At 43.0% G+C, this 72,089-nt stretch overlaps 1 protein-coding gene across 1 annotated transcript; it reads right to left on the bottom strand.

Moving 5' to 3' along the window:
* Positions 1–48,238: 48,238 nt before the first annotated feature.
* On the bottom strand, positions 48,239–50,255 carry PAO5 (polyamine oxidase 5). The gene has a single exon (XM_048708087.2). It carries the CDS (start codon positions 50,143–50,145, stop codon positions 48,595–48,597), a length of 1,551 nt encoding a protein of 516 aa, XP_048564044.2. The 5' UTR covers positions 50,146–50,255; the 3' UTR covers positions 48,239–48,594.
* Positions 50,256–72,089: the final 21,834 nt, after the last annotated feature.

Below are 72,089 nucleotides of genomic sequence, written 5' to 3'. Positions count from 1 at the left end.
CCCCAAATGAACAGATACGGAGCCAAAAACCTAATTCCACCGCCGCAACTTTCTGTATCCATGAGATCCCATCTTGGGGCCTATTCCGGAGCTCCGCCGGAGAGGGCCGTCATCACGGAGGGCTTCTACATCATCATAGCCTCTCCGATGAAGTGTGAGTAGTTTACCTCAGACCTTCGGGTCCATAGTTATTAGCTAGATGGCTTCTTCTCTCTTTTTGGATCTCAATACAAAGTTCTCCCCCTCTCTTGTGGAGATCTATTCGATGTAATCTTCTTTTTGCGGTGTGTTTGTTGAGACCGATGAATTGTGGGTTTATGATCAAGTCTATCTATGAATAATATTTGAATCTTTTCTGAATTCTTTTATGTATGATTGGTTATCTTTGCAAGTCTCTTCGAATTATCCGTTTGGTTTGGCCAACTAGATTGGTAGTTCTTGACATGGGAGAAGTGCTTAGCTTTGGGTTCGATCTTGCGGTGTCCTTTCCCAGTGACAGAAGGGGCAGCAAGGCACGTATTGTATCGTTGCCATCGAGGATAACAAGATGGGGTTTATTTCATATTGCATGAATTTATCTCTCTACATCATGTCATCTTGCTTAAAGCGTTACTCTGTTTTTAACTTAATACTCTAGATGCATGCTGGATAGCGGTCGATGAGTGGAGTAATAGTAGTAGATGCAGAATCGTTTCGGTCTACTTGTCACAGATGTGATGCCTATATACATGATCATGCCTAGATATTCTCATAACTATGCTCAGTTCTGTCAATTGCTCAACAGTAATTTGTTCACCCACCGTAGAATACTTATGCTCTTGAGAGAAGCCACTAGTGAAACCTATGGCCCCCGGGTCTATTCTCATCATATCAATCTCCATCACTTTTATTTTGCTTTGCTTTTTTACTTCGCCTTTTACTTTTCACTTTGCATCTCTATACCAAAAATACCAAAAATATTATCTATCAGATCTCACTCTCGTAAGTGATCGTGAAGGGATTGACAACCCCTAATCGCGTTGGTTGCGAGTAGCTATCATTTTGTGCAGGTACGAGGGACTTGAGCGTGGCCTCCTACTGGATTGATACCTTGGTTCTCAAAAACTGAGGGAAATACTTACGCTACTCTGCTGCATCATCCTATCCTCTTCGGGGAAAACCAACGCAAGCTCAAGAGGTAGCAATTTAGTAAAGGGGAGTAGGGGGAGCATGGATCGCTATCCAGCATGCATCTAGTGTATTAAGTTCATGAAAAAACGAGTAATGCATTAGACAAGATGACATGATGTAGATGTTGGGGAACGTAGTAATTTCAAAAATTTCCTACGCACACACAAGATCATGGTGATGCATAGCAACGAGAGGGGAGAGTGTTGTCTACGTACCCTCGTAGACCGAAGCGGAAGCGTTGACGCAACGTAGAGGAAGTAGTCGTACGTCTTCCCGGTCTAACCGATCCAAGCACCGTTACTCCGGCACCTCCGAGTTCTTGGCACACGTTCAGCTCGATGACGCTCCCCGGGCTCCAATCCAGCAAAGCTTCGGGGAGGAGTTCCGTCAGCACGACGGCGTGGTGACGATCTTGATGTTCAACCGTCGCAGGGCTTCGCCTAAGCACCGCTACAATATGACCGAGGTGTAATATCATGGAGGGGGGCACCGCACACGGCTAAGGAACGATCACGAAGATCAACTTGTGTGTCTATGGGGTGCCCCCTGCCCCCGTATATAAAGGAGTGGAGGAGGGGAGGGCCGGCCCTCTCTATGGCGCGCCCTAGGGAGTCCTACTCCCACCGGGAGTAGGATTCCCCCTTTCCTAGTCCAACTAGGATTCCTTCCATGTAGTAGGAGTAGGAGACAAGGAAGAGGAAAGGAGAAGGGAAGGAAGGAGGGGGCGCAGCCCCTCCCCCTAGTCCAATTCGGACTAGGCCTTGGGGGGGGGCCTGCCCTAGGCAGCCCCTCTCTCTTTCCCGTATGGCCCAATAAGGCCCAATACTTTTCCCCCGTATTCCCGTAACTCTCCGGTACTCCGAAAAATACCTGAACCACTCAGAACCTTTCCGATGTCCGAATATAGTCGTCCAATATATCGATCTTTACGTCTCGACCATTTTGAGACTCCTCGTCATGTCCCCGATCTCATTCGGGACTCCAAACTCCTTCGGTACATCAAAACTCATAAACTCATAATATAACTGTCATCGAAACCTTAAGCGTGCGGACCCTACGGTTCGAGAACAATGTAGACATGACCGAGACATGTCTCCGGTCAATAACCAATAGCGGGACCTGGATGCCCATATTGGCTCCTACATATTCTACGAAGATCTTTATCGGTCAGACCACATAACAACATACGTTGTTCCCTTTGTCATCGGTATGTTACTTGCCTGAGATTCGATCGTCGATATCCAATACCTAGTTCAATCTCGTTATCGGCAAGTCTCTTTACTCGTTCCATAATACATCATCCCGCAACTAACTCTTTAGTTGCAATGCTTGCAAGGCTTAAGTGATGTGCATTACCGAGAGGGCCCAGAGATACCTCTCCGACATTCGGAGTGACAAATCCTAATCTCGAAATACGCCAACCCAACATGTACCTTTGGAGACACCTGTAGAGCACCTTTATAATCACCCAGTTACGTTGTGACGTTTGGTAGCACATAAAGTGTTCCTCCGGCAAACGGGAGTTGCATAATCTCATAGTCATAGGAACATGTATAAGTCATGAAGAAAGCAATAGCAACATACTAAACGATCGGGTGCTAAGCTAATGGAATGGGTCATGTCAATCAGATCATTCAACTAATTATGTGATCCCGTTAATCAAATAACAACTCTTTGTCCATGGTTAGGAAACATAACCATATTTGATTAATGAGCTAGTCAAGTAGAGGCATACTAGTGACACTCTGTTTGTCTATGTATTCACACATGTATTATGTTTCCGGTTAATACAATTCTAGCATGAATAATAAAAATTTATCATGATATAAGGAAATAAATAATAACTTTATTATTGCCTCTAGGGCATATTTCCTTCAGTCTCCCACTTGCACTAGAGTCAATAATCTAGATCACATCGCCATGTGATTTAGCATCAATAGTTCACATCTTTATGTGATTGGTTCACATCTCCATGTGACTAACACCCAAAGGGTTTACTAGATTCAATAATCTAGTTCACATCGCTATGTGATTAAGACCCAAAAAGTGATCATGTTTTGCTTGTGAGAGAAGTTTAGTCAACGGGTCTGCCACATTCAGATCCGCATGTATTTTGCAAATTTCTATGTCAACAGTGCTCTGCATGGAGCTACTCTAGCTAATTGCTCCCACTTTCAATATGTATCCAGATTGAGACTTAGAGTCATCTGGATCAGTGTCAAAACTTGCATCGACGTAACCCTTTACGACGAACCTTTTGTCACCTCCGTAATCGAGAAACATATCCTTATTCCAGTAAGGATAATTTTGACCACTGTCCATTGATCTACTCCTAGATCACTATTGTACTCCCTCTCTTAACACAGTGTATGGTATACAATAGATCTGGTACACAGCATGGCATACTTTGTAGAACCTATGACTGAGGCATAGGGAATGACTTTCATTCTATTTCTATCTTCTGCCGTGGTCGGGTTTTGAGTCTTACTCAACTTCACACCTTGTAACACAGGCAAGAAACTTTTTCTTTGACTGTTCCATTTTGAACTACTTCAAAATCTTGTCAAGTTATGTACTCATTGAAAAAACTTATCAAGCGTCTTGATCTATCTCTATAGATCTTGATACTCAATATGTAAGCAGCTTCACTGAGGTCTTTCTTTGAAAAACTCCTTTCAAACACTCCTTTATGCTTTGCAGAATAATTCTACATTATTTCCGATCAACAATATGTCATTCACATATACTTATCAGAAATGTTGTAGTGCTCCCACTCACTTTCTTGTAAATACAGGCTTCACCGCAAGTCTGTATAAAACTATATGCTTTGATCAACTTATCAAAGCGTATATTCCAACTCCGAGATGCTTGCACCAGTCCATAAATGGATCGCTGGAGCTTGCATATTTTGTTAGCACCTTTAGGATTGACAAAACCATCTTGTTGCATCACATACAACTCTTCTTTAATAAATCCATTAAGGAATGCAGTTTTGTTTATCCATTTGCCAGATTTCATAAAATGCGGCAATTGCTAACATGATTCGGACAGACTTAAGCATAAATACGAGTGAGAAACTCTCATCATAGTCAACACCTTGAACTTGTCGAAAAACTTTTTGCGACAATTCTAGCTTTGTAGATAGTAACACTACTATCAGCATCCGTCTTCCTCTTGAAGATCCATTTATTTTCTATGGCTTGCCGATCATCAGGCAAATCCATCAAAGTCCATACTTTGTTCTCATACATGGATCATATCTCAGATTTCATGGCCTCAAACCATTTTGCGGAATCTGGGCTCATCATCGCTTCCTCATAGTTCACAAGTTCGTCATGGTCTAGTAACATGACTTCCAGAACAGGATTACCGTACCACTCTGGTGCGGGTCTCACTCTGGTTTACCTACGAGATTCGGTAGTAACTTGATCTGAAGTTTCATGATCATCATCATTAGCTTCCTCACTAATTGGTGTAGGTGTCACAGAAACCGGTTTCTGTGATGTACTACTTTCCAATAAGGGAGGAGGTACAGTTACCTTATTAAGTTTTACTTTCCTCCCACTCACTTCTTTCGAGAGAAACTCCTTCTCTAGAAAGGATCCATTCTTAGCAACGAATGTCTTGCCTTCGGATCTGTGATAGAAGGTGTACCCAACAGTCTCCTTTGGGTATCCTATGAAGACATATTTCTCCGATTTGGGTTTGAGCTTATCAGGATGAAATTTTTTCACATAAGCATCACAACCCAAAACTTTAAGAAACGACAGCTTAGGTTTCTTGCCAAACCATACTTCACACGGTGTCGTCTCAACGGATTTAGATGGTGCCCTATTTAATGTGAATGCAACTGTCTCTAATGCATAACCCCAAAATGATAGTGGTAGATCGGTAAGAGACATCATAGATTGCACTATATCTAATAAAGTACGGTTATGATGTTCGGACACACCATTACACTATGGTGTTCCAGGTGGCGTGAGTAGTGAAACTATTTCACATTGTTTTAATTGAAGGCCAAACTCGTAACTCAAATATTTTACCTCTGCGATCGTATCGTAGAAACTTTTATTTTCTTGTCACGATGATTTTCCACTTCACTCTGAAATTCTTTGAACTGTTCAAATGTTTCATACTTATGTTTCATCAAGTAGATATCCCCATATTTGCTCAAATCATCTGTGAAGGTCAGAAAATAATGATACCTACTGCAAGCCTTAATATTCATCGGACCACATACATCAGTATGTATGATTTCCAAAAAATCTGTTGCTTGCTTCATTGTTCCGGAGAACGACGTTTTAGTCATCTTGCCCATAAGGCATGGTTCGCAAGCATCAAGTGATTCATAATCAAGTGATTCCAAAAGCCTATCAGCATGGAGTTTCTTCATGCGCTTTACACCAATATGACTTAAACGGCAGTGCCACAAATAAGTTGCACTATCATTATTAACTTTGCATCTTTTGGTTTCAATATTATGAATATGTATATCACTACGATCGAGATCCAACGAACTTGTTTCATTGGGTGTATGACCATCGAAGGTTTTATTCATGTAAACAGAACAACAATTATTCTCAGACTTTAATGAATAACTGTATTGCAATAAACATGATCAAATCATATTCATGCTCAACGCAAAAACCAAATAACACTTATTTAGGTTCAACACTAATCCCGAAAGTATAGGGGAGTGTGCGATGATGATCATATCAATCTTGGAACTACTTCCAACCCACATCGTCACTTCACCCTTAACTAGTCTCTGTTTATTCTGCAACTCCTGTTTCGAGTTACTACTCTTAGCAACTGATCCACTATCAAATACAGAGGGGTTGCTATAAACACTAGTAAAGTACACATCAATAACATGTATATCCAATATACTTTTGTTCACTTTGCCATCCTTCTTATCCGCCAAATACTTGGGGAAGTTCTGCTTCCAGTGACCAGTCCCTTTGTAGTAGAAGCACTTAGTCTCAGGCTTAGGACCAGACTTGGGTTTCTTCACTTGAGCAGCAACTTGCTTGCCGTTCTTCTTGAAGTTCCCCTTCTTCCTTTTGCCCTTTTCTTGAAACTAAAGGTTTTGTCTACCATCAACACTTGATGTTTTTCTTGATTTCTACCTTCGTCGATTTTAGCATCACGAAGAGCTTGGGAATCGTTTCCGTTATCCCTTGCATATTATAGTTCATCATGAAGTTCTACTAACTTGGTGATGGTGACTAGAGAATTCTGTCAATCTCTATTTTATCTGGAAGATTAACTCCCACTTGATTCAAGCGATTGTAGTACCCAGACAATCTGAGCACATGCTCACTAGTTGAGCGATTCTCCTTCATCTTTTAGCTATAGAACTTGTTGGAGACTTCATATCTCTCAACTCGGGTATTTGCTTGAAATATTAACTTCAACTCCTGGAACATCTCATATGGTCCATGACGTTCAAAACGTCTTTGAAGTCCCGATTCTAAGCTGTTAAGCATGGTGCACTAAACTATCAAGTAGTCATCATATTGAGCTAGCCAAACGTTCATAACGTCTGCATCTGCTCCTGCAATAGGCCCGTCACCTAGCGGTGCATCAAGGACATAATTCTTCTATGCAGCAATGAGGATAAACCTCAGATCACGGATCCAATCCGCATCATTGCTACTAACATTTTTCAACACAATTTTCTCTAGGAACATATCAAAATAAACACAGGGAAGCAACAACGCGAGCTATTGATCTACAACATAATTTGCAAAATACTAACAGGACTAAGTTCATGATAAATTTAAGTTCAATTAATCATATTACTTAAGAACTCCCACTTAGATAGACATCCCTCTAATCCTCTAAGTGATCACGTGATCCAAATCAACTAAACCATGTCCGATCATCACGTGAGATGGAGCAGTTTCATTGGTGAACATCACTATGTTGATCATATCTACTATATGATTCACGCTCGACCTTTCGGTCTCCGTGTTCCGAGGCCATATCTGTATATGCTTGGCTCGTCAAGTATAACCTGAGTATTCCGCGTGTGTAACTGTTTTGCACCCGTTGTATTTGAACGTAGAGCCTATCACACCTGATCATCACGTGGTGTCTCAGCACGAAGAACTTTCACAACGGTGCATACTCAGGGAGAACACTTCTTGATAATTAGTGAGAGATCATCTTAAAATGCTACCGTCAAACTAAGCAAAATAAGATGTATAAAAAGATAAACATCATATGCAATCAAAATATGTGACATGATATGGCCATCATCATCTTGCGCCTTTGATCTCCATCTCCAAAGTACTGTCATGATCTCTACCGTCACCGGCATGACACCATGATCTCCATCATCTTGATCTATATCAATGTGTCGTCACATGGTTGTCTCACCAACAATTACTCTTACAACTATTGCTATCGCATAGCGATAAAGTAAAGCAATTATTTGGCGCTTGCATCTTATGCAATAGAGAGATAACCATAAGGCTTTTCCCAGTTGCTGATAACTTCAACAAAACATGATCATCTCATACAACAACTTATATCTCATCACGTCTTGACCATATCACATCACAACATGCCCTGCAAAAACAAGTTAGACGTCCTCTACTTTGTTGTTGCAAGTTTTACGTGGCTGCTACGGGCTTAGTAAGAACCAATCTTACCTACGCATCAAAACCACAACGATAGTTTGTCAAGTTGGTGCTGTTTTAACCTTCGCAAGGACCGGGCGTAGCCACACTCGGTTCAACTAAAGTTGGAGAAACTGACACCCGCTAGCCACCTGTGTGCAAAGCACGTCGGTAGAACCAGTCTCACGTAAGCGTACGCGTAATGTCGGTCCGGGCCGCTTCATCCAACAATACCTCCGAACCAAAGTATGACATGCTGGTAAGCAATATGACTTATATCGCCCACAACTCACTTGTGTTCTACTCGTGCATATAACATCAAACCATAAAAACCTAGGCTCGGATGCCACTGTTGGGGAACGTAGTAATTTCAAAAATTTCCTACGCACACACAAGATCATGGTGATGCATAGCAACGAGAGGGGAGAGTGTTGTCTACGTACCCTCGTAGACCGAAGCGGAAGCGTTGACGCAACGTAGAGGAAGTAGTCATACGTCTTCCCAGTCCAACCGATCCAAGCACCGTTACTCCGGCACCTCTGAGTTCTTGGCACACGTTCAGCTCGATGACGCTCCCCGGGCTTCGATCCAGCAAAGCTTCGGGGAGGAGTTCCGTCAGCATGACGGCGTGGTGACGATCTTGATGTTCAACCGTCGCAGGGCTTTGCCTAAGCACCGCTACAATATGACCGAGGTGTAATATCGTGGAGGGGGCACCGCACACGGCTAAGGAACGATCACGAAGATCAACTTGTGTGTCTATGGGGTGCCCCCTGCCCCCGTATATAAAGGAGTGGAGGAGGGGAGGGCCGGCCCTCTCTATGGCGCGCCCTAGGGAGTCCTACTCCCACCGGGAGTAGGATTCCCCCTTTCCTAGTCCAACTAGGATTCCTTCCATGTAGTAGGATTAGGAGACAAGGAAGAGGAAAGGAGAAGGGAAGGAAGGAGGGGGCGCAGCCCCTCCCCCTAGTCCAATTCGGACTAGGCCTTGGGGGGGGGGGGGGCTGCCCTAGGCAGCCCCTCTCTCTTTCCCGTATGGCCCAATAAGGCCCAATACTTTTCCCCCGTATTCCCGTAACTCTCCGGTACTCCAAAAAATACCCGAACCACTCAGAACCTTTCCGATGTCCGAATATAGTCGTCCAATATATCGATCTTTACGTCTCGACCATTTTGAGACTCCTCGTCATGTCCCCGATCTCATCCGGGACTCCGAACTCCTTCGGTACATCAAAACTCATAAACTCATAATATAACTGTCATCGAAACCTTAAGCGTGCGGGCCCTATGGTTCGAGAACAATGTAGACATGACCGAGACACGTCTCCAGTCAATAACCAATAGCGGGACCTGGATGCCCATATTGGCTCCTACATATTCTACGAAGATCTTTATCGGTCAGACCGCATAACAACATACGTTGTTCCCTTTGTCATTGGTATGTTACTTGCCTGAGATTCGATCGTCGATATCCAATACCTAGTTCAATATCGTTATCGGCAAGTCTCTTTACTCGTTCCGTAATACATCATCCCGCAACTAACTCATTAGTTGCAATGCTTGCAAGGCTTAAGTGATGTGCATTACCGAGAGGGCCCAGAGATACCTCTCCGACATTCGGAGTGACAAATCCTAATCTCGAAATACGCCAACCCAACATGTACCTTTGGAGACACCCGTAGAGCTCCTTTATAATCACCCAGTTACGTTGTGACGTTTGGTAGCACACAAAGTGTTCCTCCGGCAAACGGGAGTTGCATAATCTCATAGTCATAGGAACATGTATAAGTCATGAAGAAAGCAATAGCAACATACTAAACGATCGGGTGCTAAGCTAATGGAATGGGTCATGTCAATCAGATCATTCAACTAATGATGTGATCCCGTTAATCAAATAACAACTCTTTGTCCATGGTTAGGAAACATAACCATCTTTGATTAACGAGCTAGTCAAGTAGAGGCATACTAGTGACACTCTGTTTGTCTATGTATTCACACATGTATTATGTTTCCGGTTAATACAATTCTAGCATGAATAATAAACATTTATCATGATATAAGGAAATAAATAATAACTTTATTATTGCCTCTAGGGCATATTTCCTTCACTAGACAAGATAAACTCATGTATGAATAAACCCCATCTTGTTACCCTTAATAGCAACTGTACATGCATGTCATGTGTCCTACTGTCACTGAGTTTGAGCAACACAAGATCGAATCCATCACAAAGCACCTCTTCCCATGGCAAGATAAATCAATCTAGTTGGCCAAACCAAACCAATAAATTGGAGAAGAAATACAAAGCTATAATAATCATGCATAAAAGAGTTCAAAGTAGACTCAAATAATATTCATGGATAGATCTGATCATAAACTCACAATTCATCGGATCCCAACAACACACCGCAAAAAAGAGTTACATCAAATATATCTCCAGGAACATTGTATTGAAGATCAAAAAAGAGAGAAGAAGCCATATAGCTACTAACTACGGACACGTAGGTCTGTGGTAACGCATCACCGAAGGGGCATCAAGGATGATGAAGAACACCTCCATGATCGTTCCCCCCTCCGGCAGAGTGCCAAAAAGGCGTCTAGATTGGATCTCGTGGTTCTGGAACTTGCGGCGGCAAAAAAAGTATTTCATCGAATCCCCTAGGGTTTCTTGGATTTTAGAGTATTTATAGAGGCGGAGGTAGGTCAAGGGGTGACTGTGGGCCCCACTACCCATCAGGGCACACTAGAGGCCCCTAGCGCGCCCTGACGTCTAGTGGGCCCCACAGGCCTCCTCTCATGTGCTCCAGAAGCTTCCAGGGTCTCTTATCACCATAAAAAATCTCCAAAGTTTCATGGCAATTGGACTTCATTTGGTATTGATATTCTACAAAGTAAAAAACAAGCAAAAAAAACAACTGCCACTGGGCACTAGGTTAATACGTTAGTCCCAAAAAAGGATATAAAGTTGCTAGTAATTGTATATAAAACATCCAAGAGATTGATACTTTAATAGCATGGAACAATAAGTAATTACTCCAACGTATCAACTTCTAATTATGAGGACAAGCGGATTAGCCTAGTTCTAATTAGTCAACTAGGACCAACTAGAGCTAGAACTAGAAGAACTAGAGTAGGCTCCAAAACTTGTATCATCAATAGATCAAAAACCCCTAGTATATATAGGTTGGAGTAGGAGGTGGGGGCAGCCACCAAGGAGGGAAAGTCCCTCCTTGGGGTGCCGTCCAAGGGGGAGGAGTAGGACTCCTCCACTAGTCCAATTCGCCCCCCCTATATGGCATAGGGGGCACCACTTCCTTATGGGCCCTTGTGACCCATAATTCCCTCCACCTCTTGGCCTTTTTAGGCCCCTTGATATTTAAAATAAATATAAAATGTTCTAAATACTTCTAGACTATTATATATATTTTTAATATCTCCGAATTTTTTCCACCTATATATAATATATCGATAATACCCGGTATTACCAAATATTCACCGAAGCCCTTTCAGTGTCCACGAAACGCTTATGGATCCTCTCGGAACTATTCCAAATATTGATGAAAGAATTCCACAAATATATTCTCATCACTCCCGTCCTACTAACACTCAGGAGATTGTGATTGCCTTAAGCTTGTTACCCCGTAGGTTCCGTAACTCATAGACATGATTGAAACCGTTTGTTGAATGACCGACAAGGGGACCGTGGACGTCCATAACGATCCCTGTGAGCACATGAATGCTATTTGAGTGAACCTTTGGTTATGATGTGAAGTTCCCTTCGCTTCGCGATACTTCACAAAACCCGGGATGCATCGGTATCCTACCGAGTCATCACTATGCTCATTATACCAAAATCCTTGTTACCAGTTTTGTTCTTGTTTCTCGTTATTGTGTTCCGGCATCCCCGTGACAAAGTCATTTGTGTTTGGCCAGACTATGATTGATGCCATCACACCGAGAGGTCCCCAAGAATAGTTGTCCATCGTTAGAGGAGCAAATCCCACTCTTGAGCTATCCGACCACTTGTCAAACTTTCTGATGAACCCGTAAGTTGTCGTTATGATCACCGTGTTACATGTGACGTTTGAGCAACCCTACAACCCATTGTACGGTAAGAAGTGACAACAATACTCTCATAGTCTAAGGAGCAAGATCACATGTTAACACTCCGTGTTATTACAATTGAATCACTGGTACAATGACGTGCTATACAAACGGTTTTTAACCCCTTTCCATGACGACATTTGGAACCGTTGCCAAGTGAGTGTGGGAGATAGGGGGGGGGGGTCCTTCCCACACGACCTAGAAACCGTCGGGGATAGGCCCTCCTGGGACACCAAATGAGCTCGTGTGTGATCGGGCAAGGCATCGAAACCCAATCATTTCCATAGGTATGTACATCCCACACGGTTAATCCTAGAAAAACATTTCCATAGGTATGTATATCACACACAGTTCTTTGTGTGGAAACGTTTGTGCAAGGTGGCCTAACGCAAACAGTTCGCTGCCGGAAGCCGTGTGTGATTGTTAGTTGATCGAACACGCCTACTTTCTAGAAACCGTGCGGGTTGTTTGAGTTCATCGCCCACGGTGCTGTCTGAGTAACCGTCTGCAATAGAAAACCCCAATAAGCAGGGTAATTAGCCTATTATTGATAATCCATGTACTAATCAAACTGATATTTCTTATAAAACACACTGGATATTTCATATCCGTATAACAACAACTAGGATTTCATAATGGAATTACATCAGATAGCTTCGGCACTCAGTTACGCCATTACACAATAGCACCAAGTTTCACATGCAACATCAAAAACCTTTGGAAAGTAGCATCATACACGATAAATAGAAAGATGGATCTCATCTGGGAAACTGCAGAAGCGGAAGGCAAATATTGAGCATTTAGTGATATTGAATGTCCTTGTAACTTTAGGCCAGTGGCTATGGATAATTGCCCGCCCAACCTTCGTCCTCTTCAGTAAGACTTCAATATTGTACCATGGGTGTTGAATGAATACCTTCCTCGCCTCTTGACCATGCAGGTGGTTTGAGAGGTAATCATCGGTGAACTGCTTTGAAAAGTACTGAAAACAAAGCTATGCATAAATCGCTGTTATAAATTTTGAAATGGCGCAAGGGGTAAAAACAAGGTAAAAGAGTTAGTACCATCCTATAGTTGACAGATGTATTCTTCATTGTGCAAACAAAGATCTTGTTGTTATTCGTCGCAAGTTTCTTCATCCTAACAATCTTTTTGAGTTTCTTGACTTGACTGATATTCATGGACATCTCATTTCCCCATATGCAAAATGGGTCGAACAGTGGGTCTAAGCCTCTGACAATAGGACCTACATGTGCAAGACCAAATTATAAGAAACCTAAATATTAGAATGATTCGTGCAACTGCACAATAATGTGCTATTAGCCAAAGGACCCTGCTTGAACAAACCTCGATAGTAAATCGCAGTGTCTCCCATTGTTTCCCTGCAACACACATAAGGAAGATCTTGATCAGTTTAACTGAGAGTTGCCATACTATCAGTAGAATATGTATTGAGTACAGCCAAATTCGATTGGTGTCACATGCATAGCATTACAAAATTATACCCACAGCAAATGAAAATCAAATTGCAGAACTGAACCAAACAGTTAAATGGACAGCAGACCAAATGAACCAAAATAGTTAACTGAGCACGACATTGCAGAATAGAAACATGTAATAGAAGATAAGACAGTTAACAAAACAAAGAATGCTTGAGAACAGTACTACGAAATGTAGCAATTGTTGGACCAAAGTGTTAACTGAACATTACATTTCAGAGGACCAAACTGTTAACTGAACATCAGATTGCATATTAACATTACAGAGGACAAATCACTAGAAGGCACTGGCAGTGGCCTCGAGAAAACAACACGATCTGTATTTTAAAGTAGACAACCATGTGGCGGTGTCGATGGTGGCTTCGAAGACAATGTGCTCCTCCAAGATCTGGCGGTCGACACGCATGGCAGCCATAGCGACCTCGTGCGCACGTGCAGCCGCATGCTACTGAGCTCCATGTTATACTGCGTGCAAAATGGTTATGGGCGGCGCTTAATTGGAGGAGGGGGCAGTGTTTTCGGCGGAAGGTGTCGCGCCGTCGGTCGGGGCATGTGGGACGGGAAAGGAGGCGGATGGTGTGGGTGGGGTGTGGATTACCTAACCATATCGACGAGGCCACGCAGCAAGAAGAAGGGTCGGCGACGAGGAGGCGGCGCAGCAAGAAGAAGGGTCGCCGGCAAGGACGCGGCGCAGTAAGAAGAAGGGTCGTCGACGAGGAGGCGGCGCAACAAGAAGATGGGTCACCGGCGAGGAGTCGGCGCTGCAAGAAGAAGGGTAGCTGATACGTCTCCATCGTATCTACTTTTCCAAACACTTTTGCCCTTGTTTTGGACTCTAACTTGCATGATTTGAATGGAACTAACCCAGACTGACGCTGTTTTCAGCAGAATTGCCATGGTGTTATTTTTGTGCAGAAATAAAAGTTCTCGGAATGACCTGAAACTTCACGAAGAATATTTTTGGAATATATAAAAAATACTGGCAAAAGAATCAAGACCTGGGGGACCACACCCTGTCCACGAGGGTGGGGGTGCGCCTACCCCCTGGGCGTAACCCCCCTGCCTCGTGGGCCCCCTGGAGCTCGACCGACCTCAACTCCAACTCTATATATTCATGTTCGGGGAGAAAAAAAATCAGAGAGAAGGATTCATCGCATTTTACGGTACGGAGCCGCCGCCAAGCCCTAATCTCTCTCGGGAGGGCTGATCTGGAGTCTGTTCGGGGCTCTGGAGAGGGGAATCCGTCGCCATCGTCTTCATCAACCTTCCTCCATCAACAATTTCATGATGCTCACCGCCGTGCGTGAGTAATTCCATCATAGGCTTGCTGGACGGTGATGGGTTGGATGAGATTTGCCATGTAATCGAGTTAGTTTTGTTAGGGTTTGATCCCTAGTATCCATTATGTTCTGAGATTGATGTTGCTATGACTTTGCTATGCTTAATGCTTGTCACTAGGGCCTGAGTGCCATGATTTCAAATCTGAACCTATTATGTTTTCATGAATATATGTGAGTTCTTGATCCTATCTTGCAAGTCTATAGTCACCTATTATGTGTTATGATCCGTTAACCCCGAAGTGACAATAATCGGGATACTTACCGGTGATGACCATAGTTTGAGGAGTTCATGTATTCACTAAGTGTTAATGCTTTGGTCCGGTACTCTATTAAAAGGAGGCCTTAATATCCCTTAGTTTCCAATAGGACCCCGCTGCCACGGGAGGGTAGGACAAAATATGTCATGCAAGTTCTTTTCCATAAGCACGTATGACTATATTCGGAATACATGCCTACATTACATTGATGAATTGGAGCTAGTTCTATGTCACCCTATGTTATAACTGTTGCATGAGGAATCGCATCCGACATAATTATCCATCACTGATCCAATGCCTACGAGCTTTTCACATATTGCTCTTTGCTTAGTTACTTTTCCGTTGCCACTGTTACAATTACTATAAAAATACTACTGTTACGTTTGCCACCATTACCGTTACTTCCATACTACTTTGCTACTAAATACTTTGCTGCAGATATTAAGTTTTCCTGGTGTGGTTGAATTGACAACTCAACTGCTAATACTTTAGAATATTCTTTGGCTCCCCTTGTGTCGAATCAATAAATTTGGGTTGAATACTCTACCCTCAAAACTGTTGCGATCCCCTATACTTGTGGGTTATCAAGGCTATTTTCTGGCGCCATTGCCGGGGAGCATAGCTCTATTCTTTGAGTCACTTGGGATTTATATCCGTTGATCACTATGAGGAACTTGAAAGACGGAAGAACTAAGATCTTTCCCTCAACTACGAGGGGAGGGGAGGAACTGCCATCTAGCTCTGCACTTGATTCACCTTCTGTTTTGAGTAAGCTTGCGACACCTAAACCTGCTTCTGCTATTAATTCTGATATGTCGCATGTTATTGATGATGCCACTTCTGCTTTGCATGATACTTATGATGAAACTACTTCTATGCTTGATACTACTGTGCCATTAGGTGAATTTCTTGATGAACAACTTGCTAGGGCTAGAGAGAATGAAACTATTGAAACTGATAATATTGATGAAAGTGATGATGAAGATTCTCCTCCTAGATATGAATTTCCTGTTGTGCTTGAGGGTTATGTTATGGATGAAGAAACTGCTAGAGATTTTCTTGCTTGCAATAATAGATATGATCTTCAGAAATTATTAGCTAAGCTGAAAGAAAAATCTTTGAATGCTAGAATGAAATATGACCTTGCTTTTGTTACTTCACCTATCTGTATTTCTGATAAGGATTATGATTTCTCTATCGATCCTGAGATAATTACTTTGGTTGAATCTGATCCTTTTTATGGCTATGAATCTGAAACTGTTGTGGCACATCTTACTAAATTGAATGATATTGCCACCCTATTCACTAATGAGGAAAAAATTCGTTACTACTATATCCTTAAGTTATTTCCGTTCTCATTAAAAGGTGATGCTAAAACATGGTTTAATTCTCTTGATCCTAGTTGTGTGCGTAGTCCCCATGATATGATTTATTACTTCTCTGCTAAATATTTCCCCGCTCATAAGAAACAAGCCGCCTTAAGGGAAATATATAATTTTGTGCAAATTGAAGAAGAGAGTCTCCCACAAGCTTGGGGGAGGCTTCTCCGATTACTTAATGCTTTGCTTGATCATCCTCTCAATAAAAATGAAATATACTTGATATCTTTTATATGGACTAACCGATGCTTCCAGAGACCACCTAGATAGTTGTGCTGGTTGTGTTTTCAGGGAAATAACTGTTGATCAAGCTGAATTGTTATTGAATAATATGTTGAGTAATGAAAATAATTGGACACTTCCTGAACCAACTCCTAAGCCAACTCCGAAGAAAAGGGGTATTCTATTTCTCAGTCCTGAAGATATGCAAGAGGTATTAAAGCTGAAGATGTTAAGAATTTACCACCTATTGAAGAAATACATGGTCTTGATAACCCGGCATAGGTAGTAAAGGTAAATTCTCTCTATAGATTTGATGAAGGTGATATTCCTTGTTATAAGCCTGCTAGCCAATGCTTAGATGAGTTTGATAATTTTATTGTTAAACAAGAAAACTTCAATGCTTATGTTGGTAGACAATTGAAACGAGCAAGATTCTTAGAGAACTAATGTTGTGCACCTAGTCCTTCTAAAAAGAAGAAAAAGGAAAATGATAGGACTTTGCATGCTTCTAGTGAACCTGTTATTGACACACCTGAGAATCCCAATGAGTGAAACACAATCTGGTAATGAACATGAACCTAGTGATAATATTAATGATGATGTTCATATTGATGCTCAACCTAGCAATGACAATGATGTAGAGATTGAACCTGCTGTTGATCTTGATAACCCACAATCAAAGAATCAATGTTATGATAAGAGAGACTTTGTTGCTAGGAATCACGGTAAAGAAAGAGAACCATGGGTTCAGAAACCCATGCCCTTTCCTCCTAAACCATCCAAGAAAAAGGATGATGAGGATTTTGAGCGCTTTTCTGAAATGATTAGACCTATCTTTTTGCATATGCGTTGGACTGATATGCTTAAAATGAATCCTTATGCTAAGTATATGAAGGATATTGTCACAAATAAAAGAAAGATACCGGAAGCTGAAATTTCCACCATGCTTGCTAATTATACTTTTAAAGGTGGAATACCAAAAAAACTTGGAGATCCAGGGGTACCAACTATACCATGCTCCATTAAAAGAAACTATGTTAAAACTGCTTTATATGATCTTGGAGCCAGTGTTATGAAGGAAATATGCCCTAGAGGCAATAATAAAGTTATTATTTATTTCCTTATTTCATGATAAATGTTTATTATTCATGCTAGAATTGTATTAACCGGAAACTTGATACATGTGTGAATACATAGACAAACAAAGTGTCACTAGTATGCCTCTACTTGATTAGCTCGTTGAATCAAAGATGGTTAAGTTTCCTAGCCATAGACATGAGTTGTCATTTGATTAACGAGATCACATCATTAGATAATTATGTGATTGACTTGACCCATTTCGTTAGCTTAACATTTGATCGTTTAGTATATTGCTATTGCTTTCTTCATGACTTATACATGTTCCTATGACTATGAGATTATGCAACTCCCGAATACCGGAGGAACACTTTGTGTGCTACCAAACGTCACAACGTAACTGGGTGATTATAAAGGTGCTCTATAGGTGTCTACGATGGTACTTGTTTAGTTGGCATAGATCGAGATTAGGATTTGTCACTCCGTTTGTCGGAGAGGTATCTCTAGGCCCTCTCGGTAATGCACATCACTATAAGCCTTGCAAGCAATGTGACTAATGAGTTAGTTGCGGGATGATGCATTACGGAACGAGTAAAGAGAATTGCCAGTAATGAGATTGAACCAGGTATTGGGATACCGACGATCGAATCCCGGGCAAGTAACATACCGATGACAAAGGGAACAACGTATGTTGTTATGCGGTTTGACCGACAAAGATCTTCGTAGAATATGTAGGAGCCAATATGAGCATCCAGGTTCCGCTATTGGTTATTGACCGGAAACGTGTCTTGGTCATGTCTACATATTTCTCGAACCCGTAGGGCCCGCACGCTTAAAGTTCTGTGACGATCGATATTATGAGTTTATGTGTTTTGATGTACCGAAGGTAGTTCGGAGTCCCGGATGATATCGGGGACATGACGAGGAGTCTCAAAATGGTTGAGACGTAAAGATCGATATATTGGACGACTATATTCGGACATCGGAAAGGTTCTGACTGGTTTGGGTATTTATCGGAGTACCGGAGAGTTACGGGAATTCGCCGGGGAGTATATGGGCCTTATTGGGCTTTAGGGGAAAGCGAGAGGGGAGGCTGCGCGCCCCCAAGGCCTAGTCCGAATTGGACTAGGGGGAGGGGCGGCGCCCCCTCCTTCCTTCTCTTCTCTTCTCTTTTCCCTTTCATTCTCTCCTACTCGTACTACATGGAAGGGTGGGAATCCTACTCCCGGTGGGAGTAGGACTCGCCAGGGCGCGCCATAGAGAGGGCCGGCCCCTCCCCTCCTCTACTCCTTTATACACGGGGGAGGGGGGCACCCCATGGACACACAAGTTGATCATTGATCTCTCTTAGCCGTGTGGGGTGCCCCCTCCACCATAATCCACCTCGGTCATATCATAGCGGTGCTTAGGCGAAGCCCTATGTCGGTAACTTCATCAACACCGTCGTGCTGACGAAGCTCCTCCCCGAAGCTCTACTGGATCGTGAGTTCGCGGGACGTCACCAAGCTGAACGTGTGCTGAATGCGGAGGTGCCGTATGTTCGGTACTGAGGATCGGTCGATAGTGAAGACGTATGACTACATCAAATGTGTTGTCATAACGCTTCCGCTTACGGTCTACGAGGGTAAGTGGACGACACTCTCCCCTCTCGTTGCTATGCATCACCATGATCTTGCGTGTGTGTAGGATTTTTTTTTGAAATTACTACGTTCCCCAACAGTGGCATCCGAGCCAGGTTTATGCGTAGATGTTATATGCACGAGTAGACCTCAAGTGAGTTGTGGGCGATACAAGTCATACTGCTTACCGGTATGTCATACTTTGGTTCGGCGGTATTGTTGGATGAAGCAGCCCGGACCGATATTACGCGTACGCTTACGCGAGACTGGTTCTACCGACGTGCTTTGCACACAGGTGGCTGGCGGGTGTCAGTTTCTCCAACTTTAGTTGAACCGAGTGTGACTACGCCCGGTCCTCGTTGAAGGTTAAAACAACACTAACTTGACGAAATATCATTGTGGTTTTGATGCGTAGGTAAGAACGGTTCTTGCTCAGCCCGTAGCAGCCACGTAAAACTTGCAACAAGAAGTAGAGGACGTCTAACTTGTTTTTGCAGGGCATGTTGTGATGTGATATGGTCAAGACATGATGCTATATTCTATTGTATGAGATGACCATGTTTTCTAACGGAGTTATCGGCAACTGGCAGGAGCCATATGGTTGTCGCCTTATTGTATGAAATGCAATCGCCATGTAATTGCTTTACTTTATCACTAAGCGGTAGCAATAGTCGTAGAAGCAATAGTTGGCGAGATGACAACGATGCTACGATGGAGATCAAGGTGTCGTGCCGGTGACGATGGTGATCATGACGGTGCTTTGGAGATGGAGATCAAAGGCACAAGATGATGATGGCCATATCATATCACTTATATTGATTGCATGTGATGTTTATCTTTTATGCATCTTATTCTGCTTTGATTGACGGTAGTATTATAAGATGATCTCTCACTAAAATTTCAAGGTACAAGTGTTCTCCCTGAGTATGCACCGTTGCCAAAGTTCGTCGTGCCGAGACTCCATGTGATGATCGGGTGTGATAAGCTCAACGTTCTTATACAACTGGTGCAAGCCAGTTTTGCACACGCAGAAATACTTCTGACGAGCCTAGCATATGCAGATATGGCCTTGGAACACTGAGACCGAAAGGTCGAGTGTGAATCATATAGTAGATATGATCAACATAGTGATGTTCACCATTGAAAACTATTCCATCTCATGTGATGATCGGACATGGTTTAGTTGATATGGATCACGTGATCACTTAGATGATTAGAGGGATGTCTATCTAAGTGGGAGTTCTTAAGTAATATGATTAATTGAACTTTAATTTATCATGAACTTAGTCCTGGTAGTATTAGCTTATCTATGTTGTAGATCAATAGCTCGCATTTAGCTCCCCTGTTTTATTTTTGATATGTTCCTAGAGAAAACTAAGTTGAAAGATGTTAGTAGCAATGATGCGTATTGGATCCGTGATATGAGGATTATCCTCATTGCTGCACAGTAGAATTATGTCCTTGATGCACCGCTAGGTGACAGACCTATTGCAGGAGCATATGCAGACGTTAGGAACGTTTGGCAAAGCTCGGTATGATGACTAATTGATAGTTTAGTGCACCATGCTTATGGCTTAGAACTGGGACTTCGAAAATGTTTTGAAACACCACGAAACATATAAGATGTTCCAAGAGTTGAAATTGGTATTTCATACTCATGCCCGTGTCGAGAGGTATGAGACCTCTGACAATACTTTTCCTACAAGATGAAGGAGAATAGCTCAACCAGTGAGCATGTGCTCAGATTGTGTGAGTACTACAATTGCTTGAATCAAGTGGGAGTTAATCTTCCAGATAAGATAGTAATTGACAAAGTTCTCTAGTCACTATCACCAAGTTACTAGAACTTAGTGATGAACTATAATATGCAAGGGATGACGAAAGTAATTCCCAAGCTCTTCGTGATGCTGAAATCGACGAAGGTAGAAATCAAGAAAAACATCAAGTGTTGATGGTTGACAAGACCACTAGTTTCAAGAAAAGGGCAAAGGGAAGAAAGGGAACTTCAAGAAGAACGACAAGCAAGTTGCTACTCAAGTGAAGAAGCCCAAGTCTGGACCTAAGCCTGAGACTGAGTGCTTCTACTGCAAAGGGACTGGTCACTGGAAGCGGAACTGCCCCAAGTATTTGGCGGATAAGAAGGATGGCAAGGTGAACAAAGGTATATTGGATATACATGTTATTTATGTGTACATTACTAGTGTTTATAGCAACCCCTCGGTATTTGATACTAGTTCAGTTGCTAAGAATAGTAACTTGAAACGGGAGTTGCAGAATGAACAGAGACTAGTTAAGGGCGAGGTGACGATGTGTGTTGGAAGTAGTTCCAAGATTGATATGATCATCATCGCACACTCCCTATACTTTCGAGATTAGTGTTGAACCTAAATAAGTGTTATTTGGTGTTTGCGTTGAGCAAGAATATGATTTGATCATGTTTATTGCAATACAATTATTCATTTAAGTTAGAGAATAATTGTTATTCTATTTACTTGAATAAAACCTTCTATGGTTATACACCCAATGAAAATGGTTTGTTGGATCTCGATCGTAGTGATACACATATTCATAATATTGAAGCCAAAAGATGCAAAGTTAATAATGATAGTGCAACTTATTTGTGGCACTCCGTTCAGGTCATATTGGTGTAAAGCGCATGAAGAAAATCCATGCTAATGGGCTTTTGGAATCACTTGATTATGAATCAGTTGATGCTTGCGAACCATGCCTCATGGGAAAAGATGACTAAGACTCCGTTCTCCGGAACAATGGAGCGACCAACTGACTTATTGGATATAATACATACTGATGTATGAGGTCCGATGAGTGTTGAGGCTCGCGGCGGGTATCATTATTTTCTGACCTTCACAGATGATTTGAGCAGATATGGGTATATCTACTTGAAGAAACATAGTTCTGAAACATTTAAAAGTTCAAAGAATTTCAGAGTGAAGTGGAAAATCATCGTAACACGAAAATAAAGTTTCTACGATCTGATCACAGAGGCGAATATTTGAGTTACGAGTTTGGTCCTCAATTAAAACAATGTGGAATAGTTTCACAAACTCATGCCACCTGGAACACCACAACATAATGGTGTGTCCGAAACGTCATAACTGTACTTTATTGGATATAGTGCAATCTATGATCTCTCTTACGGATTTACCACTATCGTTTTGGGGTTATGCATTAGAGACAACTACATTCACATTAAATAGGGCACCGTCTAAATTCGTTGAGACGACACCGTATGAACTATGGTCTGGCAAAAAACCTAAGTTGTCGTTTCTTAAAGTTTGGGGTTGCAATGCTTATGTGAAAAAGTTTCATCCTGATAAGCTCAAACCCAAATCAGAGATGTGCGTCTTCATAGGATACCCAAAAGTTACTGTTGGGTACACCTTCTATCACAGATCCGAAGGCAAGATATTCGTTGCTAAGAATGGATCCTTTCTAGAGAAGGAGTTTCTCTCGAAAGAAGTGAGTGGGAGGAAAGTAAAACTTAATAAGGTAATAGTACCTTCTCCCTTATTGGAAAGTAGTTCATCACAGAAATCTATTCCTGTGACTCCTACACCAATTAGTGAGGAAGCTAATGATGATGATCATGTAACTTCAGATCAAGTTACTACGGAACCTCGTAGGTCAACCAGAGTGAGATCCGCACCAGAGTGGTATGGTAATCCTGTTCTGGAGGTCATGTTACTTGACCATGACGAACCTACGAACTATGAGGAAGCGATGACAAGCCCAGATTCCGCGAAATGGCTTGAGGCCATGAAACCTGAGATGGGATCCATGTATGAGAACAAAGTGTGGAATTTGGTTGACTTACCCGATGATCAGCAAGCCATAGAAAATAAATGGATCTTCAAGAGGAAGATGGACACTGATAGTAGTTTTACTATCTACAAAGCTAGACTTGTTGAAAAATGTTTTTGACAAAGTTCAAGGTGTTGACTACGATGAGATTTTCTCACTCGTAGAGATGCTTAAGTCTGTCCGAATCATGTTAGCAAATTGCCACATTTTATGAAATCTGGCAAATGGATGTCAAAACTACATTCCTTAATGAATTTCTTAAAGAAGAGTTGTATATGATGCAACCAGAAGGTTTTGTCAATCCTAAAGGTGCTAACAAAATGTGCAAGCTCCAGCGATCCATCTATGGACTGGTGCAAGCATCTCGGAGTTGGAATATACGCTTTGAGTTTATCAAAGCATATAGTTTTATACAGACTTGCGGTGAAGCCTGTATTTACAAGAAAGTGAGTGGGAGCACTACAACATTTCTAATAAGTATATGTGAATGACATATTGTTGATCAGAAATAATGTAGAATTATTCTGCAAAGCATAAAGGAGTGTTTGAAAGGAGTTTTTCAAAGAAATACCTTGGTGAAGCTGCTTACATATTGAGCATCAAGATCTATAGAGATAGATCAAGATGCTTGATAAGTTTTTTTCAATGAGTACATACCTTGACAAGATTTTGAAGTAGTTCAAAATGGAACAGTCAAAGAAAGAGTTCTTGCCTGTGTTACAAGGTGTGAAATTGAGTAAGACTCAAAGCCCGACCATGGCAGAAGATAGAAAGAGAATGAAAGTCATTCCCTATGCCTCAGCCATAGGTTCTATAAAGTATGCCATGCTGTGTACGAGAACTATTGTATACCCTACACTAAGTTTGGCAAGGGAGTACAATAGTGATCTAGGAGTAGATCACTGAATATCGGTCAAAATTATCCTTAGTGGAATAAGAATATGTTTCTCGATTATGGGGGTGACAAAAGGTTCGTCATAAACGGTTACGTCGATGCAAGCTTTGACACCGATCTGGATGACTCTAAGTCTCGATCTAGATACATATTGAAAGTGGGAGCTATTAGCTAGAGTAGCTCCATGCAGAGCATTATTGACATAGATTTGCAAAATACATACGGATCTGAATGTGGCAGACCCGTTGACTAAACTTCTCTCACAAGCAGAACATGATCACACCTTAGTACTCTTAGGGTGTTAATCACATAGCGATGTGAACTAGATTATTGACTCTAGTAAACCCTTTGGGTGTTGGTCACATGACGATGTGAACTATGGGTGTTAATCACATGGTGATGTGAACTATTGGTGTTAAATCACATGGCGATGTGAACTAGATTATTGACTCTAGTGCAAGCGGGAGACTGAAGGAAATATGCCCTAGAGGCAATAATAAAGTTATTATTTATTTCCTTATTTCATGATAACTGTTTATTATTCATGCTAGAATTGTATTAACCAGAAACTTGATACATGTGTGAATACATAGACAAACAGAGTGTCACTAGTATGCCTCTACTTGACTAGCTCGTTGAATCAAAGATGGTTAAGTTTCCTAGCCATAGACATGAGTTGTCATTTGATTAACGGGATCACATCATTAGAGAATGATGTGATTGACTTGACCCATTTCGTTAGCTTAGTATTTGATCGTTTAGTATATTGCTATTGCTTTCTTCGTGACTTATACATGTTCCTATGACTATGAGATTATGCAAGTCCCAAATATCGGAGGAACACTTTGTGTGCTACCAAATGTCACAACATAACTGGATGATTATAAAGGTGCTCTACAGGTGTCTCCGATGGTACTTGTTGAGTTGGCATAGATCGAGATTAGGATTTGTCACTCCGTTTGTCGGAGAGGTATCTCTGGGCCCTCTCGGTAATGCACATCACTATAAGCCTTGCAAGCAATGTGACTAATGAGTTAGTTGCGGGATGATGCATTACGGAATGAGTAAAGAGACTTGCCGGTAACGAGATTGAACTAGGTATTGGGATACCGACGATCGAATCTCGGGCAAGTAGCATACCGATGACAAAGGGAACAACATATGTTGTTATGCGGTTTGACCGACAAAGATCTTCATAGAATATGTAGGAGCCAATATGAGCATCCAGGTTCCGCTATTGGTTATTGACCGGAAACGTGTCTCGGTCATGTCTACATAGTTCTCGAACCCGTAGGGTCCGCATGCTTAAAGTTCTATGATGATCGGTATTATGATTTTATGTGTTTTGATGTACCGAAGGTAGTTCGGAGTCCTGGATGATATCGGGGACATGACGAGGAGTCTCGAAATGGTCGAGATGTAAAGATCGATATATTGGATGACTATATTCGGACATCGGAAAGGTTCTGAGTGGTTCGGGTATTTATCGGAGTACCGGAGAGTTACGGGAATTCGCCGGGAGTATATGAGCCTTATTGGGCTTTAGGGGAAAGAGAGAGGTGAGGCTGCGCGCCCCCAATGCCTAGTCCGAATTGGACTAGGGGGAGGGGCGGCGCCCCCTCTTTCCTTCTCTTCTCTTTTCCCTTTCCTTCTCTCCTACTCCTACTACATGGAAGGGGGGAATCCTACTCCCGGTGGGAGTAGGACTCGCCAGGGCGCGCCATAGAGAGGGACGGCCCCTCCCCTCCTCTAGTCCTTTATATACGGGGGAGGAGGGCGCCCCATGGACACACAAGTTGATCATTGATCTCTCTTAGTTGTGTGCGGTGCCCCCCTCCACCATAATTCACCTCGGTCATATCATAGTGGTGCTTAGGCGAAGCCCTGCATCGGCACCTTCATCAACACCGTCACCATGCCGTCGTGCTGACGAAGCTCCTCCCCGAAGCTCTACTGGATCGTGAGTTCGCGGGACGTCACCGAGCTGAATGTGTGTTGAACGTGGAGGTGCCGTACGTTCGGTACTGAGGATCGGTCGATCGTGAAGACGTACGACTACATCAACCGTGTTGTCATAACACTTCTGCTTACGGTATACGAGGGTACGTGGACGACACTCTCCCCTCTCGTTTCTATGCATCACCATGATCTTGCGTGTGTGTAGGATTTTTTTTGAAATTACTACGTTCCCCAACATGTTAGTGTTATGCTTCCCTCTTTATACCGTAGACTTGATTTGCATAAGTTGACACCTACTGAAATATCTTTGCAAATGGCCGATAAATCAACTGCTATACCTGTCGGTATTTGTGAGGATGTGCCTGTTGTGGTTGCAAACGTTACTATTTTAACGGACTTTGTTATTCTTGATATTCCCGATGACGATAGTATGTCGATTATCCTTGGTAGACCCTTTTTGAATACTGTAGGGGCTGTTATTGATTGCAACAAAGGCAATGTCACTTTTCATGTTAATGGTAATGAGCATACGGTACACTTTCCGAGGAAACAACCTCAAGTCCACAACATCAATTCTATTGAAAAAATTCCAACAATTACTATTGGAGGTTTTGAATTTCCTCTTCCTACTCTCAAGAAGAAATATGATATTCTTATTGTTGGGGATGTGCATATCCCCGTTGAGGTAACCTAGTGTTATTCGAAATTTCTCCGGTTCCATGTTATTCGAAAGAGTTTGTTAACAAGACTTGATCAACCTTGTTAGTGGATTCCTTTTGATGAACATGAGATGGATGAAGCCAGAAAGCACAACCTTCTGTACCCTCCTTTTACTTTATGTTATTTAGATTAAATAAAGCAAAAATGGTATTTTCTGTCTGTTTTCTAAATTATCCTTGCAATAATAAAATACCCCGAATTTTTTCTCTCCAAATGTCCCGAAATTGAAATATGATTTTTTCTAGAATATTTAAGAATTATTCGCACTGAGAACACACCAGGGGGAGCCACCACCTGGACACAAGGGTCCAGGGCGTGCCCCCTGCCTTGTGGGTCCCACGTGGCCCCCTCCACTTATTCCAGCACCCACACACTTCGTATTCCTCCAGAAAAAATTACCACCTAGCTCAAACCCGTGTTCTAGCTCGTTTTGCTGCGATTTTCGATCTCCTTGCTCAAAGCTCCATTCACAAAACTGCTTTGGGGGATTGTTCTTCGGTATGTGACTACTCCAATGGTCCAATTAGTTTTTGTTCTAGTGCTTTATTTATTGCAATTTTTTGCTGCTTAGGTGACCCTGTTCTTGAGCTTGCATGTCAAATTTATTTGGTCCCAAGTAGTTCTAATGCATGATATAGTCTCTAGGCACTTGTGGGAGTAGTAGCTATCAATCTTGTTGAGTTTGGTTCGCTTTTATTTTGAGTTACTAAAAATTTCAGAAATTATTCAGAGGAAGAAATATGTTTAGGAAAATGTACCAAGGTGGTTCCTCAAAGAAGCAAGGACCCAGGCTCGCGATACGTGAGCCGGACTATGAACTACCAAGAGAAGCTCAAGTGCGGCCTTGTGAATGGCCGTCAGAAGATTTTATGGTCCAAGCAGGCATTAAGGAGGAATTTGACACATATGTGTGTAATGCTGAACTTGAGGGCTTCGTGTCAGATAAGTGCCCTCAATATTACTACCTAACTGATTCCTTTGTGAGAAGGTTTAAATTTACATCCTCGCGCAATTCTCACACTGTCCTATTTGATCTCTATGATAAATCTTATACCATGGACTTAGAAGATTTTAATACTGCTTGTAAACTCCCGCAGTGGGGTAATGCTAGTGAACCTCACAATCTGAATTTAAAGACTTTTTTGCTAGTATAACTGTGGGGGAATCTAGAGAAATCACGCAAGCTACCATAGGGAGCATCCATTTTCCTGCAATACATTATTTTGCTCTCTTTATAGGTAGATGCATTAACGGTAAGGATGAGGCATGTCACATGTGTGTTCCAGATCTTAGTGTTCTCAAGAGTGCTGTATTAGGAGATAAACAATATAACTTGGGGGCTATTGTTGCACGTAGGTTGCATCATAATAGTATTAGTGGAGATTTGTTTGGTGGAATTTATGCAACTCATATAGCTAATTATCTTGAGGTACCCATACATGAAAATGATATGGAGTTACCTCCTGCTTATCTAGATTATAATGCTATGGTTCACCATCAGTTTGTTAAGAGGAATGAACAATCCCTCCAGTATCGACTAATCTTTGACAGACGTCGCACTGTCCATATTGCTCTCCCTGCTCCTGCTTTCTTTGACTTTCAGGAAAAAAGGAGATATGTTATAACCAGAGAGGAGGCGAATGAGTACGAGAGGAAGACGGAGGCAGCTCGCCTCCAAGCTGCAGCTCTTGAGGCAGTAGCTGCTGCATCACAGTATGATCCCAGCTACAACTTTGGATATCCGCCAGCCAGCCATGGCCATAGACCATCTTAGGCTAAAGCCTAAGCTTGGGGGAGTACGTATTTCTCACCGACATTACATTCATGTTCACACACTCATTCTAGTTGTCAGTGCTCATACTTTTTCAGTAAACTATCCATGCTAGTTTATTTTCTTTTCTAGTTTTCTTCTTTTGTGTTTGAAAAACCTTAAGAGAAAAAAAATTATTTCTAGATTTTAGCTAGTGTACTTTCCATGCCTGTAGTAGTAATAATTAAAAGAAAACCCAAAAAGATTTCTTGTTCTTCTTTCGTTGTTGGGAGCTTTCCCGTGTAAATAGTTTTATTTCTTTTCTTTTCTTTGGAGGTCGAGAGGAGAAGACCATAATGAAAATGTTAAGTGGCTCTTATGTGCATTATTGATGATTTAACCAAGAGCCCATATTACCTTGTCTTCGCCCTTGTATTAAATGCTTGCAGATTCCAACTTAGTCCAATGCACGTGCATTATTATTATTATCCACACCATTCGGTCGTGCTAGTGAAGGGCAATAATGACGATATATGGTGGATTGATTGAGATGAGAGAAGCTGCTATGAACTCGACCTATCTTGTTTTTGTAAATATGATTGGTTCATCATTCCTGATTCAGCCTATTATGAATGAAACATGTTTGCAATGACAATTAGAGATTATAGTTCCTCATGCCATGCTTAATTAGCTAGGAGTTTATAATGGTTTACCTTGCATGCCAACATGCTATTAAAATGGTTATGATGTGGTATGATAGGGTGGTATACTCCTTTGAACGATTCAAGTGGCTTGACTTGGCACATGTTCACGCATGTAGTAGAAACAAAATCAACATAGCCTCCACAATATTTATGTTCATGGTGGATTATATCCTACTCATGCTTGCACTCAGTGTTGATTAATTTTAATGCGTGTTCATGACTGTTGTCGCTCTCTAGTTGGTCGCTTCCCAGTCTCTTTCTAGCCTTCACTTGTACTAAGCGGGAATACTGCTTGTGCATCCACTTCCATAAACCCCAAAGTTATGCCATATGAGTCCACCATACCTTCCTATATGCGGTATCTACCTGCCGTTCCAAGTAAATTTGTATGTGCCAAACTCTAAACCTTCAAATGAAATTCTGTTTTGTATGCTCAAATAGCTCATGTACCAACTAGGGCTGTCTATATCTTCCATGCTAGGTGGGTTATTCTCACGAGGAGTGGACTCCGCTCCTCACTCACGAGAAAATGGCTGGTCACCGGGATGCCTAGTCCCATGCTCAAACCAAATCAAAATAATTGCAAACAAAACTCCCCCAGGACTGTTGTTAGTTGGAGGCACCCGTTGTTTCGGGCAAGCCATGGATTGATGCTTGTTGGTGGTGGGGGAGTATAAACTTTACCATTCTGCTCGGGAACCGCCTATAATGTGTGTAGCATGGAAGATATCAAGATCTCTCGGTTGTTATGTTGACAATGAGAGTATGCCGCTCAAAATATTATGTATCTCTATTTAAAAATCGAGCTCTGGCACCTCTACAAATCCCTGCTTCCCTCTGCGAGGGGCCTATCTATTTACTTTTATGTTGAGTCATCATCCTCTTATTAAAAAGCACCAGCTGGAGAGCACTGCTGTCATTTGCATGCATTATTACTAGTTTATATCGAGTATGACTATGACTGGATCTCTTTTACCATGAATTACAATGTCTAGTCAGTCCTTGATCTTCAGAGGTGCTCTGCATTTATGTTTTGCGGTCTCATAAAGGGCTAGCGAGATACCATCTTGTTATATCATATTATGATTCTTTTGAGAAAGTGTTATCATTCGAGATTTATTAGTATTTCTCACTAGTTGATTATGCCATTGATATGAGTAAACATGAGACCTAACTGTTATTGTGAATATGGTTACTTCATAATCTTTGCTGAAAACTTGAATGCTGGCTTTACATATTTACAACAACAAGAGCAAACCGAGTTTGTAAAAGTTTTTCTTTATCACTTTCAGTTTATCAACTGAATTGCTTGAGGACAAGCAAAGGTTTAAGCTTGGGGGAGTTGATACGTATCCATCGTATCTACTTTTCCAAACACTTTTGCCCTTGTTTTGGACTCTAACTTGCATGATTTGAATGGAACTAACCCGGACTGACGCTGTTTTCATGAATATATAGAAGTTCTCGGAATGACCTGAAACTTCACGGAGAATATTTTTGGAATATATAAAAAATACTGGCGAAAGAATCAAGACCAGGGGGCCCACACCTTGTCCACAAGGGAGGGGGCGTGCCTACCCCCTGGGCGCACCCCCTGCCTCGTGGCCCCCCTGTAGCTCCACCGACCTCAACTCCAACTCTATATATTCACGTTCGGGGAGAAAAAAAAATCAGAGAGAAGGATTCATCGCGTTTTACGATATAGAGCTGCCGCCATGCCCTAATCTCGCTCAAGAGGGCTGATCTGGAGTCTGTTCGAGGTTCTGGAGAGGGTGATCCATCGCTGTCGTCATCATCAACCATCCTCCATCACCAATTTCATGATGCTCACCGCCGTGCATGACTAATTCCATGCAGCCTTCCTGGACGGTGATGGGTTGGATGAGATTTATCATGTAATCGAGTTAGTTTTGTTAGGGTTTGATCCCTAGTATCCACTATGTTCTGAGATTGATGTTGCTATGACTTTGGTATGCTTAATGCTTGTCACTAGGGCCTGAGTGCCATGATTTCAGATTTGAACCTATTATGTTTTCATGAATATATGTGAGTTCTTGATCCTATCTTGCAAGTCTATAGTCACCTACTATGTGTTATGATCCGGCAACCCCGAAGTGACAATAATCGGGACCACTCCCGGTGATGACCATAGTTTGAGGAGTTCATGTATTCACTAAGTGTTAATGCTTTGGTCCGGTACTCTACTAAAAGGAGGCCTTAATATCCCTTAGTTTACAATAGGACCCCGCTGCCACGAGAGGGTAGGACAAAAGATGTCATGCAAGTTCTTTTCCATAAGCACTTATGACTATATTCGGAATACATGCCTACATTACATTGATGAATTGGAGCTAGTTCCGCGTCACCCTATGTTATAACTGTTGCATGAGGAATCACATCCAACATAATTATCCATCACTGATCCAATGCCTACAAGCTTTTCACATATTGCTCTTTGCTTAGTTACTTTTCCGTTGCCACTATTACAATTACTATAAAAATACTACAGTTACACTTGCCACCGTTACCATTACTTCCATACTACTTTGCTACTAAATACTTTGCTACAGATATTAAGTTTTCCAGGTGTGGTTGAATTGACAACTCAACTGCTAATACTTGAGAATATTCTTTGGCTCCCCTTGTATCGAATCAATAAATTTGGGTTGAATACTCTACCCTCGAAAACTGTTGCGATCCCATATACTTGTGGGTTATCAGTAGCCAGCGAGGAGGCGGCGCTGCAAGAAGAAGGGTCGCCGGCGAAGAGGCTGAGCTTCCAGTAAAGCAACAGTGAAGGTTTGAACTTGGAAAGCAAGGAGGAACAGTGAAAATGTGGCTTTTTGTGGGAGGGAGGGGGCGGGAAGATAGATATTTCCACGGTGGCAAAAAAATCGCTCGGTGCCGTGAGAAACTGGCGCGCTAGTGTGGTTCAAGCGAGGGCAGTGGACTGTAGATGATGAAGCTTCCTGCATAAGCCACACAATACGGTGCGCCAGGATATTTTATATCGCATCTCACACTATTCTTTCTAGTAACTATTTGTGGTATACCTGATTTTTTCATTATGTTTTGAAAGACAAAATGGTGTTATGGAGGCAGGGGCGAAGCCAGGATTCGGACATGAGGGGGGCGAGAAAAATAATAATGGCTTAAGGGACACAATATAAGTATCTAGCCCCCAAAGTAGCATTGATATGGATGCACAACACCCCGCAAAACAAAAGATATGGATGCACAACAATATATATTTGATAATACTAACAAGATAAAATTTTATTGGTTTAATATTAGCTTTAGCATGTACGTTAGACGGATTTATATTTTTGGTAGCATGATATTTGAGCTGAAAGTACGCCTTCTTAAAAATAAATCTACTTGTATTCCTCCTCTTCGTATATACTCCAAGCATTGAAACCTTAAACAAAGAGTGAAATTAGGTTTCGAAATTGTAATGTTCCACATCTAATTTGCAGATCAAACCACTAATTCACCAAGAATTTAAATTTGTCATGTGTGTTAGATCTGACAAATCCACTGGTAGTTCGTTGTTGTACTACTACTCTGGTGAGATACCTTGAAATTGATGTAGTATGATGCGATGCCAACATCAGTTGATGAAGCAACCGAAGATTCAATCACCAGAGTAGAAGCTTGGAATGCCTTGTGGTCCTGCAGTGTCGAAAGAAGCAGCGAGGGCCGAGAGGCGACGGTGCATGGGCGCACGAAGCCAGAAACAAAACCAGGAAGGAAACTGACTACTAGATCGACGGCTGTAACTGTGCCTATTTTCACGATGCGACTAGTACAATTAGCGATTCGCTGTGTTGGGCCTTTGGGCTGCAATATTGGACCATTAGCTTCAAACGGGACTACGGGAGTACAATAATAAGGAGTATGTCGCTATATATACCATAGCAGTACAAATACTTGACGAACATTCACAGGGGCGGCGAGACGATGGGGGGTGTCTGACCCCTGCTCGCACCCCTGTCTCCGCCCCTATACGGAGGGAAAGGATGGTGTTTGAATTGCTAGAACATTTACGTACAGTGAGCATGCAACTAGTACATGAGTGTTGTGCTTAAATTTGGAATTTTCCGGGTTCGTTTGACATTTTTATGCATTAATTGAGTTTCTGGGTATTTAATATGCATAATTCAAATTTGAACTACAAGCACATGCTCCAATGCACCAAAGTTTGTTGAAAAATCACAGGTGTGTCTTTGGGTGAATTTATAGGCCCCATGCAAGAAATGAGAATGAAATTCAAATATGTGGGCGTCGTGGCTCGGCCGGAAAGATTGATAAATTTGCTTTTTTTAATTCCTGTAAATCCAAAACACGTCTGAAATTCATGAAAGTTGGCATGGCGTCATGACATGGCACCAACATGCTGCGGTAAATGTTTTGGCCGAATTGGGACAAGATTTGGTGTAGCTTCTTGCAAACCGGAGCTTCCCTTAAGAAGGCTCGTGGTTCCGAGAGGGAATGTATCACCTCCGTGTGCGAAACAAGATACGTACACTGCCTTCTCCCGCCTTAATTTTTTTACACATGCAGATTAGACCAAATAGAAGTATCGTGCTAAATTTTGGAACTATTCTGGATTTGTTTGGCCTTTTTTATACATTAATTGAGTTTCTACGCATTTAATATGCATAATTCAAATTTGAACTACAAGCACATGCTCCAGTGCACCAAAGTTGGTTGAAAAATCACATGTGTGTCTTTTGGTGAATTTATAGGTCTGATGCAAGAAATGGGAATGAAATTCAAACATCTGGGCGTCGTGGCTCGGCCAGAAACATTGAGAAATTTGGTTTTTTAATTCCTGTAAATCCAAAACACACCTAAAAATCATGAAACTTGGCATGGTGTCATGACATGGCACCAACATGCTGCGGTAATTTTTTTGGCCGAATTAGGACAAGATTTGGTGTAAGCTTCTTGCAAACCGGAGCTTCCCTCAAGAAGGCTCGTGATTCCGAGAGGGAACCTGTCACCTTCGTGTGTGAAACGACATACATACACTGCCTTCTCCCGCCTTAATTTTTTTACACGGGCAGATCAGACCAATTAGAAGTATGGTGCTAAATTTTGGAATTATTCCAGGTTCGTTTGGCCTTTTTATACATTAATTGAGTTTCTGGGTATTTAATGTGCATAATTCAAATTTTAACTACAAGCACATGCTCAAGTGCACCAAAGTTGGTTGAAAAATAACATGTGTGTCTTTGGGTGAATTTCTAGGTCCCATGCAAGAAATGAGAATGAAATTCAAATATCTAGGCGTCGTGGCTCGGCCGAAAAGATTGAGAAACTTGGTTTTTTAATTCCTGTAAATCCAAAACACGCCTGAAAATCATGAAACTTGGCATGGTGTCATGACATGGCACCAACCTGTCGCGGTAAATTTTGGCCGAATTGGGACAAACTTTGGTGTAAGCTTCTTGCAAACCAGAGCTTCCCTAAAGAAGGCTCGTGGTTCCGCGAGGGAATGTGTCACCTCCGTGTGCGAAACGACATACGTACACTGCCTTCTCCCACCTTAATTTTTTTACACAGACAGATTAGACCATATAGAAGTATCATGCTAAATTTTGGAATTATTCTGGGTTCGTTTGACCTTTTTTGTACATTAATCGAGTTTCTGGGCATTTAATGTGCATAATTCAAATTTTAACTACAAGCACATGCTCCAGTGCACCAAAGTTGGTTGAAAAATCACATGTGTGTCCTTGGGTGAATTTCTAGGTCCCATGAAAGAAATGAGAATGAAATTCAACTATCTGGGCGTCGTGGCTCGGCCGGAAAGATTGAGAAACTAGGTTTCTTAATCCTTGTAAATCCAAAACATGCCTGAAAATCATGAAACTTGGCATGGTGTCATGACATGGCACCAACATGTTGTGGTAATTTTTCTGTACGATTTATGAAGGCGCACACATAAACAATCAACAATGTCATTTTGGAACAAGTGTTGTCACGTTACAAATCGGAAACACAAGTATTATTGAAACCGCGGGCGTTCTACTTACCAATTACGTGCCGCCACGCGTCCCCTTTTTTATTGGTTAGGAGGTGTCATGCAGGTAGCTATTTGAGTACGGGAGGCGTGCGATCAGACCCCTGCGCGTGCTCATCGGGAGGAGAGCCCTTTGACCGCTACCCGCCGCGCACCTCCCTCCCAACGTCACCATTAATGGCGCCCGAGCCCCTGTTCTACGGCGTGGCTATATGTCTCACTGAACTGAGATTTAAGAGAGAAAAATGAAAATCTGAAAAGAAAGTTTTGCACGAACCTTGATGTAAAATCCGACGGACCTATATAGCATCAACTGCGACTTATAGCAAGCCTGATGAATATAAGGACGATGACAGTGGATAATAATTGTCTTACATATTTAGGAACATAATTAAAAAAGCCACATGCGACAACGCCCGAAATACACAAGTGAAGGAAATATCCCTTGAGGCAATAATAAAGTTATTATTTATTTCCTTATATCATGATAAATGTTTATTATTCATGCTAGAATTGTATTAACCGGAAACATAATACATGTGTGAATACATAGACAAACAGAGTGTCACTAGTATGCCTCTACTTGACTAGCTCGTTGATCAAATATGGTTATGTTTCCTAACCATAGACATGAGTTGTCATTTGATTAACGGGATCATATCATTAGGAGAATGATGTGATTGACTTGACCCATTCAGTTAGCTTAGCACTTGATCGTTAAGTTTGTTGCTATTGCTTTCTTCATGACTTATACATGTTCCTATGACTATGAGATTATGCAACTCCCATTTACTGAGGAACACTTTGTGTGATACCAAACGTCACAATGTAACTGGGTGATTATAAAGGTGCTCTACAGGTGTCTCTGAAGGTACTTGTTGGGTTGGCGTATTTCGAGATTAGGATTTGTCACTCCGATTGTCGGAGAGGTATCTCTGGGCCCACTCGGTAATGCACATCACTATAAGCCTTGCAAGCATTGCAACTAATGAGTTAGTTGCGGGATAATGTATTATGGAACGAGTAAAGAGACTTGCCGGTAACGATATTGAACTAGGTATTGAGATACCGACAATCGAATCTTGGGCAAGTAACATACCGATGACAAAGGGAACAACGTATGTTGTTATGCGGTCTGACTGATAAAGATCTTCGTAGAATATGTAGGAGCCAATATGGGCATCCAAGTACCGCTATTGGTTATTGACCAGAGAGGTGTATCGGTCATGTCTACATAGTTCTCGAACCCGTAGGGTCCGCACGCTTAACGTTCGTTGACAATATAGTACTATATGAGTTATGTATGTTGATGACCGAATGTTGTTCGGAGTCCGGGATGAGATCACGGACATGACGAGGAACTCCGGAATGGTCCAGAGATAAAGTTTGATATATGGGATAGTAGTGTTTGATCTCCGGAAGGGTTCCGGAATTCACCGGAAGGGGTTCCGGATGTTTCCCGAAATGTTTGGGCACGAGAACACTTTATCTGGGCCAAAGGGGAAAGCCCATGAGGCTTTTGAAAAGTGCAAAAGGAAGTTTTGCGGAGACCAGAGGCTAGACGCCAGGAACCCTGGCGTCTAGGGGGTAGACGCCGGGAACCCTGGCGTCTAGCCCTGGAGTCCGAGAAGGACTCTTGCCTTTCGGGTGAAACCGACTTTGAGGAGGCTTTTACTCCAAGTTTTGACCACAGGGCTCAACATATAAATAGAGGGGTAGGGCTAGCACCAAAGACACATCAAGAAACACCAAGCCATGTGCCGGCAACCCCGTCCCCTCTAGTTTATCCTCCGTCATAGTTTTCATAGTGCTTAGGCAAAGCCCTGCGAAGATTGTTCTTCACCAACACCGTCACCACGCCGTCGTGCTGCCGGAACTCATCTACTACTTCGCCCCTTTTGCTGGATCGAGAAGGCGAGGACGTCACCGAGCCGAACGTGTGCAGAACTCGGAGGTGCTGTGCTTTCGATACTTGGATCGGTCGAACGTGAAGACGTACGACTACATCAACCACGTTGATATAACGCTTCCGCGAATGGTCTACGAGGGTACGTAGACAACACTTTCCCCTCTCGTTGCTATGCATCACCATGATCTTGCGTGTGCGTAGGAATTTTTTTGAAATTACTACGTTCCCCTACAGTGGCATCCGAGCCTAGGTTTTATCCGTTGATGTTATTTGCACGAGTAGAACACAAGTGAGTTGTGGGCGATATAAGTCATACTGCTTACCAGCATGTCATACTTTGGTTCGGCGGTATTGTTGGATGAAGCGGCCCGGACCGACATTACGTGTACACTTACGCGAGACTGGTTCTACCGACGTGCTTTGCACACAGGTGGCTGGCGGGTGTCAGTTTCTCCAACTTTAGTTGAACCGAGTGTGGCTACGCCCGGTCCTTGCGAAGGTTAAAACAGCACCAACTTGACAAACTATCGTTGTGGTTTTGATGCATAGGTAAGAACGGTTCTTGCTTAAGCCCGTAGCAGCCACGTAAAACTTGCAACAACAAAGTAGAGGACGTCTAACTTGTTTTTGCAGGGCATGTTGTGATGTGATATGGTCAAGACATGATGCTAAATTTTATTGTATGAGATGATCATGTTTTGTAACCGAGTCATCGGCAACTGGCAGGAGCCATATGGTTGTCGCTTTATTGTATGCAATGCAATTGCGCTGTAATGCTTTACTTTATCACTAAGCGGTAGCGATAGTCGTGGAAGCATAAGATTGGCGAGACAACAACGATGCTACGATGGAGATCAATGTGTCGCGCCAGTGACGATGGTGATCATGATGGTGCTTCGGAGATGGAGATCACAAGCACAAGATGATGATGGCCATATCATATCACTTATATTGATTGCATGTGATGTTTATCTTTTATGCATCTTATCTTGCTTTGATTGACGGTAGCATTATAAGATGATCTCTCACTAAATTTCAAGATAAAAGTGTTCTCCCTGAGTATGCATCGTTGCCAAAGTTCGTCGTGCCCAGACACCACGTGATGATCGGGTGTGATAAGCTCTACGTCCATCTACAACGGGTGCAAGCTAGTTTTTGCACACGCAGAATACTCAGGTTAAACTTGACGAGCCTAGCATATGCAGATATGGCCTCGGAACACTGAGACCGAAAGGTCGAGCATGAATCATATAGTAGATATGATCAACATATTGATGTTCACCATTGAAAGCTACTCCATTTCACGTGATGATCGGTTATGGTTTAGTTGATTTGGATCACGTGATCACTTAGAAGATTAGAGGGATGTCTTTCTAAGTGGGAGTTCTTAAGTAATATGATTAATTGAACTTAAATTTATCATGAACTTAGTACCTGATAGTATTTTTCTTGTCTATGTTCATTGTAGATAGATGGCCCGTGCTGTTGTTCCGTTTAATTTTTATATGTTCCTAGAGAAAACTAAGTTGAAAAATGTTAGTAGCAATGATGCGGATTGGATCCGTGATCTGAGGATTATCCTCATTGCTGCACAGAAGAATTATGTCCTTGATGCACCGCTATGTGATAGACCTATTGCAGGAGCAGATGCAGACGTTATGAACATTTGGCTAGCTCAATATGATGACTACTTGATAGTTTAGTGCACCATGCTTAACAGCTTAGAATCGGGGCTTCAAAGACGTTTTGAATGTAATGGACCATATGAGATGTTCCAGGAGTTGAAGTTAATATTTCAAGCAAATACCCGAGTTCAGAGATATGAAGTCTCCAACAAGTTCTATAGCTAAAAGATGGAGGAGAATAGCTCAAGCAGTGAGCATGTGCTCAGATTGTCTGGGTACTACAATCGCTTGAATCAAGTGGGAGTTAATCTTCCAGATAAGATAGTGATTGGCAGAATTCTCTAGTCACCATCACCAAGTTAGTAGAACTTCGTGATGAACTATAATATGCAAGGGATAACGGAAACAATTCCCAAGCTCTTCGTGATGCTGAAATCGACGAAGGTAGAAATCAAGAAAAACATCAAGTGTTGATGGTTGACGAGACCACTAGTTTAAGGAAAAGGGCAAAGGGAAGAAGGGGAACTTCAAGAAGAACGGCAAGCAAGTTGCTGCTCAAGTGAAGAAGCCCAAGTCTGGTCCTAAGCCTCAGACTAAGTGCTTCTACTACAAAAGGATTGGTCACTGGAAGCGGAACTGCCCCAAGTATTTGGCGGATAAAAAGGATGGCAAAGTGAACAAAGGTATATTTGATATACAGATTATTGATGTGTATTTTACTAGTGTTCGTAGCAACCCCTCGGTATTTGATACTGGTTCAGCTGCTAAGAGTAGTAACTCGAAACAGGAGTTGCAGAATGAACAGAGACTAGTTAAGGGTGAAGTGACGATGTGTGTTGGAAGTGGTTCCAAGATTGATATGATCATCATCGCACACTCCCTATACTTTCGGGATTAGTGTTGAACCTAAATAAGTGTTATTTGGTGTTTGCGTTGAGCATGAATATGATCTGATCATGTTTATTGCAATACAGTTATTCATTTAAGTAAGAGAATAAATTGTTGTTCTGTTTACATGAATAAAACCTTATATGGTGACACACCCAATGAAAATGGTTCGTTGGATCACGATCGTAGTGATACACATATTCATAATATTGAAACCAAAAGATGCAAAGTCAATAATGATAGTGCAACTTATTTGTGGCACTGCCGTTTAGGTCATATTGGTGTAAAGCGCATGAAGAAACTCCATGCTGATGGATTTTTGGAATCACTTGATTATGAATCACTTGATGCTTGCGAACCATGCCTCATGGGCAAGATGACTAAGACTCCGTTCTCCAGAACAATGGAGCGAGAAACAAACTTGTTGGAAATAATACATACTGATGTATGCAGCCCAATGAGTGTTGAGGCTTGCGACAGGTATCGTTATTTTCTGACCTTCACAGATGATTTGAGCAGATATGGGTATATCTACTTGATGAAACACAAGTCTGAAACATTTGAAAAGTTCAAAGAATTTCAGAGTGAAGTGGAGAATCATCGTAACAAAAATAAAAGTTTCTACGATATGATCGAAGAATTAAATATTTGAGTTACGAGTTTGGGCTTTAGTTAAAACAATGTGAAATAGTTTCACTACTCACGCCACCTGGAACACCACAATGTAATGGTGTGTCCGAACGTCGTAACCATACTTTATTAGATATGGTGCGATCTATGATGTCTCTTACCGATTTACCACTATCGTTTTGGGGTTATGCATTAGAGATAGCTACATTCACATTAAATAGGGCACCATCTAAATCCGCCGAGACGACACCGTATGAACTATGGTTTGGCAAGAAACTTAAGCTGTCGTTTCTTAAAGTTTGAGGTTGCAATGCTTATGTGAAAAAGTTTCAACCTGATAAGCTCAAACCCAAATCGTAGAAGTGCGTCTTCATAGGATACCCAAAAGAAAATGTTGGGTACACCTTCTATCACACATCCGAAGGCAAGATATTCGTTGCTAAGAATGGATCCTTTCTACAGAAGGAGTTTCTCTCGAAAGAAGTGAGTGGGAGGAAAGTAAAACTTGATGAGGTAACTGTACCTGCTCCCTTATTGGAAAGTAGTTTATCACAGAAATCTGTTCCTGTGACTACTACACCAACTAGTGAGGAAGCTAATGATGATGATTATGTAACTTCAGATCAAGTTACTACCGAACCTCGTAGGTAAACAGAGTGAGATCCGCACCAGAGTGGTATGGTAATCCTATTCTGGAGGTCATGTTACTTGACCATGACGATCCTACGAACTATGAGGAAGCGATGATGAGCCCAGATTCCGCGAAATGGCTTGAGGCCATGAAATCTGAGATGAGATCCATGTATGAGAACAAAGTATGGACTTTGATTGACTTGCCCAATGATCAGGAGCCATTAAGATTAAATGGATCTTCAAGAGGAAGACAGACACTGATAGTAGTGTCACTATCTACAAAGCTAGAATTGTCGCAAAAAGGTTTTCGACAAGTTCAAGGTGTTGACTACGATGAGAGTTTCTCACTCGTATCTATGCTTAAGTCTGTCCGAATCATGTTAGCAATTGCCGCATTTTATGAAATCTGACAAGTGGATAAACAAAACTGCATTCCTTAATGGATTTATTAAAGAAGAGTTGTATATGATGCAACTAGAAGGTTTTGTCAATCCTAAAGGTACTAACAAAATATGCAAGCTCCAGTGGTCCATCTATGGACTGGTGCAAGCATCTCAGAGTTGGAATATACGCTTTGATAAGTTGATCAAAGCATATAGTTTTATGCAGACTTGCGGTGAAGCCTGTATTTACAAGAAAGTGAGTGGGAGCATTACAACATCTCTGATAAGTATATGTGAATGACATATTGTTGATCAGAGATAATGTAGAATTATTCTGCAAAGCATAAAGGAATGTTTGAAAGGAGTTTTTCAAAGAAAGACCTCGGTGAAGCTGCTTACATATTGAGCATCAAGATCTATAGAGATATATCAAGACGCTTGATAAAGTTTTTCAATGAGTACATACCTTGACAAGATTTTGAAGTAGTTCAAAATGGAGTAGTCGAAAAGGAGTTCTTGCCTGTGTTACAAGGTGTGAAGTTGAGTAAGACTCAAAACCCGACCACGGCAGAAGATAGAGAGAGAATGAAAGTCATTCCCTATGCCTCAGCCATAGGTTCTATAAAGTATGCCATGCTGTGTATCAGACCTATTGTATACCCTGCCTTGAGTTTGGCAAGAGAGTACAATAGTGATCTAGGAGTAGATCACTGGACATTGGTCAAAATTATCCTTAGTGGAATAAGGATATGTTTCTCGATTATGGAGGTGACAAAAGATTCGTCGTAAAGGGTTACGTCGATGCAAGTTTTAAACACTGATCCAGATGACTCTAAGTCTCAATCTGGATACATATTGAAAGTGGGAGCAATTAGCTAGAGTAGCTCCGTGCAGAGCATTGTTGACATAGAAATTTGCAAAATACTTACGGATCTGAATGTGGAAGACCCGTTGACTAAACTTCTCTCACAAGCAAAACATGGTCACACCTTAGTACTCTTTGGGTGTTAATCATATAGCGATGTGAACTAGATTATTGACTCTAGTAAACCCTTTGGGTGTTGGTCACATGTTGATGTGAACTATGGGTGTTAATCACATGGTGATGTGAACTATTGGTATTAAATCACATGGCGATGTGAACTAGATTATTGACTCTAGTGCAAGTGGGAGACTGAAGGAAATATGCCCTAGAGGCAATAATAAAGTTATTATTTATTTCCTTATATCATGATAAATGTTTATTATTCATGCTAGAATTGTATTAACCGGAAACATAATACATGTGTGAATACATAGACAAACAGAGTGTCACTAGTATGCCTCTACTTGACTAGCTCGTTGATCAAAGATGGTTATGTTTCCTAACCATAGACATGAGTTGTCATTTGATTAACGGGATCACATCATTAGGAGAATGATGTTATTGACTTGACCCATTCCGTTAGCTTAGCACTTGATCGTTTAGTTTGTTGCTATTGCTTTCTTCATGACTTATACATGTTCCTATGACTATGAGATTATGCGACTCCCGTTTACCGGAGGAACACTTTGTGTGATACCAAACGTCACAACGTAACTGGGTGATTATAAAGGTGCTCTACAGGTGTCTCCGAAGGTACTTGTTGGGTTGGCGTATTTCGAGATTAGGATTTGTCACTCTGATTGTCGGAGAGGTATCTCTGGGCCCACTCGGTAATGCACATCACTATAAGCCTTGCAAGCATCAACTAATGAGTTAGTTGCGGGATAATGTATTACGGAACGAGTAAAGAGACTTGCCCGTAACGAGATTGAACTAGGTATTGAGATACCGACGATCGAATCTCGGGCAAGTAACATACCGATGACAAAGGGAACAACATATGTTGTTATGCGGTCTGATCGATAAAGATCTTCGTAGAATATGTAGGAGCCAATATGGGCATCCAGGTCCCGCTATTGGTTATTGACCAGAGAGGTGTCTTGGTCATGTCTACATAGTTCTCGAACCCGTAGGGTCCGCACGCTTAACGTTCGTTGATGATATAGTACTATATGATTTATGTATGTTGATGACCGAATGTTGTTCGGAGTCCGGGATGAGATCACGGACATGACGAGGAACTCCGAAATGGTCCAGAGATAAAGTTTGATATATGGGATAGTAGTGTTTGATCTCTGGAAGGGTTCCGGATGTTTCCCGAAATGTTTGGGTACGAGAACACTTTATCTGGGCCAAAGGGGAAAGCCCACGAGGCTTTTGAAAAGTGCAAAAGGAAGTTTTGCGGAGACCAGAGGCTAGACGCCAGGAACCCTGGCATCTAGGGGGTAGACGCCGGGAACCCTGGCGTCTAGCCCTGGAGTCCGAGAAGGACTCTTGCCTTTCGGGTGAAACCGACTTTGAGGAGGCTTTTACTCCAAGTTTCGACCCCAGGGCTCAACATATAAATAGAGGGGTAGGGCTAGCACCAAAGACACATCAAGAAACACCAAGCCGTGTGCCGGCAACCCCGTCCCCTCTAGTTTATCCTCCGTCATAGTTTTCGTAGTGCTTAGGCGAAGCCCTGCGGAGATTGTTCTTCACCAACACCGTCATCACGCCGTCGTGCTGCCGGAACTCATCTACTACTTCGCCCCTCTTGCTGGATCGAGAAGGCGAGGACGTCACCGAGCTGAACATGTACAGAACTCGGAGGTGCCGTGCTTGCGGTACTTGGATCGGTCGGACGTGAAGACGTACGACTACATCAACCGCGTTGATATAACGCTTCCGCGAACGGTCAACAAGGGTACGTAGACAACACTCTCCCCTCTCGTTGCTATGCATCACCATGATCTTGTGTGTGCGTAGGAATTTTTTTGAAATTACTACGTTCCCCTACAACAAGGGCAAAAGAAGAAGGAAGACAACGATCTGGCTCGCTAATCTCTACTTTCTGGATGCGTTGCTGCAGGCCGCAGGAACTAGTCTCCGCGGCGAGCGGCGATGAGCTCTCTTGTCCTCAAGATGCTGCTTGAGAGCATCCACAAATACCTCCACCATCCTTCTGCGCTCAATGCGCAGCATGGCATTCTCGTCCATAAGTTTCTCGACGATTACGCCGATCCTCTTCAATAAGGCAGTGGTCTCCTCCTGCCGCTCTGCACTTCCGACGAGCTTCGCCCTCAGCAGGTCGCGCTCGGCCCGGAGCTTCGCATTGCTCTCATTTAGTTGCTGGATGACGCCGGTAGCCTGTTCAAAAGAGGCTTTCATGTCGTTCTGCAACCTCGCCCAGCCGGAGATCTGATTCATCTGGCTATGGACGATTGCATGCATGCGCCTGTAAGAGTCCCCGCCTGCCCGCGAAACATTTTCCCAGGCTGCTGCGGCACGGGAGGACATCTCTGCTGCATTCGCGGCGCGGCGGGACATCTCTTCTGCTTCCACGGCGCGGCCGGACCAGTCTGCCGCATCGACGGTGCAGCGGGACCTGCGTGCTGCTTCGGTGGCACGACGGGACCCCTGTGCTGCTACGGCCGCACGGCGGGACATGCCGGCTGCGTTCGTGGCGAGGCGAGACATCTCTCGTGCTTCTGCTTCCATGCTCACATCTCCCTGGTGGAAATCTCTCGACCCAGAACTCATGCTGGCCATGGCAGACGCAAGGGAATGATGATTAATGACTTGCTTGTTTTTGTGGATGAGGAGTTGAGGAGGAATGTGCAATCATCTTGGAGTAGTAGTATTTATAACCGAGTAGTAATACACTCCTAAGTGGGAAACGGTTTAGGTTTTGATCGGTGTGAACATGTTTGGAATTTGGAGTGTGACGGGACACATGCTCAAATTGTACTGACGGTTATAAGTGCGACACTATTCCCAGAAGGCGTAACGTGGGCGGCACGTACGCCTTCTCGGCCGCGTACGTGGCGTTTGCACCATAGGATGCACCGCAATAGGCAATATCAGCACACGTCTTATTCCAACAATCGTACGCGCTCGTTATTACCATCGCACACACTTCTTTTAATTAGAATGTGTGTGCCCATCTAGCGCACACACGTTGATCTATCTAACTGTTTCAGTTTGTTGTGGCTAATCGCAAACAGTTCATCTGTGTGAAGTGTATGCCATCAATCGCAGACACTTTGATCTGGCTGACCCGTTTTTGTTCTATTGCCTAATCGCAAACAGTTAATCCTTCTGAAGCGTATGCCCTCAATTGCACACACCTTTATCTAGCTGCCTGTTTTTATTGTTCCTCCTCATCACAAACAGTTCATCTGAGTGAACAGTATGCTGTATATCGCACACGCCTTCATCTGGCTGCCCGTTTCTTTTGTTCCGCCTCATCGCAAATAGCTCATTGAACTAAACCGTATTCCCTGCATCGCACAAGAAACTAAAATCTGAACCGTGTTTGATGGCTCCGCCACCGCAAACGTTTTGCACCTTTTTTGATGGTTCTTTCACACCACCGTTTGCGATTATTGCATCGCACACAGTTTTGTTGAAGGGTCTCTAATCGTAGTGTCGCGTTAGCAGCATCCTGTAGTAGTGAATATAGAGGACATTAATCCATTTAAGAACAAACAAAGTTTGGTCGATTCAGTATGATTGTTCTTCCAACATCATAATCTCGGCGTTGTTTTAGGACTATCGTTACACTTAACGATATTCTAAGATCCAGAAAACTTGATCACCAACAACACTTGAGCTAGTCCTAGAGGCAAGACTAGGAACCTTTGAATTAATCGTTTATTATTCTACATGTGCATATGAGTTTTTCACTGAATCGCATATTGTAGGATCATAGCAGTTATAACATTGAATATAAACTCTTTAATTTTGAATATGGAAATATAATGATATAAATATTATTGCCTCCAGGGCATATTTCCAACAGTCTCCCACTTGCCGCCATAGCCGCCCTCCCCACCTCGTATTCCCTACGCTCGTTGGTCTCCTTCTTCTCCACAACCACTTCTTTGCATGCTCATACAAGAGGGTTTCGTCTGCCAACATGATCTTCGCATCCTCCGCATCCCGTGGGATTTGCAACCTCTCCTTCTCAAGCCCAATCTCTCCAAATGTCTTGGCCTACTCTTGCTCCCATTTGACCCCGCATCTTTCTTATCCAACTCGATCTTCTCCCTCTCAATTTCTAGCTTCTTCTTCGTCCTCTTCCGGTCCAAATCCATCCTCTCCTTTTGCATCCAACATGAGTTTGTACCTCTCCTCTTTCTTGTTCTCCCTTGCCGAAAAAATGCCCGTCCATGTGGAGGACATTTTTGTAGCTGCGCCGTCATGGGAGGCCATTGCCTTCTCCCACTTGTTTCCCATGGCTTGCCGGTTATCCTTTGGCATGGTGTATCTTCCATTCTCGATGAAAATATTGTCCTCTTCACCGTCCAACCCAATTGATTGGTGGGACATTGAGCCATCATTCCTCTTCTTGCCGGCCTTGAGATCGGCCACAAGTTGTGTCCATTTGGCACTCCATTCAATATGATCCAACAATGGCTAAAAGCAAATGGATTCTTCTCCATCTCGTGATACAAAGTGGCCACCACCGCCATCTAGCAAACAAGATATGTATGAGTAGGAGAATGCAAACACAAGAAGCATATGCAAATGATGACAAGATGAAGCAATTGAGCTTACATGAGTTGCCACTCCCATCCCACTTTGAGGGCGTGTGGTCACTTGTGAGTAGTAGTCGACGTACTTGTTCACTTCCTCTTGGATGATCCCCCGTCAATGTTGGAGAGATGCCACATTGCGGTTGGTCACGATGGGATGCGGCTCCACATATTCCGTTTGTTCGTGATACTCCTTCCAAATCTTCTCCCAATACTTGTTCCTCTTTTGATTGGTGCCGCATATTGGATCGATTGTTGTGGCCAACCAAGCTTTGACCAACAAGATGTCTTCAAAAGTTGAGAATGCCGGACCTCTTGCCTTCGTCGTCTTCCCCTTCTTCTTCTTGCTCGGATTGGGATCAGATGTTGTCCCAACTTCAAATGCGATGTCCCCCCAATGCGGTGCCCCCCAATTCGTACTCCATTTGGGTCGGACCTTCATTGTCATTGATTATGTTTGACATGAATGCCTCGTAGATGATCATGGTTTGCAAGCATTTGTCATGTCCGAAATGAACTAGCGGTCTATGCAAAACATTGAACATGCTAGATGCAACTTTGATTGGACAGGAGCAATAATAGCATACCACTCTTGCTGTGTCATTCCGTCGAACATGTCATGGGCAGCCCGGGCGCCACCGGTGCTCGTGCTCATCCGCGCCCCAACGAGTTGTGGCGAGTGGCATACGTTCATCACCGGCATCTGCGTGGGCGGAAAGCTCTCCGCAATGTCCCAACCGGCTGTCAGATCCTCCTCTGTCCCAACGTGGTCCGACCGCGCAATCCACGGCGGCGGACGGATGGATGGGGTGCGGGGTTCCGGGCGCGGCAGGGGGACATCTGCTTGTCCATGTCCGCACTTCTTTGTGACACCGCCGCCGCCGCTTCCCTCTCTCGTGCCGGCGTCGCCGCATCTTCCGGGCGATATTCTCTGCCTTGCACGACGGAGCCGTGGAAGGGACGTCGACGGACGAGGCGGACACAGTCTCCGTCGCGGCGGTCAGGGTCGGGCTGGACGACATCTAGGACGGCGGATGAGAATCGGTGATGAGGATGGGGAGTAAGGGTGGCAGACGGCGAGGGCTCGGGCGCGGGAAAGATAGGAGGGAGGCGGGAGGAAGAGGAAGAGTTTGGTGGATTTGATGCGAATTATGGTGGGGTAGGGTTGTCGAGTCCATGTGGCGGACGCGCCCGAGCGACCCCATACCCGCTTCATATTTGAACTGGATATAAGGGGCGCCGGTCAGTCCGGGCGTTTAAGACCCGTTTAAGGAGCCCGTCTGGATCAAATTTTTAGAATCTGTCAATGACCGGACGATCCGCCCGGATGTTTGAGACGGATTTGAGATGGTCGGCTGTTAGCTGCTCTGATAAGCCGACACGAAACACAGCCACTAGCAAAGATGAACAATCAATAATCGTGATAAAATGAACAATAAAAAAGAGGACAAGTAGCAAAGAGAAAGCAAGCAAGAAAGGAAGTACAGAGAATGTTGTCACTTGCTCACGGAAGAACTGAAGAGCTCAAGGCACCACCACAACCTCATCTCCAAAAAGACAGAAAAACAGTAGGTGAATTACCTGATGCAAATATATCAAATCCTCCGTATTTTCATATCATTATAGTACTATATTAATAGAGCGACATACGAACAATAACTTAGCCTAGCTACCTTCCACGGGTACAGGGCTCGATCGAGTCGAACGATCGGATCGCGGGTCGCCGTCTAGGGAAAAATCCAAAACAAATCTCAGCGGTAGTGCTGCAGCAGCTGGTCGGCCTCCCGTACGCCGCTCAGGTAGGCCGCGTGCGTCGTCGAGTAGTGCGTCCGGTGCGTCGCCTCGCCCGCGAACAGCACGCGTAGCGGCGTCCGACCGGCCTCCTGTCCGCGTGGGAGCGGCTCTGCCATCCGATCGAGATCCTCGCCGCTTGACCCGACGGCGACGTAGCTGTAGGACCCGAGGAACAGCGGGTCCGTCGCCCACCCGCTCCTCTTGATTCTCTTCACCCTCCACCGTGGGGTCGCCCCCGCGCCGGCCCCGCCGCAGCGGCGAGGTGGGGCCGGGAGGAACGATTCCAACGTGGAGTGGACCGCGCGGATGACCTCGTCGTCGGGGAGCGACTCGAGGTGCGCGGCCTCCCGCCCGGCGAACCATGCGAGCGCCACGGTGGAGGCCGCGTGGACGGGGCAGACTGACTCGGTGCCGCGCATCCACCACGGGATCTTCGCCACGTCTCCGACGAAGGCCATGTGCAGGAACGGGAAAGCCGGCGAGGCCGCCCTGGCTAGCTGCTCGTCGCCGCCGTCCGGCTCCGGCGTCTCCACGGCCTCCAGCTCGATGAACAGCTTGTCCACGACACCGAATCCCAGCCGCGCGACGGCGTCACGCTTGAACTGTGGGAGCGGCGGGTCGAAGGCGATTGCGCCTGTAGCCGTAGCGGACACGTCTTTGCCGATGCTCGCTTTTAGGACGCCGAGCGAGACCGTGAGGATGACGTGATCGGCGGTGAGCGTCGTCGTCGCCTCATCGGCGAAGTGGAGGCGCACGGCGGTTTCGCCCCAGTCGAGACGACGGAGGCGGAGGCCGAGGCGGCAGGTGCCGGGCGGGAGCGCGGCGACGAGGTGCTCCACGACGCGGGTGTACCCACCGGGGATCGTGACGTGGTCGCCGGGGAAGTCGCGGTACTCGCCCTCGGCCACGAGGTCAAGGTCGCCGAGGTCGTCGGCGGAGGTGTCCGTGCGCTCCCGGTTGATGTGCATGCCGATCAGCGCCTCCTCGATCTCCTCCTGCTCCTTGCTCCCGCCCGGGCGTGCCGCCTGGTACGCTCGCAGCCCCCGGCGCAGGTACTCCTCCACACCCCCTCCGCCGACAGCCTCACCGGCACGCGCGGCCTCCATCATGCCCCTGTACAGCTCCTCGATCGGCTTGGCCACCGTGTCCGCGTCGACGAGGTCGCCGCCCTCGGCGACAGTCAGGACGCTGTCAGGGAACCCGTCCATGCGCTCGTAAGGGAGGTCCGCGGCCTCCTGCCGGAGCGCGCCTGCTTCACGGGCCAGCGCGTACACGGGGCTCCCGACGATGCCCTGCACCCACGTAGCGCCCATCTCGAGACGATGGCCGGCGAACTCGGACGTGAATACCCGGCCGCCAGTGCGGCAACCAGCCTCCACCACCACCACCTCGAACTTGTCCCGGCCCGCGCCGCATAGCTGCTGCGCCGCCGAGAGTCCGGCTATGCCCGCGCCCACTATGACAATCCTCGGCTTCTTCTCAATCGTCCTCGCCAGCCGCGCGCGCATGTCGCCGACGGTTTCGCACTGGTCAGTTGTCACTAGTGTTTTACCTTCCCCAGTCCCCGCTGGAGAGTGCAAAGCCAGGAGCACACGCCGCTACAACAAAGGAGAGGAGCAGAATAAGGACAGTTCTTTTGATGGCTTTTTTCCTACAGAATAATCAAAAATATTTTCCAAATGATAAGTACCACACGACGTGGTACGAATTATCGCGGTCCTGACGTTTTCTATAACTAAAATTGTCAAAAAAAAACTAAAGTTGTCATTCTCACGTAACTGAATTTGTCATCAAAAAACGTCAGGGCAACTTATTCCAGCTTATATTGTTCTAAAGCCCACTAATCCAGTCTTAATTAATAGGCTTCTAAAAAATAAATTTGGTTGGGCTTCTAGAATAATAGGGCAACTTATTCGAGCTTATTTTACAAGCCAGCAAAAGAACTGGTCCTAAAAAGCATAGGCTCGCCAACACTAAGAGCCTGTTTGTTTGGGCTTTTGCTTCTACCTTTACAGGTTTTTCACTTTGACCAAAAAGTCATAAAAGCTTCTACATAGGTGTTTTTAGAACTTTTATGGCTTTTAATGAATCAATATAACAATATTTAACTTCAAAAACCATAAAAGCCCCAAGAGCACCTATTTAGGAGTTTTTATGGCTTTTTGATCAAGATGGATAAGCTGTAAAGGCAGAAGCAAAAGTCCAAACAAACAGGGCCTAAGAGCAACTCCAACTTGAGATTTGGTCCGCTTTTGATCTTTTGTGTCGGTGTGTCTGCTCCTTTCCGTGACTGGGTTGGCTATGCGCCCGACACGTAGACCGACATGCGATTATTTTTTTCCTTTTTGTACGTACATATGAAAACAATTGCCCAAAATTCACATAACTCAAACAAATACAAATATCTCATAGTTTCACGACCAAATAATATCTCATAGTTTACAGGTCAAATAAAATTTAAATTGTCACAAATACATTTGACATAGAAAAAAGGCCGAAACATCTATTGGTTGCCAGCATGAGCCTACGTATACTCAACCAAATCATCTTGTAGTTGAATGTGAGATTTCGAATCACTCATTTGATGATCAAAGTCGGTGAACGGTGCAACGTTGCCGCTCCTTCATCCTCAGACACAACATTTTCACCCTGTAATTGGAACACTTGGCCGTAGATTTCATCCAGACGCTCATCCTCTACGATCATGTTGTGCATGATCACACAAGTAGTTATCACCTCACACAACTTTTGGTGCTCCAAGTTCTAGCAGGATACCAAACGATGCCCCATCGAGATTGAAGAACACCAAAAGCACGCTTCACATCCTTTCTAGCACTCTTTTGTGCTTGGGAAAATCTCTTCCTCTTCTCTCCTATAGAGCTGGGGATTGTCTTGTGTCTTCACAAGAGTAGTCCACTGAGGATAGATACCATTAGCTAGGTAGTATCCTTTGTTGTAATGGTGGCCATTGATCTCAACATTGACCTCTAGTCAGTTGCCTTCTGCAGGCCTTGCGAACACAGGAGAGCGATGAAGCACGTTGATTTCATTGTGAGAGCCAGCCATGCCGAAGGAGTGCTAAATCCAAAGATATTGTGGAGCCACAGTCTCAAGTATGACAGTGCAAGCTTTCACACGGACCCTATATTGTCCTTGCCAAGCAAAAGGGCAGTTCTTTCACTTCAAGTGCATACAATCTATGCTACCAAGGATCCCCGGAAAGCCCCTACTGCCATTGATCACCAACAACCGAGTTGTATCTACAGCAGCTGCCTCTCTCAAGTACTCCGGACCAAACACTGCTACCACAGCCTTGCAGAACCTATACATGCATTCTAGGCACGTGGACTTGCTCATGCCGACGTACTCATCAATAAGATCACTGGGTATTCCATATGCAAGCATCCGAATAGCTGCACTGCATTTCTGATCAGAGCAGAAGTCAACCTTTCCAAGGGCATCCTCCTTGCACTAGAAATGCTTATCGTATGCCACCACCCCCTCCCGGATACGATTGGACACATGTCTAGCCATCCGAAAGTGGCGTCGGAATAGGTTGTGTTTGAAAAGTGGATCAGCGGACTCGAAATAGTCCTGCCAGAGTAGGCAATGGTCGCTCTCTCTGTTGCGATTTAGCGCTGGAGTATGCCCCGGGATCAAGCCCCTAAACATCATCCACTTCCTACTAATGTGGTCATGGATGGCCAAAGAAACAACAACAATGTCCTCATCGTCGGATGAAGAATCACCCGAATTGCAAATGAAATTGTTGAAAAGTTACTCGTCGCTGGAGTCCATTTGTACCTTCCGGGCATGGTGGGAGAAGCCGGCCGGTGAAGAGCCTCGCGCCTCTCTATGACCAGGTAGCAGGCATGTCGACATGGAGGCGTTGTGGCGGTGTCCGAAGAGCGAGGTAGACGCGCAAGGCGGTGCTACCGGCAAGGGGAGGCGGCGGGGTGTCGTCAACGCTAGAGTCCTGTGATGGCGGCGAAAACAGTCCACCAAACGCGAGAGTATGGGGCCGTTGAGGGGTGACGTGTTCTTGGGGGAGGTATCTAGGTACGGGCGGCTGGCCTGGGCACCGGAACTGGGCGGCGGCGGCGAGGGGAGGTTGTAGGGTGTGTGTTGGTCGATGGGAGGAAGGGAAAATGGCCAATGTGCCACCGACTTGCGGGCCAGGGGGACAAGGGCGGGCATCACATGCGTCCACTGCTTGTCCGCGCCGACACAAGCACGACCCAAATTTGGGCATGAAATGGGTCGCACGCAGACAAAAAGCGGACGCTGGTCCATTTGCATCGACGCATTGGGCACCTTTTGTGTCTGTTTTGACCCAAACGAACATGCGTAGATAGTTTGGGTTGGCGTGTTGGAGTGGCTCTAAGAAGCGAAGTCAGGGTGACTTCCTTGCACAAAAAAAGATGCCAAAGGAAAGAAATCAGACTCGCATGCCCCAGCCTCAACCTCGTCCTCGTGTCCTTGGCTCGTTTGTCATCCGTGTCTCCACCGAGAGCAGTCGACGCCGCGGTTATGACAATGATGGCACGTGGAGCTTGTCAGCTGGAGTACCACGATGTAATGGAACTTGCAGATGTGCATCAAGTGGAGGGCAGTGAGATGGTCGAGGAATGTTGGTGACACACCGACGAAGCTGTTGGAAATATGCCCTAGAGGCAATAATAAAGATGTTATTATCTTATTTCCTTATTCATGGTAAATGTTTATTATCCATGCTAGAATTATATTAACCGGAAACTTAAATACATGTGTGGATACATAAACAACATCGTGTCCCTAGTGAGCCTCTACTAGACTAGCTCGTTGATCAAAGATGGTTAAGGTTAGCTAACCGTAGACATGAGTTGTCATTTCATAACGAGATCACATCATTAGGAGAATAATGTGATGGACAGACCCAACCGTAAGCTTAGCATTAGATCGTATCACTTAGTTTAACTGCTACAACTTTCTTCATGTCAAGTATGTGTTTCTTACACCATGAGATTGTGCCACTCCCTAACACCGGAAGAATGCTTTGTGGGTAATCAAACGTCACCTCGTAACTAGGTGATCATAAAGGTGTTATTCAGGAATCTTCAAAGGTATTTGTTGGGTTGCATGGATCGAGCCTGTGATTTTTAACTCCGTGTGACAGAGAGATATCTCTATGCTCTCTCGGTAATATAACATCATAAGAAGTTTGCAAGCATGTGACCAATGAGTCTAGTTGATAACCCACAAGTATAGGGGATCGCAACAGTTTTCGAGGGTAGAGTATTCAACCCAAATTTATAGATTCAACACAAGGGGAGCCAAAGAATATTCTCAAGTATTAGTAGTTGAGTTGTCAATTCAACCACACCTGGAAACTTAATATCTGCAGCAAAGTGTTTAGTAGCAAAGTAATATGATAGTAGTGGTAACGGTAGCAAAAGTAATATTTTTGGTTTTATAGTGATTGTAACAGTAGCAATGGAAAACTAAATAAGCGAAGAACAATATAGAAAAAGCTCGTAGGCATTGGATCGGTGATGGAGAATTATGTCGAATGCGATCAATCATGCAATAGTTATAACATAGGGTGACACAGAACTAGCTCCAGTTCATCAATGTAATGTAGGCATGTATTCCGAATATAGTCATACGTGCTTATGGAAAAGAACTTGCATGACATATTTTGTCCTAACCTCCCGTGGCAGCGGGGTCCTATTCGAAACTAAGGGATATTAAGGTCTCCTTTTAATAGAGTACGTGACCAAAGCATTAACACTTAGTGAATACATGAACTCCTCAAACTACGGTCATCACCGGTAAGTATCCCGATTATTGTCACGTTGGGGTTAACGGATCATAACACATAATAGGTAACTATAGACTTGCAAGATAGGATCAATAACTCACATATATTCATGAAAACATAATAGGTTCAAATTTGAAATCATGGCACTCGGGCCCTAGTGAAAAGCATTAAGCATAGCAAAGTCATAGCAACATCAATCTCAAAACATAGTGGATACTAGGGATCAAACCCTAAAAAACTAACTCGATTACATGATAAATCTCATCCAACCCATCACCATCCAGCAAGCCCATGATGGAATTACTCACGCACGGCGGTGAGCATCATGAAATTGGTGATGGAGGAAGGTTGATGATGACGATGGCGATGGATTCCCCTCTTCGGAGCCCCGAACGGACTCCAGATCAGCCCCCCGAGAGAGTTTAGGGCTTGGTGACGGCTTCGTATCGTAAAACGCGATGAATCCCTCTTTTTGATTTTTTTCTCCCCGAACACGAATATATGGAGTTGGAGTTGAGGTCGGTGGAGCGTCAGGGGGGCCACGAGGCAGGGGGCGCGCCCAGGGGGTAGGCGCGCCCCCACCCTCGTGGACAGGGTGTGGGCCCCCTGACGTGGATTCTTCTTCTAGTATTTTTATATATTCCAAAAACAATATCCCTTGATTTTCAGGTCATTCCTGGAACTTTTATTTCTGCACAAAAATAACACCATGGCAATTCTGCTGAAAACAGCGTCAGTCCGAGTTAGTTCCATTCAAATCATGCAAGTTAGAGTCCAAAATAAGGGCAAAAGTGTTTGGAAAAGTATATATGACGGAGATGTAGCAACTCCCCCAAGCTTAAACCTTTGTTTTTCCTCAAGCAATTCAGTTGATAAACTGAAAGTGATAAAGAAAAAACTTTTACAAACTATGTTTGCTCTTGTTGTTGTAAATATGTAAAGCCAACATTCAAGTTTTCAACAAAGATTATGAACTAACCATATTCACAATAACATTTAGGTCTCATGTTTACTCATATCAATGGCATAATCAACTAGCGAGCAATAATAATAAATCTCGGATGACAACACTTTCTCAAAACAATCATAATACGATATAACAAGATGGTATCTCGCTAGCCCTTTCAGAGACCGCAAAGCATAAATGCAGAGCACCTTTAAAGATCAAGGACTGACTAGACATTGTAATTCATGGTAAAAGAGATCCAGTCAAGTCATACTCAATGTAAACTAACAGTAATACATGCAAATGACAGCCGTGCTCTCCAACCGATGCTTTTTAACAAGAGGATGATGACTCAACATAAAAGTAAATGGATAAGCCCTTCGTAGAGGGAAGCAGGAATTTGCAGAGGTGCCAGAGCTAGATTTTGAAATAGATATGAATAATATTTTGAGCGGTATACTTTCATTGTCAACATAACAACCGAGAGATCTCGATATCTTCCATGCTACACACATTATAGGCGGTTCCCAAGCAGAATGGTAAAGTTTATACTCCCCCACCACCAACAAGCATCAATCCATGGCTTGCCCGAAACAACGGGTGCCTCCAACTAACAACAGTCATGGGGGAGTTTTGTTTGCAATTATTTTGATTTGATTTGAGCATGGGACTGGGCATCCTGGTGCCCGGCCATTTTCTCGTGAATGAGGAGCGGAGTCCACTCCTCTTGAGAATAACCCGCCTAGCATGGAGGATACAGACAGCCCTAGCTGATACATGAGCTATTCGAGCATACAAAACAGAATGTTTATTTGAAGGTTTAGAGTTTGGCTCATACAAATTTACATGGAACGGTAGGTAGATACCATATATAGGAAGGTATGGTGGACTCATACGGAATAACTTTGGGGTTTATGGAATTGGATGCACAAGCAGTATTCCCGCTTAGTACAAGTGAAGGCAGAAAAAGACTGGGAAGCGACCAGCTAGAGGGCGACAACAGTCATGAATATGCATTAAAATTAATCAACACCTAATGCAAGCATGAGTAGGATATAATTCACCATGAACATAAATATCGTAGAGGCTATGTTGATTTTGTTTCAACTACATGCGTGAACATGTGCCAAGTCAAGCCACTCGAACCGTTCAAAGGAGGATACCATCCCATCCTACCACATCACAACCATTTTAATAGCATGTTGGCACGCAAGGTAAACCATTATAAACTCCTAGCTAATTAAGCATGGCATAAGCAACTATAATCTCTAATTGTCATTGCAAACATGTTTCACTCATAATAGGCTGAATCAGTAATGATGAACTAATCATATTTACAAAAACAAGAGAGGTCGAGTTCATACCAGCTTTTCTCATCTCAGTCAGTCCATCAAATAATCATCATTATTGCCTTTCACTTGCACGACCGAACGGTGTGGATAATAATAATAGTGCACATGCATTGGACTAAACTGGAATCTGCAAGCATTCAATTCATGGGATAAGACAAGGTAATATGGGCTCCTTGTTAGATCAACAATAATGCATATGAGAGCCACTCAACATTTTCATCATGGTCTTCTCCTCTCGACCCCCAAAGGAAAGAAAAGAAACAAAACTATTTACACGGGAAAGCTCCCAACAAGAAAAAGAAGAACGAGAAATCTTTTTGGGTTTTCTTTTTAATTACTACTACAGGCATGGAAAGTAAACTAGCTAAAAGAAACTATTTTTTGGTTTTTCTTAAGGTTTTTCAAACACACAAGAAGGAAGATTAAAAAGAAAATAAACTAGCATGGATGATACAATGAAAAAGTATGAGCACCGATAATTGGCATGAGTGTGTGAACATGAATGTAATGTCGGTGAGAAATATGTACTCCCCAAGCTTAGGCTTTTGGCCTAAGTTGGTCTATGACCATGGATCAAAGTTGTAGCTGGGGTCGTACTGAGATGCAGCGGCAATTCCCTGATGAGCTGCAGCTTGGAGGCGAGCTGCCTCTGCCCTCCTCTCGTACTCGTCCGCCTCCTCCCTGGTTATAACATATCTCCCTTTTCCTTGAAAGTCAAAGAAAGTAGGAGTAGGGAGAGCAGCGTGATAGGTGCGTCGTCTGTCAAAGATTAGTTGGTACTGGAGGGACTGATTGTTCCTCTCAACAAACTGGTGACGAACCATGGCATTATAATCTAAATAAGCAGGAGGCAACTCAATATCATCTCCACGAATGGGTATCTTAAGAAAATCAGCTAAACGGGCTGCATAAATTCCAAGAAAGAAATCTCCATTAATACTATTATTATGCAACCTACGTGCAACAATGGCCCCAAGTTATATTGTCTATCTCCTAATAAAGCGCTCTTGAGAACACTAAGATCAGGAACACACATGTGACATGCCTCATCCTTGCCATTTATGCATCTACCTATGAAGAGAGCAAAATAATGTATAGCAGGAAAATGAATGCTCCCTATGGTACCTATGGTAGCTTCCGCGATTTCCCTAGATTCCCCCACAGTTATACTAGTAAGAAAGTCGTTATATTCAGATTTGCTAGGTTCACTAACATTACCCCACTATGGGAGTGTACAAGCAATATTAAAATCTTCTAAGTCCATGGTATAAGATTTATCATAAAGATCAAATAGGACAGTTTGAGAATTGCATGATGATGTAAATTTAAACTTTCTCACAAATGAATCGGTTAAATAGAGGTACTGACGGCACTTATTTGCCACGAAGCTCTCAAGATCGGCATTACGCACATATGCTTCAAATTCCTCCTTAATCCCTGCCCGAACCATGAAGTCCTCTGACGGCCATTCATAAGGCCGCACTTGAGGATCTCTTGGTAGTTCATTGTCTGGCTCACGTATTGCGGGCCTTGGGCCTTGCTTCCTTGAGGAACCACCTTGGTACATTTTCCTAAACATATTTCTTCCTCTGAAAAATTTCTAAAATTTTTAGTAACTTAAAATAAAAGTGAACCAAACTCAACAAAATTGATAGCAACTACTCCTACAAGTGTCTAGAGGTTATATCATGCATTAAAACTATTTTTGACCACATAAATTTGACATGCAAGCTCAAGAACAGGGTCATCTAAGTAGCAAAAATTTGCAATAAATATAGCACTAGAACAAAAACTAATTGAACCATTAGAGGAGTCACATACCAAAGAACAATCCCCCAAAGCGGTTTTGTGAATGGAGCTTTGAGCAAGGAGATCAAAAATGGCAGCAAGATGAGCAAGAACTCGGGTTTGAGCTGGCTAGTGATTTTTTTGGGAGGAAGAAGGAGTGTGTGGTGGCTGGAATAAGTGGAGGGGACCCACGTGGGGTCCATGAGGTAGGGCGCGCGCCCTCCACCCTCGTGGGCACGTGGCTGCTCCCCCTGCTGTGTTCTCAGTGCCAGATTTTCTCAAATATTTTAGAAAAAAGCATATTTAATTTTTAGGGCATTTGGAGAACTTTTATTTTCGGGGTATTTTTTATTGCATGGATAATTCAGAAAACAGACAGAAAAATACTATTTTTGCTTTATTTAATGTAAATAACAGAAAGTAAAAAGATGGTACAGAGAGTTGTGCTTTCTAACTTCATCCATCTCATGCTCATCAAAAGGAATCCACTAACAAGGTTGATCAGGTCTTGTTAACAAACTCATTTCGAATAACATGAAACCGAAGAATTTTCGAATAACACTAGGTTACCTCAACGGGGATATGAACATCCCCAACAATAAGAATATCATATTTCTTCTTGACAGTAGGAAGAGGAAATTCAAAACCTCCAATAGTAATTGTTGAAAATTTTCCAATAGAATTGATACTGTGGACTTAAGGTTGTTTCCTTGGAAAGTGTACCGTATGCTGATTACCATTAACATGAAAAGTGACATTTACTTTATTGCAATCAATAACAGCCCGTGCAGTATTCAAAAAGGGTCTTACAAGAATAATAGACATACTATCGTCCTCGGGAATATCAAGAATAACAAAGTCCGTTAAAATAGTAACATTTGCAACCACAACAGGCACATCCTCACAAATACCGACAGGTATAGCAGTTGATTTATCAGCCATTTGTAAATATATTTCAGTAGGTGTCAACTTATTCAAATCAAGTCTACAATATAAAGAGAGAGGCATAACACTAACACCGGCTCCAAGATCACATAAAGCAGTTTTAATATAGTTTCTTTTAATGGAGCATGGTATAGTTGGGACTCCTGGGTCTCCAAGTTTCTTTGGTATTCCACCCTTAAAAGTGTAATTAGCAAGCATGATGGAAATTTCAGCTTCCGGTATCTTTATTTTATTAGTAACTATATCTTTCATATATTTAGCATAAGGATTCATTTTAAGCATATCAGTCAAACGCATACGGAAAAAGATAGGTCTAATCATTTCAGCAAGGCGCTCAAAATCCTCATCATCCTTTTTCTTGAATGGTTTAGAAGGAAAAGGCATGGGTTTCTGAACCCATGGTTCTTTTTCTTTACCGTGCTTCCTAGCAACAAAGTCTCTCTTATCATAATGTTGATTCTTTGATTGTGGGTTATCAAGATCAACAGCAGGTTCAATCTCTACATCATTATCATTGTTAGGTTGAGCATCAACATGAACATCATCATTAACATTAACACTAGGTTCATGTTCGTTACCAGATTGTGTTTCAGTATCAGAAATTGAAATATCATTGGAATTCTCAGGTGTGTCAACAACAGGTTCACTAGAAGCATGCAAAGTCCTATCATTTTTCTTTTTCTTCCTCTTAGAAGGACTAGGTGCATCAACATTAGTTTCCTGAGAATCTTGCTCAATTCTCTTAGGATGGCCCTCAGGATACAAAGGTTCCTGAGTCATTTTACCACCTCTAGCCATAACTCTAACATCATTATCATTCTTCTTATTATTTAGTTCATTGAGCAAATCATTCTGAGCTTTAAGTACTTGTTCTACTTGAGTGGTAACCATAGAAGCATGTTTACTAATAAGTTTAAGTTCACCTTTAACACTAGCCATATAATCACTCGTGTTCAAGCATATCAGCATTGTGTTTCAATTGTCTACCAACATAAGCATTGAAATTTTCTTGTTTAACCATAAAGTCATCAAACTCATCCAAACATTGGCTAGCAAACTTAGTAAATGGAAGAATTTCACATTTATCAAATCTATAGAGAGAATTTACCTTTACTACCTGTGTCGGGTTATCAAGACCATGTATTTCTTCAATAGGTGGTAAATTCTTAACATCTTCAGCTTTAATACCTTTTTCTTTCATAGATTTCTTCGCCTCTTGCATATCTTCAGGACTGAGAAATAGAATACCCCTTTCCTTCGGAGTTGGCTTAGGAGGGTTCAGGAAGTGTCCAATTGTTTTCATTAGTCAACATATTATTCAATAACAATTCAGCTTGATCAACAGTTCTTTCCCTGAAAACACAACCAGCACAACTATCCAGGTAATCTCTTGAAGCATCGGTTAGTCCATTATAAAAGATATCAAGTATTTCATTTTTCATGAGAGGATGATCAGGCAAAGCATTAAGTAATCGGAGAAGCCTCCCCCAAGCTTGTGGGAGACTCTCTTCTTCAATTTGCACAAAATTATATATTTCCCTTAAAGCAGCTTATTTCTTATGAGCGGGGTAATATTTAGCAGAGAAGTAATAAATCATATCCTGGGGACTACGCACACAATCAGGATCAAGAGAATTAAACCATGTTTTAGCATCACTCTTTAATGAGAATGGAAATAACTTAAGGATAAAGTAATAGCGAGTTTTCTCATCATTAGTGAATAGGGTGGCTATATCATTTAATTTAGTAAGATGTGCCAGAACAATTTCAGATTCATAGCCATAAAAAGGATCAGATTCAACCAAAGTAATTAACTCAGGATCGACAGAGAAACCATAATCCTTATCAGTAATAAAGATATGTGACATAGCAAAAGCAGGATCATATTTTATTCTAGCATTCAAAAACATATCTTTAAGCTTAGCTAATAATTTCTTAAGACCGGATCTATCATTGCAAGCTAAGAAGTCTCCAGAAGTTTCTTCATCCATAACATAACCCTCAGGAACAATAGGCAATTCATATCTAGGGGGAGAGTCTTCATCATCACTTTCATCAATATTATCAGTTTCAATAATTTCATTCTCTCTAGCCCTAGCAAGTTGTTCATCAAGAAATTCACCTAGTGGCACAGTATTATCAAGCATAGAAGTAGTTTCATCATAAGTATCATGCAAAGCAGAAGTGGCATAATCAATAACATGCGACCTATCAGAATCAATAGCATGTGTAGGTGTCGCATGTTTACTCAAAACAGAAGGTGAATCAAGTGCAGAGCTAGATGGCAGTTCCTTACCTCCCCTCGTAGTTGAGGGAAAAATCTTGGTTCTTTGATCTTTCAAGTTCTTCATAGTGATAAGCAGATATAAATCCCAAGTGACTCAAAGAATAGAGCTATGCTCTCCGACAACGACGCCAGAAAATAGTCTTGATAACCCACAAGTATAGGGGATCGCAACAGTTTTCGAGTGTAGAGTATTCAACCCAAATTTATTGATTCGACACAAGGGGAGCCAAAGAATATTCTCAAGTATTAGTAGCTGAGTTGTCAATTCAACCACACCTGGAAACTTAGCAACGGAAAAGTAAATAAGCGAAGAACAATATAGGAAAAGCTCATAGGCATTGGATCGGTGATGGAGAATTATGTCGGATGCGATCAATCATGCAATAGTTATAACATAGGGTGACACAGAACTAGCTCCAGTTCAGTAATGTAATGTAGGCATGTATTCCGAATATAGTCATACGTGCTTATGGAAAAGAACTTGCATGACATCTTTTGTCCCACCCTCCCGTGGCAGCGGGGTCCTATTGGAAACTAAGGGATATTAAGGCCTCCTTTTAATAGAGTACCGGACCAAAGAATTAACACTTAGTGAATACATGAACTCCTCAAACTATGGTCATCACCGGTAAGTATCCCGATTATTGTCACTTCGGGGTTAACGGATCATAACACACAATAGGTAACTATAGACTTGCAAGATAGGATCAAGAACTCACATATATTCATGAAAACATAATAGGTTCAGATCTGAAATCATGGCACTTGGGCCCTAGTGACAAGCATTAAGCATAGCAAAGTCATAGCAACATCAATCTCAGAACATAGTGGATACTAGGGATAAAACCCTAACAAAACTAACTCGATTACATGATAAATCTCATCCAACCCATCACCGTCCAGCAAGCGCACGATGGAATTACTCATGCACGGTGGTGAGCATCATGAAATTGGTGATGGAGGAAGGTTGATGATGACGATGGCGACGGATTCCCCTCTCCGGAGCCCCGAACGGACTCCAGATCAGCCCTCCCGAGAGAGTTTAGGGCTTGGCGGCGGCTCCGTATCGTAAAACACAATGAATCCCTCTTTTGATTTTTTTCTCCCCAAACACGAATATATGGAGTTGGAGTTGAGGTCGGTGGATCGTCAGGGGCCCCACGAGGCAGGGGGGCATGCCCAGGGGGGTAGGCGCGCCCCCACCCTCATGGACAGGGTGTGGGCCCCCTGACGTGGATTCTTCTTCCAGTATTTTTTATATATTCCAAAAATAATCTCCGTTGATTTTCAGGTCATTCCGAGAACTTTTATTTCTGCACAAAAATAACACCATGGCAATTCTGCTGAAAGCAGCATCAGTCCGGGTTAGTTCTATTCAAATCATGCAAGTTAGAGTCCAAAACAAGGGCAAAAGTGTTTGGAAAAGTAGATACGACGGAGACGTATCACTAGTCACGGGGTTCTTGTATTACGGAACGAGTAAAGAGACTTGCTGGTAACGAGATTGAACTAGGTATAGCGATACCGACGATCGAATCTCTGGCAAGTAACATATCACCGGACAAAGGGAATTGTATATGGAGTTAACTGAATCCTTGACATCGTGGTTCAAAGTTTCAAATCGATATAGATCTTCCTTGAATATGTAGGAGTCAATATGGGCATCCAGGTCCCGCGATTGATGATTGACCGGAGAGGTGTCTCGGTCATGTATGCATGTTCTCGAACTCGTAGGGTCACACACTTAATGTTTAGTAATGTTAGGGTAGTATTGGGATATCATATGGTGAGTCCGAAAGTAGTTTGGAGTCCAGGACATCACGAAGAGTTCCCGAATGGTCAAGAGGTAAAGATTTTTATATGGGAAGTCATATTCAGGATTCTGAAAAATGTTCGGAATTTTGGGTATTTTACAGGAAGGTTCTAGAAGATTTTGGAGTGGGTCCCACCTACATGGGGGACCCACATGGACGTGGGTAGTGGTGAAAAGGCCCACACCCTTGGTCTAGGCGCACTAAGACCCCCCTGGAGGGCAAGCCACCAGCCCCTTCCACGCCTATATAAAGGTGTGGAGGCGTAGAGGGCAGCACCCTTCCACCCTTAACCGCCCCCTCCCCTCTTTCCTCCTCCACATTCCGCCAGCGCTTGGCTAAGCCCTGCCGCTGTTTTTCTGCCACCACCACCACCAAGCCGTCGTGTTGGTTCAGATCTCATCTACCTCTTATCCCTCACTTGCTGGATCAAGAATGACGTTGTAAATAATTCATACATGCCATGGAAATTCATTTTTTATGTTTTATAGGTGCCCTTTTTGTACTTTGTAAACATGTAAAATTAATTCTATGCACGTTGGCAAGCATTTCATACATACCCTGTCATATTACTTTTGCACGTAATGTTGCATATTTTTTGTCATGCCAAATAATTGTAGATACTCTCGCAAATAATTCTAATAAACCATGATAAATTCATTTCACATGGCAATTTCTAGGATATTTGTGTTCTATCATACATGACATCTTTTTTGCAAAATGTTTATTGGTCATTCGTGCCTTTTTTGGCATGTTTCAAATTTTAGAGAACTAACTACTTTTAGTCATGTCAATTTAGTTATCTAGATCATGATAATTGATTTTTAATGGAATGCCAACTTTATTATTTTGATCATGGCAATTTTATTGCACTTTTCCAACTATCCACAATCATCAAGCATGGTAAGTTCAACGATGCCATCTACTCTCTCGTCAGACGTCGGGACGATCGACTATGTTGCAACAATGATCTTCAATGTCAGCAAAATGATTGGCCACACTCAAAATCACATGACCATAATTTATCAGAATCACACATTAATATCTAGTAAATAATACCATTTGTATCACCGATATACATATGGGTTATATGATGAATGATATCACAAAGAAAAATTATCATAAATTATTTATCCCCATAAATATTGGAAAATGAGGAGATAATTGGCAAATAAAATAGTTTAATATTTTTATAGATTATGTAATATCTCATTACCAACTTTTACACTCCACAATTATGTCCATGAAATTAGTATGCCATAACTTTGAGATTTGCATAGTTAAGGAGGAGGAAACTCCAAATAATAACTCATTAATGATCATCATGTTATACATACATTTTACTCTTTTTCTTTTTGAATTTTCCATAAAATCTTTTTAGTGAGACAATAAAAATACATTTGTTCACATATGTTATATCACTTTCTCTTTTTCCTACTTGGTTTTAAAGGAGTTTTCAATGGCACATCATATTGTATTATTCTCTTTTTATGAGTTTTTCTCAAAGTTTATCATAATGGTTTTAATGAGGCAATATCTTCACAATATCACCTATCATACTTCCTATTTTCCCTGATGGAGTTTTCAAAGGAAGTATATAAGACATATGCATTGATCTCTAAACTCACCTATGAGTTTTCTATCTTTTCAAAAGTTTTTCTCATATAAGTTATCAACAGACAATGATTATTAAATGATGTATTATTTTATACTTATTTCTCCCACTAGGTTTAAAACAGTTTTGACAACATATCAAATACTACTCTCCATATATTTTCTTGATGAGGTTTTTATAGGAGACTTTCAACATTATAGGAACTTTCGAGGTGATACAAAAAGCACGTGTTTGTAGCGACCAGACCTCAAACAGTCTTATCTCTGTGCATTAGTGTCATCCCTGGATCGGTAATGCTAACATGCACAGTACTTGAGGATTTATAACAGAGTAGCAATCACACACTTATTACATCGAATGTATCAAAAGAGAACTCAATACAATAAATATGGCTTAAGGCCATCTAAAATCGATAACAGCGGAAGGCTTGGAAGATAAAGCGAGTCCATCAACTCCAACGGCATCACTGAGTGAAAGACAACGACCTATGGCTCCTTACTCGTCACCTGAAAAGTCTGCAACATGAACGTTGTAGCCCGAAACGGGTCAGCACATGGAATATGCTGGCAAGGTAACACAAGAGAATAATGAACAAAATAATTGTTGTCGCTACATGCATATTTGGCTGGTGGAGGCTGTATGGTTAATATGTTTTTGCGAAAAGCCAATTTTTCCCTACAACAAAGGAATAAATTTATTTAACTATCATGGTGGTTGTTAAACACTGAGAAGGTTCCTCCAACTCAATCCCAATTAAACATCATCATTAAACCAAATAAAATTATATTAAGAGTGATGAGATCAATCGTGATAATCCAAGAACCAGATACTCAAGATGTCCATAACCGGGGACACGTCTAACCATGATTAGTTTATACACTCCGCAGAGGTTTGCGCACTTTTCCCCACAAGACTCGAATACATCCATAGTAGGAGATTCGAGACACAGTCTTTCTGAAGCATTAACTCTCTACTCTGGATAGACCGTACCACCTACAACCCACTACATCTGCTAGTCTACCTCTTCGAGAGATTCACGCAACTTACTCAACTATGCCAGAGCCCATAATGGCTTGTGGCTGCACACGGAAGTTTCTAGCATGAATAATCTTATGATCCCTTTGAGCCTGGGTGGCGGGCCATAGGATGATCACATGGGTCCTCCGGGATATCCTAGGACAACACTGGGTACTCCGGGTGCCCACAAGCAATCCACCCAGATGTGTATTTAAGTTGCCACCTTAAGTTGAAACATTAATAGATAACTCACATCTGTCATGGATACACTCAAACCCAATCCACGTCTACGAGCATAGCATAGCGATATAGCAACGTAAAAGTAACTCCCAGGGTTTGAAAATAAACAGGTGAATAGGTACTACCTCAACTACTTCCCAAAACCCACAATTTAATCAGATCCTAATCATGTAATTGTTTGAGGATTGATCTAATGCCATAAAACTGGGTAGAAAAGAGGTATGATCAAAGTGTTACTTGCCTTGCTGATGATCCGTGAAACCTAGAGACTCGTAGTAGCATGCTTCGCACTCCGGGTACTCTATCGCAAACAAACAAGCATACAATAAGTACTCACTAGATGCACAGGTAAAACTCAAATAAGAGATCTAACCAGAAAGTTCAACTTAAGAACTCCGGTATGCAAAAAGAATCAAATCAAATGAAGCAACAAATCTCAAACTGCAAAAGAAACAAGATCCGTTTACTAATCTGGACTAAAGTCAAATTTTACAGTAGCAAAATCTTGTTTAAGTTGGTTAAACAGAAAGAGGGCTTCGAGATGAAGATCTAGGCGCTTGAATCGACTGATTCCGATAAACGAGCGAAAAGTTATACTAGAACAAAGATTATGGCAGAAATCGCGATCGAAAATAATCGTGGAAAAACCCTGAAAAAAGAAAACTACTGAACAGGCTAACAAACGAACGTTCGCTGTCTGTGGTTGACGGGCGAAAACCGTCCGTTAAAACAAACATACGAACGGGCGTTCGCTAAATAAATAAACCAGAAAAAAAAATAAAACCGATCTAAATCTAGGGTTTCGAAAAAACGATCGGTTTTCCAAAGAAAACCGGCGGCGGCAGCAGTTACCTCGGTGAAGTCCGGCGAGGTCGGCGGCGACTCCGGCGGCTTGCGACGTCGGCGGCGAGGGGATCCGGCGGCGGCGGGGTGGCGGAACGGGGCGGCGGCGGCTCCGGGGCGGCGGCGGCGCTACGGGGAGGCGCGGGCGGTGCGACGGCGGCTCGCGATGGCGACGCGGCGCGGTTCTGACAGCGGCGGCGGGGTGGCTCGGGCGACGCTAGGGTTTTGGGGGCTCGGGTGCTGCGGCTCGGGCCTCCGCGGCTTTAAAGGGTCGGCCAGGCTAGTGTTCCAGGCAGACACGGCCCGGTTAGGTCTGTTGACTTTTTTAAAAATAAAAAATAATTCTGCTTAGAAAAACAAAGAAAAGAAATACTAAATGGACTCCAAAAATCCTGAAATAAATTTTCCCCTTCCTCTAAAAATCTAGCGGACAAGGTGAACATTTATTTGGGCCTCTAATGCAAATTTTGAAAAACGCATATTATTCCTAATTCAAATAAAATAGCGATAAAAACTCCGAATAAAATCTTATTTGATTTTAATATTAAATCTCCAATATTTCTTGACTTTGGGGAAGTCATTTTATCCCCTCTGTTTTATTTTCATAAAATAAATATTTGAAGAGAAAATAATTAAAATCAAACGATCCTCTTTTCAAAATTTGAGAAAGCTCAAATAAGAAAATAACGAAATCCCCAACTCTCTCCGTGGGTCCTTGAGTTGCGTAGAATTTCTAGGATCTAGACAAAATACAATAAAATATGATATGCAATGATGATCTAATTCATAACATTCCAAATTGGAAATTTGGGATGTAACAAACCTACCGCCCTTAAGATGAATCTCGCCCTCGAGATTCGGGTTGGCTAGAAAATAGGTGAGGGTGATCCTTCCGTATGTCTTCCTCTCGTTCACAGGTGGCTTCCTCCTCGGTATGGTGGCTCCACTAAACTTTACAAAACTTGATAACCTTACTGCGTGTGACTCGGCTGGCAAAATCGAGAATCTTGACTGGTTTCTCCTCGTAGGTCCAATCACTATCCAACTGAATCGCTTCCAGTGGCACTGTATCTCTCAGAGGAATATCAGCCATCTCTGCATGGCACTTCTTCAACTGAGAAACGTGGAACACATCGTGAACTCCTGACAATCCTTCGGCCAATTCCAACTTGTACGCAACTTCTCCCATACGTTCCAAAACCTTGTATGGTCCCACAAAACGTGGTGCTAACTTTCCCTTAACTCCAAAACGCTTCACTCCTCGAAGTGGTGATACACGAAGATACACTCTGTCTCCGACTTCATAAACTGTCTCCTTGCGTTTAGAATCCGCATAGCTCTTCTGCCTGGACTGGGCTACTTTGAGTCTATCGCGTATCAGTTTAACCTTCTCTTCAGACTCTTTCATCAAGTCTGGTCCAAACAACTAACGGTCTCCAACTTCGTCCCACAACAGCAGTGTCCTACACCTCCTTCCGTACAAAGCTTCGAAAGGGGCCATCTTCAAACTGTCTTGATAGCTGTTGTTGTAAGAGAACTCTGCGTAAGGCAAGTTGTCGTCCCAACTAGATCCATAGTCTAGCGCACAATCTCACAACATGTCCTCCAGAATCTGATTGACTCTCTCGGGTGTCCATCCGTCTGCAGGTGAAAAGCTGTACTGAACTCTAGCCTGGTTCCCAAAGTCTCATGCAACCGATTCCAAAACTTTGAGGTAAACTGGGTTCCTCTATCTGATACAATGGTCCTCGGAAATCCATGCAGATATACGATCCTGGTTATGTATATCTTTGCCAACTTAGCACTGGTGTAGGTGGTTTTCACTGGGATGAAATGAGCTACCTTCGTCAAACGATCGACTACAACCCATATCAAGTCATAGCCTGAATGAGTCCTGGGCAATCCCGTGATAAAGTCCATGCCTAGTTTATTCCACTTCCATTCGGGTATCGGCAATGACTGTAACAATCCCGCTGGCTTCTGATGTTCTGCCTTCACTCTCTGACATACATCACAAACTGCTACATACTCCGCAATATCCTTCTTCATTCTGGCCCACCAGAAACTATCCTTCAAATCCAGATACATCTTGGTATTTCCTGGGTGAATTGAATACGGCGAATCATGGGCCTCTTGCAGAATCAACTTCCTGATCTCCGGATCATTTGGCACATATACGCGGTCTTCAAACCACAGGGTATCGTGCTCATCCTCATGAAATCCCATAGCTTTTCCTTTGCTCATCCTCTCTTTTATCTCAGCAATCTCCTTGTACGTCTTCTGAGCTTCCCTGTTCTTATCCATCAAAGTAGAGTGAATCTCCAAAGCTGTTACATAACCCCTCGGAACTATTTCCAAACATAGCCCACGATGATACTCTGCTAACTCCTTGGGTAACTCTTCGGTCATGAGTGTATTGACATGACTCTTGCGGCTCAACGCATCGGCTACTACGTTAGTCTTTTCGGGATGATAATGCAACTTCATATCATAATCCTTGATGAGCTCCAACCATCTCCTTTGCCTGAGATTCAACTCCTTCTACGTGAAGATGTACTTCAAACTCTTGTGATCCATGTACACCTCGCAATGGTTTCCGATGAGAAAATGTCTCCATGTCTTCAACGCATGCACTACGGCTGCTAACTCCAAATCATAGGTAGCATAATTCAACTCATGGGGTTTAAGCTGCCGTGAAGCATAAGATACAACTCTTCCCTCCTACATAAGCACTGCTCCAAGTACTCGACGAGAAGCGTCGCAATACACCTGGTAATCCTTGCGTTGATCTGGAAGAATCAATACTGGAGCTGTAACCAAGCGTTTCTTCAACTCCTGAAAACTGGCCTCATATTCCTCAGTCCATTTAAACTTAGTGTCCTTCTTCAACAACTCCATCATGGGCTTTGCAATCTTCGAGAAATTCTCAATGAACCTCCGGTAGTATCCTGCGAGTCCAAGAAAACTCCGGATCTCTCCAGCTGACGTGGGTGCTTCCCAATTTTTCATAGTGACAACCTTGGTAGGGTCTATAGCTATTTCTTCTCCGGATATAACATGTCCGAGGAATCCAACTTACTTCAACCAAAACTCACACTTGCTGAACTTGGCAAATAGCTGATGTTCTCTGAGTTTCCTAAGTACGAGTCACAAATGCTCCTTATGCTCCTCTTCATTCTTTGAGTAGACCAAAATATCATCAATGAACACTATGACGAACTTATCCAAAAACTCTATAAACACCTTGTTCATCATGTTCATAAAATAGGCAAGTGCGTTAGTCAAACCAAATGACATAACGGTATACTCGTATAGCCCGTACCTTGTGGTAAAAGCTGTCTTAGGTATATCCTACTCTCGAATCTTCAGCTAGTGGTACCCTGATCGCAGATCGATCTTGGAAAACACCTTAGCTCCTTGCAGCTAGTCAAACAAATCAATGATCATCGGCAGTGGGTACTTGTTCTTGATCGTCACCCCATTCAATCCTCGATAATCAACAACCATCCTCAATGATCCATCCTTCTTCTCCACTAGAAGTATTGGTGATCCCCAAGGTGACGAGCTTGGGCAAATATATCCTTTATCCAGTAACTCCTTAATTTGCTTCTTAATTTCCTCTAAATCCTTACCGGGCATCCTGTACGGTCTCTTAGATATTGGCCATGTGCCTGGCAAAAGCTCAATAAAAAAACTCGATGTCTCTATCCGGTGGCATGCCTGGCAACTCTTCTGGAAATACATCCGGGAAATCCTTCACCACTGGTACTTCCTCCTGTACAACTCCTGATAAGGAATTCACTTGAGTCCTATTCGGCACATGTCGGGATACATACTTGATCCTTCTTCCTTCTGGGGTGGTAAGCAAAATCGACTTACTGGTGCAGTCAATGTTCCCTCCATACTTCGATAACCAATCCATGCCTAATATCACATCTAGTCCTTGTGACTCCAATACTATTAGGTCTGAGGGAAACAGGTAGTTACCAATTCTTAATGGTAACCGATCACACCATAGGCTAGCCATATACTCTGCTCCTGGCGAGGTTACTAACATGGGTGTCCTAAGGGCTTGGGTTGGCAGTTTAAACTTATCCACAAATCCCCTTGATATGTATGAATGTGATGCACTAGTATCAAAAAGAACGATTTCAGTAAATGACTTAATCATAAACTTACATATTACTGCATCGGGTTGTGCTTCAACCTCCTCCACGCTAATGTGGTTCACTTGTCCCCTGTTGAAAGGGCTGGGCTTCTTCCCAAAGCTTCCATTGCCATTTCCATTGTTTGCTTCAGAACATTCTGTGGCATAATGTCCATTCTTCCCGCACTTGAAACAAGTAATGTGACTTAGATCCTTCTTGGCGGGTGTCGGTGTCAAAACTGGCGGATCTCGGGTAGGGGGTCCTGAACTGTGCGTCTAAGGCGGATGGTAACATGAGGCAGGGGACACGATGTTTACCCAGGTCCGGGCCCTCTTGATGGAGGTAATACCCTACGTCCTGCTTGATTATTCTTGATAATATGAGTAGTACAAGAGTTGATCTACCACGAGATCAGAGAGGCTAAACCCGAGAAGCTAGCCTATGGTATGATTGTTGTTGTTAGTCCTACGGACTAAACCCTCTGGTTTATATAGACACCGAAGGGGGCTAGGGTTACACAGAGTCCCATCCGGACACGGGACGAAGTCTTCAATCTTGTATCTTCATAGTCCAACAGTCCGGCCAAAGGATATAGTCCGGCTGCCCAGAGACCCCCTAATCCAGGACTCCCTTAGTAGCCCCTAAACCAGGCTTCAATGA

This window comes from Triticum urartu, chromosome 3A (assembly GCF_056163025.1).
Source record: "Triticum urartu cultivar PI428250 chromosome 3A, HENAU_Tu73, whole genome shotgun sequence".
In the NCBI taxonomy this organism is placed as follows: Eukaryota; Viridiplantae; Streptophyta; class Magnoliopsida; order Poales; family Poaceae; genus Triticum; species Triticum urartu.
This window is presented reverse-complemented; position numbering and strand designations above follow the sequence as displayed.

Bases quoted from the DNA above. Each gene is read 5' to 3' on its own strand.
- PAO5 (XM_048708087.2), bottom strand. From the start codon at position 50,145: ATGCGCGCGCGGCTGGCGAGGACGATTGAGAAGAAGCCGAGGATTGTC.